The sequence below is a fragment of the Triturus cristatus genome, chromosome 10 (assembly GCF_964204655.1).
Source record: "Triturus cristatus chromosome 10, aTriCri1.1, whole genome shotgun sequence".
Taxonomy (NCBI): Eukaryota; Metazoa; Chordata; class Amphibia; order Caudata; family Salamandridae; genus Triturus; species Triturus cristatus.
The window spans coordinates 154277747-154349835 of NC_140593.1; the positions used below are offsets into that span (position 1 = coordinate 154277747).

At 44.3% G+C, this 72089-nt stretch overlaps 2 protein-coding genes across 2 annotated transcripts in view; both read right to left on the reverse strand.

Annotated features, from left to right (window-relative positions):
- Positions 1–317, reverse strand: part of LOC146789109 (uncharacterized) — an 8807-nt gene extending 8490 nt beyond the window's left edge. The window contains exon 1 of the mRNA XM_085631032.1: positions 1–317. This exon is cut by the window's left edge and continues 641 nt beyond it. Coding sequence (XP_085487158.1) covers positions 1–317 — 317 coding nt within the window.
- Positions 318–40266: 39949 nt separating this feature from the next.
- LOC146789110 (uncharacterized) lies at positions 40267–50015 on the reverse strand. The gene is made up of 10 exons (XM_085631033.1): positions 49058–50015; positions 48206–48298; positions 47850–47954; positions 46762–46871; positions 46387–46581; positions 45003–45165; positions 43274–43439; positions 42689–42783; positions 41214–41293; positions 40267–40431 (listed from the first exon to the last, which is right to left on the reverse strand). The coding sequence occupies exons 1-10, from the start codon at positions 50013–50015 to the stop codon at positions 40267–40269; spliced, it is 2130 nt and encodes a 709-aa protein (XP_085487159.1).
- Between the last annotated feature and the right edge of the window lie 22074 nt (positions 50016–72089).

The following is a 72089-nucleotide window of genomic DNA, read 5'->3' on the forward strand; positions in this document are numbered from 1 at the left end:
ATGAACTCTTCCCAGGACATCAGCAACCAGAACAGGCTGTGGAGTCCAAGCTTGGTGGTGTGGTAGACGTCTTCTCTCAAGTAACTGTAGTAGCTGGCGCAGAGCTGGGACAGCGCATTGATGCTGACCCAGATGGCGCCAATGTAGAAGGTCTTCATGTACCCAAAGGAGTAAAAGGCAAAGATGAGCGAGGCCACAGCGTCAGCGATGTGTCCCAAGGCCATGGGCTCCGCATACTTGGAGTTCTTCTTGGTCTCCTGCCCGATGCCACTGGAAGAGGTGCTGTTGGCCGTGCCCAGATGCAAGACGCTGAACATGGGGTTCCCGAAGCCTGGAAGGACGTTCCTCTGGGTCAGGCCCTTCAGGAGCAGGGCAGTGGCACCAAAGAACCCAAATAACACAATGAGCGGTTAAAGAATGTAAGAAGCTAGAGACTAAAGATATATATATATTTTTTTCTCTCACCCGTTGTGTGTACAGCCACGAGCTAACCTTACCCGGAGCAGTAAAAGAATCCCTTACAGCCAACAACCTTTTAACAAAAGGTGAGCCTTAAATTGAACACACTGTAGAAATTTAAGATAGATGCGATTAACATAGGGGATATTACCCGGACCAGTTAGAGTGCAGTGCCTATCAGAATCTAGCGGAATTAAATTTAGTTCCTCTATTTGTAGGAAGCGAGTGAACAACACGGAGGTGCGCGGCGAGGGTAAAAAAAGACGCACCATGCCCACGCCCACGAACGACTTTATAAGGTTTTTTCTGAATCCCTATATCCATGAAGGAGGCAAGAGAATAGGGAAATTAGTTATGGGACTCTCCATTTGGGAGCCTCATACCTATGAGTAAATAAATGATGGATTATTTTCCAAACAAAAAAATAATAAGTTATTTTCATCATTCTTTTGACAGCTCAGGAAAGCGTGAGAAATTGAAAAAACTCCCGCAGGAGTGCAGCTAAATAAATAAGTAAGCCTAGTGCGTTTTCGCACAGGTGAGTCTCCTAAATATTCGCCAAGGGTACATGAGTAAGGGGTTTCCCTACTGGTGTTAAGTTAAAGTGTGAATGAAGACAAACTGGTTGAGTGATTGAATGGAAACACTTCAAATACAAATTACGTTGTTTTATATGACAAAAGAGCCTAGGCAATTTGATTTGTGTTAATTTGGGTGTATACTGTCGACATTCAAGAATGAACAGTTAGCAATTGAGAACATAATTAATGTCCTGGTTTCTCTCTTTTCTCAAAAAAATGTGTACAATACGCACCAATGAAGTTGCACAACTAAGATAGGACATGATGTAATATAGATTTTTGTAAAAAGAAAACACACTGTGTATACCGTTAGTAAAAACTGTTTTCCATTTGTGCCTTAGGCAATCATTCCTGGATAAGGAGAAACCATTACTTATAGTCCTGAAGAAGGAGGCCCAAAACAACGAATAGCCTCCGAAACGCGTCGACGCAATACTGTTGGGTTAAATTTGGAAGGGGCACACAAACCTTTGTTAAATAAGGAAGTCAATCCTTATTCAATTGTTGCCCACAAGGTTTCTGAATTAACTGTCTCATGACAAAATTGATTGTCTTTTTAATCTCCTTGTTGGTCTTTTTTTGTCTTGTTTAGTATTATCTATTCAATTGTTTTTTTAAAAATTTGTCGCTTTTTTATTAAAAACCAAATGCATTTTTTACAATGATTATACTGTGGTAAAAGAAATCTTGTGATGCAAATAAACCGTTTGCTTTTATATAGATTGACGTTCCTTTGTATTGAAGTGTTCCACAAAAAGGAGTGATTTGTGAATACCTGATTTTGGTAGCTTGAATGAATAGAATGTGTGAATGAATTAGTAAATATCCTATCCAAAAAGGAAAACACATTTTTTACTTTACAGTTCTTTGGTGCTCTATTTCCTTTTTGAGAAAATTGGGCCCCTCTCTTACCTTTTTTTAAACTACATAGTACAGCCAAGTGGCTGGAGAGGTATTCTGATATATTTGATCACTTTTTAGTGACTTCCTGATATAACACTTAGAATTATGGACCAATTCAAGACCTTTGGGTTCACTGAGGACCAATTTAATAAGATCATTGGGTCCTCTTCTCACAGTTCAAATAAAATTGTAGTCATCTCAGGGAATAATGATAAATGGGGCAATATTATGAATTTAAAAAAGAAATCCATTCGGACAGAACTTCATGCGGAGTTTCTGGTCCAATACGCCAAATCAGGGGTCATACCAATTGGTCTCCAGGTTCGGAACGAACCAGGATTATTCACGGATAATAAAAAGTTTTTAGAAATCTGGACTCACATTGCCAATAGGTGCAGTAGAGACTGGATTCTACTCATTATAGAGACTGCACAAGAAAGGGTAATCATAGAAAAGCAAGAAATAGAAAAACTTGAAAAAGCGCTCTTAGAAATGTCAGGCTTAGAAGACGCAAAAAAGCGTTTGGAGGACTTAAACTTAGACATTGACAAATATAGAGAATATCTCATAAATAAAAAAACTATAAAATTGAGAAAAGACATCAACAAATTTAGCCTGGAGATGGTTTATCCTTATACTCAGAGAGATTATTTCCAACAACCGAGGGAGGAGAGGAACTTTGAACAAAGACCGATCTATAAAAGGGGACCCAATAAAGGTGTTACTTTCTCTGACACCTCAGGTTCAAGTGGTGAAGAGGACAACTCTAGTGTTAATGAGAATATGGGACAAATAGAGGGACCCAATAGAGGTCACTCTTTTTTAGAAATCCGCCAAAAGAGAGGTGGCAGGATAGACCGAAACCCATACCAATACAGAGGACAATACCAGAGAAATCAGCATCAACAACATCAGGGAGATCAGAGAACAACTTATCACAACCAGGCCCCTCAAGACTACCCCAATACGAGGAGCCAAAGATACCGTCACTAAATGGATCAAAAAGCTCAAAATTTCCCATAATCAACCTCTCCAGTTACAACCTCACTAAATTAGAAATAGAAGTTTTAGAAAGAGGGTTTACATTTGCTCCCACCGCAAATGTTAACAAATTTAATATAGAAAAAGATCTGAAAGCCTTTTTTCGTAAAATTAGATTGCGAGAGTTCTTTGAAAATACAGAATATAACCGTCCCACGAATATTTCTGGTCTTCGGGAAAAATCTACATTTACCCCTACGATCACGCAAGTAGGCAAAAATATAGAAGCCTTTGAAAAAACTGTAGAATCTAAAGTTAAACAAATTATGAATGATTCTCACCCTGATAAAAACAACATGTCCAAAGAACTTAGGAAAGCTACGATCAATTTAAAAAACAATTTACAGCTCACCATTAAGCCCGCAGATAAGGGCGGTGGGGTAGTCGTCTTTGACACAGACGACTACGACAAGAGGATGCTACAATTGTTAGAAATCAAAGAACACTACCAAAAATCATCGTTCATTAAGCTCAATGCCTTGAACCAACAAGTTATTGATCTTGTCAATACAGCCTTAGACAATGGTTGGATCTGTCAGGCTGAACACAAGTTTTTAATCAATAAAAATGCTAGAACACCTGCCATATACGGTCTACCCAAAATTCACAAAAGTTTGACAAATCCTCCGATGAGACCTATAGTCAGCTGTATTGGTTCATTACTGGAACCCTTAAGTCAATACGCTGATACCTTTTTGAAACCTTTGGTATGTCAACAAAAATCATATGTTCGCGATTCGGCCCACATCATCTCAATGGTAGAAGGCAGGCCTTACAATGAAAATGAACAGATATTAGTGACCCTAGATATAGAGGCTCTGTACACCAATATACCTCAAGACAACACCATTGAGGTTATTGGTGACATCCTTGATAACGCAGATTTAAGAGGGGCCAATAAAGATTTCATCAAGCAATGCATCACATTGGTTTTAAAAAACAATATGTTCCTGTTCAAAAATGCCCTTTTCCTTCAATGCAAAGGTACGAGCATGGGCGCAACCTGTGCGCCGAGCCTGGCATGCCTATATGTGGCTAATTTCGAGGAGAGGCATGTCTTCAATGAGGCGGCGCCCTTCTTTGAGAATATAAAGTTGTGGCGCCGTTTCATTGATGACATCTTCTTTATCTGGGAAGGCACTGTTGAAACTCTCAAGGAATTCCTTGAATGGCTAAATTTGGGAGATGAGAACCTCAAGTTCACAGCAGTCTATGATAAGAATATAGTCAATTTCCTTGACATTTCCATCAAAAATATGGAAGGAGCTCTAGGAGTGGAGCTTTATGTCAAATCCACAGACAAGAACACACTCCTACATTACAATAGTTACCACCCACGATCACAGCGGGATAACATCCCCTTTGGACAATTTCTCCGCCTGAGGAGAAACTGTTCCAATGTTGCTGATTTTCTTAAACATGCAGAGAACTTAACCGATAAATTAAAAAATAGAGGATACCCCAAGAAGTTAATCAAAAATTCCTGTAAAAGAGCACGATTTTACAATAGGGATTGTATGATATATCCAGAACCTAAAGTCACCGAAACTCAATCAGCAGCCGACTCCAAACTGGTATTTGTAAGTCAGTTTTCCAATATTAGCAATAGATTAAAGAATGTGATTTATTCCAATTGGCACATTTTAAATGATGGTAAATTGGATAAAATTCCTAAACCAATTTTTGCCTTCCGACGCAATGAGAGCATCAGACATAACTTGGTCCACACATACAGAGAAACCAATGAGAATAATCAGATCACGCTCACAGGGAACAAAGCTATAGGAAATTACAAATGCAGCAGTTGCTCAATTTGCGACAACTGCATTGTAACCAAAACCCTTACTTATAACAACTATACCATGACTGCGAAAACGCTCAACAACTGCAGGAGTAGCAATTTAGTTTACCTCCTCCTATGTCCCTGCGGGCTAGCATACGTGGGAGAAACAGGCAGGGAACTTAGAATACGTCTGCTAGAACATAAATCTGCACTTAAGACCAATAAAAACAATGCTCCCATGGTTGACCATTTCATAAAATACAAACACAAATATACTGACTTCTCATGGTACATTATAGAAAAGATTAGTTGCTCAAAACGAGGCGGCAATATGGAAACCAAACGAAAAAACAGAGAACAGTGGTACATTTCCATTCTGGATACGGTCAATAAAGGCCTTAATACGAAAGAAGACTGGATGAAAATAGTAACGTAAACAAACAGCTGAGATGCTTGTTAAGACAGAACATTTAGTGTTAAATGTAGAGGTTTAATTAGAAGTAGAATACACAGTAACTTTAGCATAATGACCGAGTAACTGCTTCAAAAAATAAAGGATTATGCCGTGAGAACTTGGCACTGTCGCGATGAATTGACAGATTTATATTTGGAGTATTTATATACTCGTCATTTGTTCAGCCGGGAAGAAAACGGGCAAAATGATGTATTTTCTTTACATAATAAAATGAAATAAGGGATATATGTGGTTCATTGATAGAAACACTCGTTTATAATTCTTATTGAATTACACCGAGGTTTTTGTCTAATTAAACACTGCGGGACTCAAACAGGTCGCGCTGTGCAGGAACATAAAAACGTCATGCATCTTAGTAGAGAAAATTAACGGTAGTTTTAATATTAGTCCTTTGGAAAGGGAAAAACACTTAAGAAAACCGATAAATGTCGCGGTCTAGATAAAAAAGAACCCCGCTATTAACATATGGATAATAAAATATAACAAGTCAGATATGGCCGCTGTTGAAATAGGTCTAAATAAAGTTTTATGGCAAAAAAAAGAACTGACCGACTCCTTGTGCCGGCTCTGTCACTATGACGTCGACTTCCGACGCTCAATAAAAGGCAGTCCCAGTTAGACAGTCCGTCATTGATGTTGCCCGTGATCGCAAAGACGCGGAAGTAGCTGCCCGGGAACGCTGATCGTCGGACTTAACCAGGTATGTCTAAAGCCAAGAGGGGAGCGATATGTTAGGATAATTAAATTGAATACACGGGCTGCATTGATACGCTGCCGGCAGCTTTACCCACCCACTAGTATTACTGCATTAAAATGGGCAACACATGGTGTTCTAAAACGAACGATTTGGCCAGCATTTCCGACTTGCGTAAGAGGATATGCATCAAATAGCCGCTTAAGTAAAATAACTCCTAGGGTGCCGTTCAAACAGTGTTTTGATTCACTTTAGATTTTGTCTAAAAATAGCGGTTAAAGAATGTAAGAAGCTAGAGACTAAAGATATATATATTTTTTTTTTCTCTCACCCGTTGTGTGTACAGCCACGAGCTAACCTTACCCGGAGCAGTAAAAGAATCCCTTACAGCCAACAACCTTTTAACAAAAGGTGAGCCTTAAATTGAACACACTGTAGAAATTTAAGATAGATGCGATTAACATAGGGGATATTACCCGGACCAGTTAGAGTGCAGTGCCTATCAGAATCTAGCGGAATTAAATGTAGTTCCTCTATTTGTAGGAAGCGAGTGAACAACACGGAGGTGCGCGGCGAGGGTCAAAAAAGACGCCCCATGCCCACGCCCACGAACGACTTCATAAGGTATTTTCTGAATCCCTATATCCATGAAGGAGGCAAGAGAATAGGGAAATTAGTTATGGGACTCTCCATTTGGGAGCCTCATACCTATGAGTAAATAAATGATGGATTATTTTCCAAACAAAAAAATAATAAGTTATTTTCATCATTCTTTTGACAGCTCAGGAAAGCGTGAGAAATTGAAAAAACTCCCGCAGGAGTGCAGCTAAATAAATAAGCAAGCCTAGTGCGTTTTCGCACAGGTGAGTCTCCTAAATATTCGCCAAGGGTACATGAGTAAGGGGTTTCCCTACTGGTGTTAAGTTAAAGTGTGAATGAAGACAAACTGGTTGAGAGATTGAATGGAAACACTTCAAATACAAATTACGTTGTTTTATATGACAAAAGAGCCTAGGCAATTTGATTTGTGTTAATTTGGGTGTATACTGTCGACATTCAAGAATGAACAGTTAGCAATTGAGAACATAATTAATGTCCTGGTTTCTCTCTTTTCTCAAAAAAATGTGTACAATACGCACCAATGAAGTTGCACAACTAAGATAGGACATGATGTAATATAGATTTTTGTAAAAAGAAAACACACTGTGTATACCGTTAGTAAAAACTGTTTTCCATTTGTGCCTTAGGCAATCATTCCTGGATAAGGAGAAACCATTACTTATAGTCCTGAAGAAGGAGGCCAAAACAACGAATAGCCTCCGAAACGCGTCGACGCAATACTGTTGGGTTAAATTTGGAAGGGGCACACAAACCTTTGTTAAATAAGGAAGTCAATCCTTATTCAATTGTTGCCCACAAGGTTTCTGAATTAACTGTCTCATGACAAAATTGATTGTCTTTTTAATCTCATTGTTGGTCTTTTTTTGTCTTGTTTAGTATTATCTATTCAATTGTTTTTTTTTAAATTTGTCGCTTTTTTATTAAAAACCAAATGCATTTTTTACAATGATTATACTGTGGTAAAAGAAATCTTGTGATGCAAATAAACCGTTTGCTTTTATATAGATTGACGTTCCTTTGTATTGAAGTGTTCCACAAAAAGGAGTGATTTGTGAATACCTGATTTTGGTAGCTTGAATGAATAGAATGTGTGAATGAATTAGTAAATATCCTATCCAAAAAGGAAAACACATTTTTTACTTTACAGTTCTTTGGTGCTCTATTTCCTTTTTGAGAAAATTGGGCCCCTCTCTTACCTTTTTTTAAACAAGGCAGAGTTAAGCCACTCAATGTGGCTAACGCTGCCTTGTACATAAGGCCCCCTTTCTCGCTATGGTTAGCGTGAAAGGGCTGGGCAGTGGGTGTTGCGGTGCGCATTCCACCGCAACACCCATTCATTTTGACGCTGCCCCATATTAGCCCAGCCATTGCCGAGGGGGCTGTCCGCCTTGAGGGGGGGTGGGGGGGGGGGGTTTGGGCAGCTCCCGTTGGGCACAGGCCAGCATCCTTCGCCCCGGTTCTAGGCCACTGGGCCAGGCCACGTGGCTCTGGCTAAGGACCTGGCCCCGTGGGTCGGGGGGTAGGAGGGTCAGAGAGTATAGCCAGGCCCCCTCCTGCTGCTTCGAGGGGCAGGAGCACAATTCGTGGGGTGGGGAGGGAGCGCAACGGGTGCCGCGTAGCCCCCACGCCTCTGGTAGTGTTGGTTTGGCAGGGCCTGTGTCGCCTGCCACCACGGGGACTCAGCCCACTAGTGGGCCTGTAGATGCGGGGGCAGCGAGCGATGTGCGGCTCCCCCACCAGGAAGGCTAAAGCCTCTCTCCGCCACTTCATTGTACATATGGCCTCTAGTGTCACCACATGGAGCTCCTTGTGAAAGACACACACAAGCCCTGCACTATTCTCCCTTACTGATGATGTCACTACATGGATCTCCATGTGAAACACAAACCTGGCCATGGCCCAGTCCCTGCACTTCTGACATCACCAGACCTAGCTCTGGTGAGACACCTGGAGCTCCTTCTGAAACACAATCCTGGCCGTGGCCCAGTCCCTGCACTCCCGATGTCACCATATCTAGCTCTGGTGAGACACCTGGAGCTCCTTGTGAAACACAAACCTGGCCGTGGCCCAGTCCATGCACTCCCGATGTCACCGTACCAAACTCTGATGTGACCCATGGAGCTTCTTGTGAAACACATACGTGGCCCTGGCCCAGTCCATGCACTCCTGATGTCAGCGTGCCTAGCTCTGGTGTCACACATGGTGCTCCTTGTGAAACACATACTTGGCCCTGGCCCAGTCCCTACATTCCTGATGTCAACGTATCTAGCTCTGGTGCGACACATGGAGCTCCTTGTGAAACACATTCCTGGCCGTGGCCCAGTCCTTGCACTCCTGATGTCACCATATCTAGCTCTGGTGAGACACCTGGAGCTCCTTGTGAAACAAAAACCTGGCCGTGGCCCCGTCCCTGCACTCTTGATGTCACCTTATCTAGCTCTGGTGTGACACATGGAGCTCTTTGTGAAACACATACATGCCCGTGGTCCAGTCCCTGAACTCTTAATGTCACTATATCTAGCTCTGGTGAGACACAAGAAGCTCTTTGTGAAACACGTACCTGGCACTGGCCCAGTCCCTGCACTCCTGACGTCACCATATCGAGCTCTGGTGTGACACATAGAGCTCTCTGTGAAACACGTACCTGGCCGTTGCCCAGTCCATGCACTCCTCTCCTGATGTCACTATATCTAGCTCTGGTGAGACACAAGAAGCTCTTTGTGAAACACGTACCTGGCACTGGCCCAGTCCCTGCACTCCTGACGTCACCATATCGAGCTCTGGTGTGACACATAGAGCTCTCTGTGAAACACATACCTGGCTGTTGCCCAGTCCATGCACTCCTCTCCTGATGTCACCATATCTAGCTCTGGTGTGATACATGAAGCTCTTTGTGAAAGTCATTGCTGGGCCCTGCACTCATTGTGAAAGACAGACGTAGGACCTTTGCCATTACCCTGACTTCTGATGTCACCTCATGGAGGTCTTTGTTAAAGCCATATGAAGGCCCTGCACCAATCCCTGCACCCCTAGTTTCAGCACACTGACCTACTTGTGAAATAAATACCCTAGTCCAGCATCACTCCCGCATCCCTTTTCTCAGCACATGGAGCTCCTTATCAAGGACATACCTGGGCCTGCACCACTCCCCACACTGCTAGTCTCACCACATGGAGCTGCTTTTGAAAGACATTTATGGGCCCTGCACCACTCCCTGTGTCCCTTGGTGTCACCACACAGAGCTCTTTGTGAAAGACATGCCCAGGACCTGTATCACCTCCTTAACCCCGGTGGAACCACATGCACTCCTTAGATAGAAGTACCAGGGCCCTGCTCCACTCCCTGCACTCCTGGTGTTACCACAGGAGGAGCTCCTTGTGTAAGGCATAGCTGGATCCTGCACCTCTCTCTGCACTTCTAGTTTCCTAAATAGAGCATTTTGTGAAAGAGTCCCCGGGCACCACTACCTCCACTTGTGAGGTCTCCACAGTGACCCTCTTGTGAAATACATATATGTGCACCACTTCCCCACTCATGAGGGCACCATATTGATCTTCTTGTGAAAGACATACCTGGCACCACTTCCCACTCACCTGACGGCAACACGTGAAACTCCTTGTGAATGTGTGACTCAGGCACTGGTCCCTGTAACACTCCCTGCACTCCTGGTGTAACCTCTCTGATCTTATTGTAAAGGTTGTCCCTGGGGAGGGTCCACCCTCTAAGTCACCATAGTAAGCCCCTTGGGAATAAGTGATCAAGGTCAAGGGCTCTGCACCACTCCCGGCACCCCTGGTCCATCACATGGAGCTGCTTGTGAAAGACATTCATGGGCCCTGTACCACTTCCTGTGTCCCTTGCTGTCACCGTGCAGACCTCTTTGTGAAAGACATGCCCAGGGCCCGTATCACCTCTGTGAGAAGCTGGCCTGGAACATGATGTCCACTAATGTAAGTGGGCACCTTGCACCAGTCCAGACAACCCTTATGGTGATTTAAGAGGTCTTAGACAACCTTAGAAGCTCTCTGAGTGGTAGCTGTGGGCAGCAGCCTCCAGGCTTAGTCCAGGAGTGTAAAGCAGCTTGTTTTACCAGAATGCAATCTTATAGTATAGATTAAGTGAAAAAGAACCCAACCAAGTATTTATAAAAATATTTATTTTATTATAGAATACTCTCTTGTACGTTCAAGTATCTCTCACACGGAGATAAACACAATACACGCAATACTTTAAAAAGAATTACAGTAAATAGCACAAAATACACAGAGGGCCCCGGGGGGGGGGGGGGGGACCAAACCATATATTTAAAAAAGTGGTATAAAAACCAAAAATCGGGTCAGGACGACGTCCAGAGGACGTAAATGTGCTGGGGACCCACAGAGCCACCCAAAGTAAGTTGATAGGGACCCCACGGAGAGCGTGTGCAGTGTGTGAATAGGACCGCGTGCCCCGTCTATGTGCAAGTCGCGGTTGTTTTTTTGAAGATTAAGGACCCTTCCCAATGGACCTAGAAGAACCCCTTGGAAGACAGAAGGTTGGAGAGCCACCCCACCCATGGATACCCCAGTACCCATGTTACCTACCCCAGGGAATCCGGGTGCATACGTGTGAAGTGGTGTCAGAAATCTCCATCTAATCCAATGGAGGACTTCAGGAAAGTGCCACTGCTGGAAGAGGAGAAAGTGTCCATGGGAATCCAAATGTGGATTCTTGAAGAGTGTACCTGAAAGCAGAGGGGACAGAGTCTATGTCACTCAGGAGTGACCAGGAGACTTGGAAGACGAATGCCCTCCAATGTCGGGTGCTTCAGGGAAGATGACGATGACCTTGACTCTGCAGCTGTGAGGACCAGGCGACGCTGAGGAAGACCAGGACCTGGGTATGAGCTGTACCATGAAGAATGTTGAGTGTTGAGGGGTCAGTGTCGGGCGGGAGCACCAACAAACCTTTGCAAATGCAACCCACGTAGGAATCAAAGAAGGAGCAACGTTGGGACCAGCAAGGTTCAGGGGACTCACCAAAAGTAGGGGAGTCAGGGCAGTGCCCGAGCAATCAGGGGATCCTAAAAGAAACAAGTGTGACCCTCAATTGGACCCACAGGCTGGAGGCACTGGAGTCGCGAGAGGACCTCAAGTAGCTCATAAAAAAGATGCAGGCCACAATGCACATAATGCGGTGTGGCTGAAGATTCTGGTCACAGGAGATGCTCGAGGTTGGGGCTACGTGAAGCCTGAAGATCTTCTTGGAAGGAAGCCAACAAGCCTTTGCAACTGTAAGTTGGACGCGGAGCACAGGGGTTTGTTTCTACAGCCCGAAGTTGAAGTTGCACCGATATTAGCACTGGGATTCCCCCGGGTAGCCATGCGCTCTAGAAATGCCTTTTCATTCATTCATTCATTCATTCATTATTGCAACCCCCACGAGGGATACTGGCCTCAAACCTTGTGAGTGGGCAGCAGTGGCGTAGCTAGGGGTGGGCGGTGGGGGCGGTCCGCCCCAGGCGGCACTATTTTGGGGGCGGACAAAGGCATTCAGATAAGGCTCGGCTTGCTTTCCTGGACTTTCGGGGACGGGCAGAGAAGGAATAGGACTTGAGCAATGTCCTCTTCTTTTTGTGCTGGCAGCTGTCCCCCCCTCTCTTCCTTTTGTTCCCTCTCTTTCTGTCTTGCTCCTCACTTACGGAAAACCGTAACTTGAAGAAACGGTTTACAACCTCTTTCCTTCTTTCATTTAGTTGCTTCCCTGTGAAATGGATCCAAAAAAGAAAAACACTCTTGCGGGAAATGCCCTTTTTCTGACATTTTTCTATTCCAAAGTGTAGCGGAATGGAGAGAAATAGAAGGTTTTAAATATGAAAAATAAATACATAACTAAATAAAGCAAGACAGAGTGGTTGCAAAGTGGCCAAATTGGTTTTATTCACATCCAAACACATCAGCCTCACTTTACAAACTTTGCAGTGAAGCGCTACTTTTGTTTTCTCGTCTTTCTTTGAACAGCATTGTTGTCCCCCGGTGGAGAAGTGCACAATTCCGGGAGGTACTGCAATACCTGGTTCATGGATGAATTGGAAAACAAAATGTGTACCATGGCTCTGTTTATGGATGTGGTCTTTTTAAACCATACTGCTTACGTTTATTAAGGATATAAGCAATGGACATTGAAACGGTTCCCTTCAGGGCCCTGTAGTCACGTCCTTAACTTTTCAGGTAAAACCACTCGCTGATTTCTGAATAGTGAGTGAGAGATCGTTAAGGTAACCATGTTGTGTCTGCTTACATTACACATGCTTTACTTAATCTTGCATTCCCTATGAGTGTTTGCTTTTACTTTTTTTTTAGGCAGCATATTACTCTTATCAAGTGCATAATTTGAATTGAGCCACATCCAAGTGTTTATAGCGGGCACAATTAGGTTGTAGCTGAAGGCAGTGCGAGTTTCTCTCAGTGGGGCAGTATGGTGTTCAGTGGGGGAGAGGATGTGACACTATGGCCAGAGCTGTCGAATTTGGAACTGGGGAACTGGGTTCAGCCGTCATTACCAGTCCACCAGACCACTCTACTGAGGGAGCATATTCCCATGCTAGACCTTACAAGGCCCCACTAGACCTTAGAAGGCTTGATGTCTTAGCACAAGCAGGTGTACCCTAGTGGTGTCAATTGTGAGTTAACCTTGAAGGCCTGTCCACCACAATCCATACTGAAGTTCATCTCCAGTCTTGCGGGCAGACCTACGAAGCAGCACACCCTAGAGCAACAGTGATCCAGTCACTATGACTCTGTTACCGAGGTCACATGAACCTTAAGCAGGTTAGGGCAGTGCAAACGGTGTGACCGCACTGGGTACCTATTTCGGCTGGGTGCGTAGTGTTTGCAAGTATATTATGGTTTTAAAAAAACTTGCTGCCACCTTCCTGGCCTCCAGCAATTTTCAGAAACAATAAAAATGTCATGATAACTTTGGTGATTAATGTTCTTCCTAGAGAGAGATCTCAGTTTTGTCTAGTGGAAGGGTTGACTCCTGGAAAGGTAGCACAGAGGGTTAATATGCCTAATGCAAAGAACATGTACCATGCAGATCACAAAGTGCACTGCTTTAATGGGGGGACCATGATGAATGGTCATTTAATGTCAGCTGTAGATGATGGATCCCTGAACAGTGTCATGTATGTGCATGTTTGCATTGTGCTGAGGGGATTACCAGGTAATTGTTCACGCAGCTCTCTGATGGATGCCACATGCAGTTTATCTGAGTCCCCAGATAGATCATGCAGTCTGTGTGTTCTCTTTTGTACTGCCAGTCACTGGTGTATACAACTGTGTAGCCTTGGACCGTGTCATGCATGTGCATGTAACCTGCATGATCGAGGTAACTATTAGCGGCGATACTACGTGTCTCTCGGTCCTCTTTCAAGTGCTTGCCGTCCTTTTTCCCCCGGCAACACCCCTCCCCCCCCCAGGGGCGGCAATCTGAGGGATAGCCCTGGGTGCCACAAGCTCTAGCTACGCCTCTGGAGGGGAGGCCTCGGGAGCTGTGGAAAACTACCACCTGTGTTGCAGACCCCACGGAGTCCAGAGGAGCTCAGGATCTGCAGAACGGTCGGCTTAGTTGCGGTGCCTGCAAATGCAGGGGGGTGACTCCTGCACACCAAGGGAGATTTCTTCAGTTGTCTTTGATGCTTCACAGGCCTTGGCAGGTTCCTGCATGATGCACAGGCACAGATGATGCAGCAGACTGGAAGGGAGATGAAGTCAGGCCCAAACAAAGTCCAGCGAAGTCCATAGTGCCCAGAGAGTAGAAGTGTAGTGGTGTCTGATCTGAATCTTATCCCACGGTGAATCCACAGACCTACACCCAGGTAAGTCTTTAAATACCCCAGGGAAAGGGTTGGGAAGATTCGGGGGACCCTTCCAGTGGAGGGTTTGGACGGGGAGAGGTTACTCCCATGTCCTTTGTCCAGTTTCGCGCCAGAGTAGGAGCCAATAGCTCCCAGGACTGATTTGAACTGGACTATGCACAGGGACACCAAATGTGCCCCTCATGCAGACTTTCTGGCCCTGGCAAGCACACCCACCCAGCCCTAATACACTAAATCCTGTCCGGGAGGTTGTCACACCTCCCTGTGACAGAATGCCTATTGTTCTACCTTCCTCTGCTTGAGCTTGGTTCAGCAGCAGGAGGGCAGAAATGTGCCTCTGGTCGGCAGCAACCAATTTGTGCTGTCCCGGTCTAGAAGGCTTGTATCGGGAACACTGAGAGCCTAAAGGAGGGCTATGATTCCAACATGTTTGATACCAAACATGATAGGATTCGTTGCAGCTATTTTAGAGCTTGTCATCGCGTAATTACGCAATGCCCCTCTATATAGTTTATGGCTGCTTCACTGACAACCCAGGAGAATGGACTCTATAGGCTGCAGGGGTGTCCTGCTCATGCAGGGGCACCCTCTCATTTAGAACCAAGCACCCTGCCTTCAGGATTGTAAAGGCCTGCGATAGGGGTGACTTATAGGTTTCAAGTGCAGTGACCCTTAGATATAGTAAACCCTATACCTTTATTAAGTGGTGCATGCACCAACTTACACAGGCTACAATGGCAGGCCTGCCATTCCATTTTGAATGGTCTCTCATTGGTGGCATAATACATGCTTCAGGCCATGGGAGACCTCTGGGGTACCTATGCCCTGGGTACATGGGAACCATATACTAGGGACTGACAAGGGTACCCCATTTTCCAATCTGGGATGTATCTAAGTACTGAACACAACAGTTTAAGGAGAAAGCAGATAGACTGGGGTCCTGATTAGCAGGATCCCAGACAGACTAGTCACAAATAGCATCACATCAAGCAAAAAATGGGGGTAACCATAGAAGCATTTTCTACAACCTCCTCAACCTTGGTGGAACCACATGTCCTCCTTAGATAGGCGTCCTAAGGCCCTGCTCCAATCCCTGCACTCCTAATGTCACCAGAGTGAGCTGAGCTCCTTGTGAAAGGCATAGCTAGGTCCTGCACATCTCTATGCACTGCTGATGTCACCAGAGTGAGCTGCGCTCCTTGTGAAAAGCATAGCTGGGTCCTGCACATCTCTATGCACTCCCAGTTTCACATACAGAGCATTTTGTGAAAGACATACCTGGGCTAGGGGCGTAACACAGGCCCTCGCAGCCCCTGCGGTGCGGGGGGGCCCTGAGCTGCAGGGGGGCCCCTCAGCACAGTACTCTTGTCCGAGAGCTTCTGACAAAAGCCGGAGCGGGGCCCCTCCATGCACCTTTCAGTGGGAAAAAAATGCAAACGTGTAGCTCTGAGGTTTTTCACAGAGCTCACATGATCCAGTACTAGCATTAATTTAAAGAAAATTTAACAAACTTTTTTTGGCTTACGCTCAGATTCATCTCCATACTTTAAAAATATATAAATATATTTGTTTCAACGGGTAGTATTTATATGTCACAGTCACGCACATATTAGGATATTCAGGGGTACTCGACTTTTGCCTTGGTGCAAATTGATTTGTAAAACATAGTGGAGCGTATCCGGTTTGCTCCATGTTTTGTTGCACCAGCAGTAAACACAGTGGAGAAGAGGATTCACGCTAGTTTATCACTGTCCACGACTATAGGGGATTACACCAAGAGCGGATGCACCGTGTAATAACACCAGTGAAATAACATCAGCTAATATCAGAAATCGTGTTCACTTTTGTACCTTCACGCTTCACACCAGAGGATGGCTGGGATTCTAGTTCATGGCTTATATTTTTATTATTTACTCTTCTTCTCTTCCTCGTCATGGGACTGTAGAGATGCTAATGGTAGGGCACCAGCTCAAGGTGATGTCACTTCCGTTTTTCCTGGCTTTTGGCGAATTTACTTCAATGAAGGGTAGAAAAGAGGAAAGATCCCCACTGCTCACTGATCTGCTGCAGCAGGCGCATTAACCGCCTGGGCTTCTGTAAAAGCCGATGTTACACCTAAGACATTGAAGCTTTGGTAAACAGGTTGAAGAAACTTAAACCCCATACCTAGATTTTTAATAGAGTCACTGTAATTCCATCAAAAACACAAAAGTTCCAACAAAGCTGGCGATGTCTCTGGAAATGAGTCAAACCAATAAAGAGAAATACCTGCCAGGATAATTCAAAAAGGCCCTGTAAAGGGTCCAACGATTAGTAACCACAAACCGAGGGCAAACCAGGACACAATTCAACTTGACTGCGGTGTCATTGAATCACACTCAAGTTTATTGATTTTTCAGAGTGATCAACATCATAACATTAGACTAATAACATAACATTTCAAGATTCATGTAAATATAATAGCTCAGTCCCACACATCTCACTCACAAAACACAATCCTACTAACACACATTCCACAATAACATCATATTATTAACAACAACACATAGAATCGGTTCACAGAAATAAAAGCACATTGAAATCATAGAGTTGCCATCAGATGGTTAGATAACAATTTTGCAATTCACATTCACAACGTATGGGTAGTGAAGTTTCAGCAACCCAGTGGTCTAAAAACACGCCAACGCGCGTTTCGGTGTCAGGCCCCAGCCGGGGCTACACCTTCATCAGGGCGAAGATGGACAAGTAGTCTGGGACAGATGCACCTATAACCAAAAAAGAAGTATATACATATTCAAAGTGCAAAAGAATTTAAAGTCGGAGCAACAAAAGAGTACTCGAAAAAGGTTGCCAATTTTTTATGTCATAATGATTTTTTTTTAAAACTATATATATACATATATTTCTTTATTGTATAAATTGTTTGTCGCTTAAGGTTTGCCACGATGGTGGTATTAAGTTAAAGGATGAGTGTAACAATTTAAAATTGGAATCGAGTGCAATAACAAAATGGAGAAAAGGAAACATTTTTTAATATACAAAGATGAAAACAATAAGGGTATTCTCCAAGTGTTAAGACTATAGAATAAAGGGTGCATAAATCTAAACGCCAAAGACTCGTCAAAGCGACATAGGTTGCCAGGAAAATAAGAAAAAGAGAAGATATGAGAATAGTACCAGATGCCCAGTAGGTGCGTTAAGGGAGTGGGAAAATTACATCAGACAGATACATGTGGCACCTTATAGCCCATCAAGAAATGATTTATCAAACGTAATTCTTCGAAAAGAAGCCACAAGGTGCCTAGCGATTGTATTATTTTCAGAAGATCGAATAGCAGTTTTTCCACGGCCTATGGAATGAGTTCCAAAGACGGTCGAGGACCTGGGATATCTATCCAGAATAATAATTTAAAAAAGGAAATAAAAAACATAACTAACAGTCAAGTCTGGGGGATTCACTATATAGTAGGATAGGCGCAAGTTGGCAAAAGATAACAAATGCCACCTACCAACAACAGGCCAACATAGGATCCTTGCCCAACGGGAGGAATAATCATTCTCCAGAATACGTACTGGGTATAGGAACTATCTCATCAGGAGGTGCGGTAGGCGATGGAGGACTTCTGACCAATTAAACGCAATAAACAGGATTGATATCTATGAGGTCCCAAAAAGAATATGGGATCATAGGATTAAAGCACATAAACTGTGTAAACAAAAAAGTAAGATTTTTTAGACAGTACATAAATGAAGGAAATGAAAAAAACATAGCAAATGTTGAAACCAACAATGAAGATAACAGATAAATATAAACATAAATATAGAGATACCTTCTCTTTGAGGAAGAAAGTAAGCTTAGGGTACCCCTAATGTAAGAGACGGAGCTGTTCTACTCATCAATCGTTTTCTAGTAGAGAACAGATGCGACAAATTATGTAATAAACGGGGGAGAGAAGGGAACAAAATATCCACCCCAGGGTAACCTAAAAAATGGAGGTAATAGAGGTAAGATACTACATGGACAGTCGCTACAATAGCGGAGATAAGCCAGTGCTTAAGACACCAAGTTTCGCCAAAACTTAAGAGGCGGTGGTCGAAAAAACGCTTCTCATATAGGGCCATATGTAGATAGCTAAATACCGGTCGCTAACGGCCGAAAATCGGTAATTTTCCCGTTACCGACCGGTATTTAGCCCGTTCTTATGTAGGAGGCAGGTTTTAAGGATTCGGTAATTTACCAAATCGGTATTTTAAGAAATCGGTAAAATACCGAATCGGTAAATTACCGAATCCTTAAATCCTATGTAGGGAGCACTCAAGTGAGTGCATTTGTGGTTTAAGGATTCGTTATTTACCACCATCTACAAGTTGATGGTAAATACCGAATACCTTTTTAAAAGCAATTTTGTGCTTTTTTAAAAGTGCCATGTGGCAGACATACATGCATACATACATACATACATGTATGTGCGCAACATGTGGACACATGCACGATTCAGGGGTGCAACAGGGTGTCAATGTGACACCCTGCCACCCTTGAATATGCTCCCCCTATTACCGATTCGGTATTTACCGAATCGGTAATAGTGAATGGCTTCCCATTCATTCCTATGGGCCTCCAGGCCCATAGGAATGAATGGGAAGGTATGCCTTATTACCGATTCGGTAAATACCGAATCGGTAATAACGAATATTACCGAATCGGTAAAATTTACCGATTTTTTACCTACATTCTATTTACCGATTCTTAAATACCAAATCGGTAAAATTCGGTCTTTAGCAATCGGTAAATAGAAATTACCTACATATTGCCCATAGAGTTTTGCAGTAACATACAACTAATATAAGGGCAAAGCGCGAGAAGTCGATATCACGTAACAATACGAGCCACATATAAGTGTGAGTAAAGGGATAGAGTCCCACGAAGGTCCCAAGCAGCTACCTGAATATTCAAGCAGAATGACATGCAGCGGAACGTTTGTCTCAGCAGTTTACAAGCGATTAGGCTTCTTCCGGAAACGGGTGGTACGTGGGAGGCAGAGAGACGTAATAACAAAATGTCGGCTAGCCAATAGGAGGCTAAGAGTCATCAACAGAGATAGGAAATAGAAGGAGGACTGCGGGTAAATAGTCAAAAAAAGCAAGGTGGCCATCTTGAAAGGGTGGAAAGACTAGATTCAATGAGACAATCCGGTCATTCTATCAAAAAAAGAGGAAAGCAAGAAGATAATAAAACAATAGGAAAGGAGAAATAGAGCATCTCCAAGCTATTCCAGGGCTAAATGGTACAATGTATCTCATACTTGGAAAGAAACATTAGAATACAAATATTCTAAAATGGATATATATATATCTAAAGGGTGTGACACTGAAATTTAAAGAAACAAACAATAAATCAAAGGGAGGGCTAGAGGATCACATCAATTTTACTAGGGATCCAACAATCAAGCAATTGAAAGGCGGGATAGGCTAAAGAAGTGGGCAATAAAAATGTCAATGGGAACAGTAAATTAGGATCTGGGCAGATCAAGGGGGATCCAGGTGGATCCATCAAGTAAAGGGTGCGCGTTCAATAAACCAAGAGGTTATATTATCGCGTTCTCGCAGGGGCAATGTTCATTCAGACCCTTATATACTGCATTGAGGAGGTAGATCCAAAACACCTCTCTTTTTTTGCGGATCAGGGCAGGGTCTTTTCCAGGGTTGGCAACGATTTTCTCCAGAATCGACCACTTTAGGTCCTGTTCAGTGTGGTTGTTCTCAAGAAAATGAGGAACTAAAGGGGCAGACAATTTCTTAGTCCGGATGTTGGACTTGTGTTCCCCAATTCTGGTCCTACATTCACGTCCAGTCTCTCCAACATAAACTAGACGACATGGGCATAAGATGACATACACAATGTTAGAGGTTCGACAGTTCGTCATCCTTGATAGCTTAACCGAGCGTTCAGGAGTGTCAATGGTATCTCCTATAAGGGCATTGGGGCAAGCCTGGAAGTTGCCACACCGATGGTTGCCTAGAATGGGTCCAAGGCCAATTATGGCTTTTTGGTGAGGAGATGGTGGTTCCTGCATTTTGCCTTTAACCAGATAGTTCTTAAGGTTCTTATTTCTCTTGAACGCAAAAATCGGTTTGGGGAGTATGTCGCCTTCATTGCCCATGTTGAGGAGATACCAACAAGAATTAATGGTCTGTCTCAATTTGTGGTCAATGTTGGAGTGTTTAGTCACACATACCAATTTGTCCGTCAATTGTTTTACCTTTTGTAGGAACATGGCATCTCGGTTAAAATATCTAGCCCTTTAGAGAGATTCTTTTATCAGTTTATGGGGGTAACCTCGATGAATGAATTTCCTCTTGAGGACATCAGCTTGCTGGAGAAAATCCTTGATGTCAGAACAGTTTCTTCGAATACGAAGAAATTGACTGAACGGGATACTGGACCTATGGCAGCGAGGATGGTAGCTACCTTACTGCAGTAGCGTGTTTCTAGCAGTGGGTTTAGTGAATAAAGATACATAAAGTTTATTTTGATTATGCCTAATCCAGACATCAAGGAACTCCAGTTTGAGATTGCTGGAATGAGCCATAAACTTAAGGTTGATATCAGCAGCGTTAATCCACAAGATGACATCCTCTAATGAGGTTTGATCACCCTTCCAAATGAAGAAGATGTCGTCAATAAATCCAGCCCAGGCTCGAACATTCTCATAAAAAGGGGCCATCTCATTGTATATATTCTTATGTTCAAAGTGTCCCATATATAGACAAGGAATACTAGGGGCACATGAAGCCCCCATACTGACTCCTTGTATTTGTTGGAAGAAGCAATGATTAAATTCAAAATAGTTTTCACAGGGAACTATCTTGAGACATTGTATGATAAAGGGGGCGTTGGTAATATCCGGTTCAATAGACAGGATCTCTTGCATAACCATAAGGGCTCCTTCCTGGGGAATGTTGGTATATAGGGATTCAAGGTCCAAAGTTACCAAGAGTTCCCTATCAGCATAGTACGGAGTTCCCTCAGTTCTAGAAATGAAGTGACCAGTGTCCTTGACAAAGGACTCCCATTTACTGACCAAAGGTTGAAGGAAATGGTCAATATATTTGGAGAGGGGTTCCGTAGCTGATCCGATCGTGGATACGATGGGCCTCAGCGGAGGGTCAAGGACATTTTTGTGGGTCTTGGGGACCCCATAAATGATAGGCATACGGGTGTGACTGGGAGTCAAAAACTCCGCTTCCTTGGGACATATGTATCCTTTGTCAACAGCATCCTCCATCATCAATAAAATATGTTGTTTCAGGGCGGATTCAGGGTTCTTTCCAATTCGTTTATAGTGTCTATCAGCAGCCAGGAGGGTGTTCATTTTATCAACATATGAGGAAGTATCAAAGATCACAATGCCTCCACCCTTGTCGCAGGGTTTGATGGTAAGATTTTGATTAGTCTTTAAAGATAGCAGCGTGTTGTTTTCCACGCTAGAGAGGTTACAAGGAGGTTTGGGGACATATTTAATGATTTTGTGAATCTTTTTAGTCACGGCCTTCTCAAAGATACCGACCTCCGGTCCAACTACATCCAAGGGGGGGGGGGGGGTGAAAATTGGACGGAGGTTTCAAACCAGACAAATTTACATCGGTTTCAGGGGAGGGTCTATTGAGAAAATACTTTTTTAATCTGATTTTACGAAAAAATAGGTACAGGTCTTTCAAAAATTCAAATCTATTGAAGCTACTCGTGGGGACAAAAGAAAGGTCCCTGGATAGAAGAGTCAGAGCTTCAGCATCAACATGAGTGGTAGACAAGTTGAAAACAGGAATATTTTTTACGTTTTCCAATATTGTTGATGACGTGTCTGGATGTACATTTGTGGCTGACCCTGACCCTGATGGTAGTTCCTCTGTTGTGGATTTCGCGTTCTGGGGCGGAAATTCCCCCAGCGGTTGCCTAAAAAACGATTCGGCATTGCAGATCTTTCAAAGGAATCTTGCCTGGGCTGGTAGTTAGGGTCATAGTTGCTCGGGCCCTCACCCTCGGAGTCAGTTGTGTCCGAGAAAGTGGTAACCCGTCTATTGCCCCATCTGGGGGTACCACTCCCAGGGGCATGATCTTCTGGGGTATTATAGAAATTGGTTGTCAAAAATGGATATGCACGTTCTTGGGTGACTAAGCGGATATCTTTCCTGAGTTTATACGTTTTTCTCTTTAGAAATAATAATCTGTAAAGGAATCTAGTTCTGAACAAATTTCCTCTAATTTCTTCTTTCCCATTTCAACTGGGTTATCTTTTTTCAATTTCTCCTCCAGTTCTTCTATCTCTCTATTGAGGATAGCTATAACTTCTCTTGTAGTCTCTACGATCAACATCATCCAATCTCTGGAACACCTGTTGGATATTAGAGCCCATTTTTCAAGAAATTGTCTTATCTCTATAAAGAGACCAGGTATGTTTCTGACCCTTAGTCCAATGGGGATCGTTCCAGCTTTTAGATATTCCAGAATAAAATTAGCATGGAATTCAGTACGCTTAGATTTTTTCTTTAAGTTGAGGAGTTTAGTCCACTCCCCCTCCAATCCTTTACTAAGGGAAATTTTTTTATTGTTACCAGCATATAAACCTATCATTCTAGCGAAGTCTTCATCTGAAAACCCAAAGGTTTTGACACTTTCCATAATATAGGGACACTGGGGACCCAGAAGGAGAGAATGATCCCAAGCCAATCAATAGCCTCAAACAATGATTCTAAAAAAGGAATAATAAGATAAAAAGAAAGAAAAGAGAAAAGGACATATATTGCACAAATATTCCAAGGGGAGAACAGAACAGCCCCCACAGCGCAAGGCTGTGACTTAACAACTACTAAGAAGGGGGACCCCTGAAATATGATGGCGGCAGCTAAAGCAGGGGAAATAAGGAAAACCAATAAAGAGAAATACCTGCCAGGATAATTCAAAAAGGCCCTGTAAAGGGTCCAACGATTAGTAACCACAAACCGTGGGCAAACCAGGACACAATTCAACTTGAGTGCGGTGTCATTGAATCACACTCAAGTTTAATGATTTTTCAGAGTGATCAACGTCATAACATTAGACTAATAACATAACATTTCAAGATTCATGTAAATATAATAGCTCAGTCCCACACATCTCATTCACAAAACACAATCATACTAACACACATTCCACAATAACATCGTATTATTAACAACAACACATAGAATCGGTTCACAGAAATAAAAGCACACTGAAATCATAGAGTTGCCATCAGATGGTTAGATAACAATTTTTCAATTCACATTCACAACGTATGGGTAGTGAAGTTTCAGCAACCCAGTGGTCTAAAAACACGCCAACGCGCGTTTCGGTGTCAAGCCCCAGCCGGGGCTACACCTTCATCAGGGCGAAGATGGACAAGTAGTGTGGGACAGACACACCTATAATCAAAAAAGAAGTATATACATATTCAAAGTGCAAAAGAATTTAAAGTCAGAGCAACAAAAGAGTACTCGAAAAAGGTTGACAATTTTTTATGTCATAATGATTTTTTTTTAAACTATATATATACATATATTTCTTTATTGTATAAATTGTTTGTCGCTTAAGGTTTGCCACGATAGTGGTATTAAGTTAAAGGATGAGTGTAACAATTTAAAATTGGAATAGAGTGAAATAACAAAATGGAGAAAAGGAAACATTTTTTAATATACAAAAAGTAAAACAATAAGGGTATTCTCCAAGTGTTAAGACTATAGAATAAAGGGGGCATAAATCTAAACGCCAAAGACTCGTCAAAGCGACATAGGTTGCCAGGAAAATAAGAAAATGTCTCTGGAAATGAACATGCCCAGATCTTGAGAAGAGCCTGTTTTGAGCGCTTTTAGATGAGTCAAATAAAAGAACCCCGGCAGAGGGAGATGAAGTCACCAGCCGAGGATCAAACGTTTCTGTCAACCGGGGAAGCGGGGATTAGGAATCGGAGGACAGATTAGGTAAAATTTGCACTCGTCTAAAACAAGGAAAAAATCAATTTGCCTTGTGCTGGCTGAGTGCATATTCAAGGTTTATTGCTCCAGCCAAAATCACTGAAACACATTTGTATCATAACAAAAAGTGGAGCATTATGAATTTGCTCACTTTCCTATATTTGTATGTAGTGAAACAATGTTCTCTTTTTTTTACACGTGAAAGGTTAAGCTAAGAGCGTCGTGGTAATAATTTGCACCAAATTGCTAATCATCAATTCAAACTAGCGGTGTGTCAAATTCGCTATATTTGCTTTTGCGTAATTACACACATTTTGGGAAACATTCAAAAGTAATTACCTGACATGCAAATGTGTCATTTTGCACTATGTTTTAGCGCAAAATGCGCCCTCATGTCAACTTTTGATGTGACGACATACTTTGTGCAAACAAAAGTGCAAATAAGTATTGCTTCAAACAACAGTGATGTTTGAGTTGTTCCTGCACTCCTACGCAATCATTTTGTGGTGAGCAGCAGCATAATTACACAATGTAGGGCAATGGTGCAATTTCTGGACTTTCTCATCAAACGTGTAACGTGAAATTCGCAAATATACAAAATTTCAATCAGGGCACAAGTCCTAAAAGAAGAAGTGAGGGGATTGACAAAGTTAGGCACTATAGTATGCAATGGACATCATGACACGTGTCATCAAAGCACATGACGTCACGACGCGTGACATTCCACGTGGCATCACAGGAAGTAACCTCACTGGAAGTGATGCTCAGATATGTGTATGTTATAACATGTGGCAACTGAAAATGTAATAAAATATGTTTTATAAAAAAAGTTGTCTCCTGCAAAGCACATCATCTAACATGCGGATCACGGATTTTTATTGTATGTTGATAGGTAAGTGGATTACTGCTTTGAACACGGAGATCATTTTGTTACTTGCAGTTGATACATTGTAATCCTTCTGGTAGACCACAGTGAGCTATGAAGGGTATTTGACTCCTACACCTTGTAACCCTGACTGTCTCATGTAACACATCTTGTACATTGATTTATACACTTACATGATTTATTTGGAATGGATAATGTGTATGTTATGTAAAGCGCTCTAACACTCTGCATTGGGATGAGTAGCACTATAAAAGAAATAAAATAGTGTGTAAATACTGGGACAGACGAACCCATCTAACATTCTTACAGTGCATTTATCTCTTATATACAGGGACATAACAAAGTCAAAAGCCTGCCAGCCTGGAGTATGTAAAGTTGGAACTATTGACATGGAAATTACAGGGTAAAACCATTCTGCAGGGGTGTGATTACCATGGTGATAATAGCCTGCAGTATGTATAGTTGGAACTACTGACATGGAAATTACAGGGTAAAACCATTCTGCAGGGGAGTGATTACCATAGTGATACCAGCCTGGAGTATGTATAGTTGGAGATATTGTCATGGAAACTTCAGGGTAAAACCATTCTGCAGGTGCGGAATTACCATGGTAATATCTGCCTAGAAAGTTCCAACTTCAAAACGTAATTTATTATTGGAAGCAGCCAGGTTACATGTTATTGGATCATACTGTGCAGAGAGCACGAGTAACGAGGGAGTTGAGGGCTCCGGCCCACACATGGCTTCAGGAGAGAATCCTGCTTCAGGGCCAGAAGTGCCCAATTAGAATCTATCACATGCACAAGAAAGATGCTAATGCCCCAGAGCACACAGTGAGTCTGCCTTCTCAGACCCACCAACCTTCTCTGCAGGTGCCATTGCACTGAATTCTGTGGCCAGTGTCTGTCTGCTGTAGGTCTTTAGAAGGCCATACAGGCTTTTAACATGTACAATCTGTTGGCTAGCACTAGAGACATTTAGTTTATTTACAGAGGTGGTGTGCCTGGGTCTAAGGTCACTTAGGTATCACGTGATCCTGCACATAATGTCTGAAGGTCCTGCCCTCCCCCTTCTCTCTCTAAACCATTCATTTCTCCCTTTTCTTCCATCCTCTGCAGGACCGACCCCTGGAGAAGCCCTTCTGTATCTGCATCTCCCACCTGGATCAGCTGCGGGCCGTGACACCCCCGTTCAGCCCCCTGCTGTGGGACTTCATGGGAAGCGCCTACCCTGGGGGTATCAGCTGCATTGTCCAGAAGGGGGAGTGGCTTAGGAGGATAGGTACGTTTGACCTCTTCTGCATGGGCTGTTTCTTTGTCAAAGAAAGGTGGGCTGGGGAGGCTAGAGGGGTGAGGGTTACAAATGCGAGAAATTGTGCCTGGGGAAATTCAGGGGTGTGCTTACTTCATGTATATGCTGCTTGTCTAGATCATGCTTCATTCCCCCCAATGTATACCGACCCCCATCTCTTGCAGGTATTACATGCACCTATCACTCCATTCACTCCCCCCCAATGTCTATAGACCACCATCTCTTGTAGGTATTGTATGAATGTATTGCATACTTTCATGATACATTCATGCCCTAATGTCGACAGACCCCCTTCTCATGTACCCTTTGCATGTACATATCAGGGTCCGGTCACTCCTATAATGTATACAGACCCCATCTCCTGCAGGTATTACAAGCACATAAAACCCTAATGCGTACAGACCGAAGAGGTGAGGGGGCTGAACGCGCGCACAACTTCCACCTAATTGGACTTTTGTGTCATCACGTGCTTTGCTCAGAACGCGGCACGTGCGCACACTTTACTGTGCATTTGAGACCTCTAATCGCCAGTGGAGCCGCAGATCCTTATATATTTATTTGTGCTGCCCACTTTTCAAGGGACTATATCCCTATTTTCGATATTCGCTTTTTCTGTGGGGCTTCATTTACACCTTCAACATTGAAGATTCAGAAACTGGGGTCTCGTTCCTTGTATGAGCGACAATATATATACGGTACATTTTACTGGAATTTTTGAGTCATGTACGCATCTGGGTCTGACTATTTGGCAACTTTGCTTGACTCTTAGCCCTGAAGAAGCTACTGTGGCAAAAGGAACGAAACGCGTTGGCTGTTTGCTCTCTCTTAAATGATCTTAAGAATAAAAGAAGAATTTTTGGAATATGTTTGTTTATTGGGACTTAATTCTGAGTGCACCTTCCTTTGTGCGAAACCCCTTTAATGTATACAGACCCCATCTCATGCCGGTATTACATGCACATGTACCCCCTGATGTCTACCAACCCCCATCTCATGCAGGTATTGCATGTACATTCACCCTCCTGATGTCTACAGACCCCTATCTCATATAGCTGTTGCATGTGCATATCAGGGTCCAGTGACCCCCATTCTGTGTACAAGCCCCTATCACATGGAGCTATTGCATATACATATCAGGGTCCAGTCACTTCTTTAATGTGTACAGCCCCCATCTCATGCCGGTATTGCATGCACATTCACCCCATAAGCCGACAGACCCCCATCTCATGTACCCATTGCATGTACATATAAGGGGCCAGTGACCCCCATTCTGTGTACAGGCCCCAATCTCATGTAGCTGTTGGATGTTTAGACCACACTCCTTACACGGTTCTTGTTAGATTTGGAGGTCTCTAGTTGGCAGAGGTAGGTATCTTTGACCAAGGAGGGACCCTTGCGTCTAGTCAGGGTAAGGGGGTACACTTCTAAAATAATCCCTGCTCACCCCCTTGGTAGCTTGGCACGAGCAGACAGGCTTATCTCAGAGGCAGTGTGTAAAGCATTTGTGAACACATACAGTAATAAAGTAACAACACTACAAAGGGACACCACACAGGTTGTAGTATAAAAATAAGTATTATTTATATAGACTTATCACAAGACCACAGCCGAAAAAAATCCACAATACTGTACTCAAAAAATGGTAGAAATAGCTTAGTTTTCTTTAGATGGTAAATGCGGCACTAATGTTCAAAGTACCTTTGGATGCGTAACGCTATACAAACAAAAGAGTTGCAGGGAAGGTGATGCGTCGGTTCCTTACACGCAAGAACGGGGCTGCGTAGGTGACGGTGATGCGTCGGTTCCTTACCGGAGGGGAGGTGATGCGTCGGTTCTTCTCTGCGTGGGGAGGTGATACGTCGGTTTCTTACGCCGCTTCTGTGGCGATGCGACAAGCAACGCCGTGATGCGATGAAGATCCGGTGCAATGAAACCTAATGGCGTCTTCTTGATGTTGCGACAATGAAGGGGTGATGCGTGCATGCCCGATGGCCGTGCGGTGACTCAGTGAATCTTTTTGAACCGCTACAGGCCCTGCAACACGCTTCTTTGGTGATGCAACGGCATCTGCTGTGACAGCAACACTCTTCTCCAATGATACGGGGCGTCTCAGTGCTGCCATGCGACAGCGGCAGCGGCTGCACGCTTCCTCAGCGATGCGACGACAGCTGCTGCGGCAGCCACACGCTTCTCCGGTGATGCGACAGTGTCTGTTGCGACGGCGACACTCTTCTCCGGTGATGCGAGGCGCTTTGGCGATGCAATGGCGGCAGCATGCTTTCTTGGCGATGTGACGACAACTGCTGCGGCGGCGACACGCTTCTTCGTCTTGAGTCGCTCTTCCAGCTCCCAGCGACACACAGTCTCTCAGAAGGCCCAGATCAACAGCAGACACTTCAATTCCCAGCAAGGGAATGCAGGGGAGCTGGTTAGTGAAGTCTGTTGTCCCTGAGACTTCAGCAGGAGGCAAGCTCAATCTTCAAGCCCTTGGAGATCCTTTACAAGTTGATGAAAGTAGCACAAAGTTCCTTTCTCCTTTCTTTGGCAGTCAGGCAACCACTGCAGGCCAATCCCCCAAACAGCACACAGCACAGGGATAGTCTCCTCCTGCAGTCTCTCTCTCTGGTTCCTCTCCTCAGCAAAGCTTCTTCTTGTTAGGCAAGAAAATACCTACTTTCTAGAAGTGGTATTTTCAAACACAGAATGTTAAAACCAACTTCACTAAAAGATGTATCTTATCATTTTGAGTTCAGGCATCCTAAACTCGAATTTCTACCATGTTCCCTGGGTCAGTTAGGATTATAAGATGTTATAATCAAACTGCCAATTCTGCCCTATGGGGAACAGGTAGCCTTGCAATAGTGAAAAACGAAAATGGCTGTAATTCACTATCAGGACATGCCACACACACCAGGGCATGTCCTACCTTATACTTACAATGCACCCTGCCCTTGGGCCTACCTTAGGGGTGTCTGATATGAAGAAATGGAAAGGTTTAGGGACTGGCAAGTGGGTGCATTTGGCCAGTCAACATGGCAGAACCGGACTGCACATAGGCTCTGCAATGGCAGGCCTGAGACATACTTTACAGGCTGCTTCTGTGGGTGGCACAACTGGTGCTGCAAGCCCACCAGCAGCATTTGATTTACAAGCCCTGGGCACCCATGGTGCACTGTACGAGGGTCTGACAAGTAAATCAAATAACCCAATCATGGAGTCACTAGTCCATACATCAATTTATCATAGGGAGCACTTGCACTGTGACAGTGAATAGCGGTGGCACAGTGCCCAAAGCATCTAAGACCAGCAAAAACATGTGAGGCAACAGCAAAAAATGGAAGGGAGACCGACGCCAATGGTGCCAGGTCTAACAGTTCTTATAGAAGTATTTGCTTTAACTTCTGGTGTTCATTTCATGTCTCAGTCTCTACAGTTCATCAGCTGGATCTGTGCAGCTCTATATAAGCACCAATACATATATTGCATAGTGTTCTTTGTTTCAAGTAACCGTCATTCCAAATGTATGCAGCAACATATCCAGATGCTGGAACGTTTCCTGTTTGTGTGTGTAGCTTTCTCAGATGCGGTTTTGCTTTGCACTCTGGTATTTGTAGTCCAGCATTTGTAATGAAACACAAACTGCTAGAATCAGAACTCAATTGAAAACATGACAGGACAGACTCCTTCCCTTCCATTAGACAACACAGGGGCTCCTGTCTGTTTTGACTGGAGTTCCATCTGTAAATCTAGATGTGGCTTTGACAGTGCCAGCCCAGCCAAGCACAGTGGCGTAACGCATAATGATCGCGCCCCATACAGAGTGTAAAGAGGAGCCCCTTAGTCTCGCATACCTCACAGATATTCATTGGCTATTGGCTAAATGGGCCCACCTGAAGCTTTTGGGGGCCCTGATGTGTTTGGGCCCCCCTATGCCGCAGAGGCTCCGGGGCCTGCTTTACGCCCTTGGCCCGGCCGAACGGCCTTACATCAGTGAATAGTGCAGCAGGAGGCACGATGGAAACCAAGCTACGGCTTGGCCCTCCCAGGCCCAAACCACCAATGGGGGTAAAGACAGAGACTGTCCATGATTGGGGTGTGGCAGGGGCTGGAATAGGTCTCTTGTGTCTTAATAATAATCCCTTTTCTGTAACATTGAAATAACAAGCACTGGCACCATCAATAGGCCTGACTTTAATGGGGTAATTCAAGCAAGCCGCATTTGTGCATTTACTTGTCTCCACGTATTACCACTTTAAAGCTAGCCCTATTGTTTTTACCAGAGCATGTCTGCTTTAAACAGCTGGATTGTGCACCATTATATATTGTATAAATATGTGTGTCTGAGAGTGTATGTATGTGTGTTTGTGTAAACATATAAATATATGTGACTCTCACACAGTTCCTGACTAATACATTAAATTAACCCTGCAGCAATGACAAAATAAAACAAAGAAGGGTTGTTTTCTGTATACAATGCTTGTATGAGTTACTTCATTTATTGTGTGATGAGTCAGTGTACTTTTCTGTTGAAAAATACTCCCTAATGTAAGCAGGATGATACACCAAACAGCAAAAAAATTAGGATTAGATAAGGGATAAATATTTCTCTGGTTGGAGACTATTGTAAAGAATTTCTCACAATATGTCTTGCCAACAGCTCGACCATAAAGACAGAAAAACCAAATGTGTACATGTTTCTCACAGTTTGTAACACCTCCGGCCGGTGGTCCTGACACCGCACATGGTGTGCTCACATACTCCCATTGCTCTATGGGAGCTTATGCTGCAGCCGTAAACCGGCCGCAACGCAAGCTCCCATAGAGAAATGTGAGTTTTTACTAATCCCAGCATCACATGGTAGGCACCACATATTGCCTGCTACTCTGTGCAGGGATTGACGGGGGTACCATATGTGTCCCTCATGGCCCCCAACCTGAGACCGCTGTCCAACAGGCTTTTCATGTTGGAAAGCCTGACATGAAAGGCCTGTGGGAAACCAACATCGTAATCCAGACTGCGAAAACGCCGTTGTTAAGGGATTACATGCCGGTTTCGACTGGCCAACGGGCTCCTTGAGCCTGTCTGAATGACCGGCCGGTTTCACTTCCGACCGCTGTCATTGTAATGTGGTGGTTGAAAGTAAAACCGAAGATGTTGGTCGGAAAGCCTCCGACCGCCGGTCGGAGACTTTCCGACCGACATCAAAATAGGGCTCAATATATACAAATGTCTGTCCACTGCACAACCAGTGCCATCATGATTTCAAGGACCTCAATTAAGTGTAGCTGTTCTGAAGTTAAACTATATAAAAATCTCAAATAACGCTCTGCCATCTGGAGATCTGCCAACTCACATGGTGCTACTGTGTGACACACAATATTGGCTCCCTTCAAACGGTCACCCAGTGAGGAGCCGATATCACAAGGTGGCAGAGAAAACAAGCTTAAAACCACTTCAACTGTGGATTTCCAGCTCGCTGTTGGAGGCTTTGAACTGCCCACGCCCATTAAGGGGTGAGCAAGGGATGAGCAAACACGCCAGGACATCAGCAACAGCCTCAAGCAAGCTTTCCATTTTTTTTTTTGGAGGAGGGGGTTTGGGTGCGGGCAGGGGCAGAAGCTCCTTTTGGGGACTTCTAGGCATGAGGCACCACCCCTCCAAGGTACTGACCCCTCCTCACTTGGTGAAAATGTTGTTTTAGTAGGCAGGTTTTCATCTGATTGAATCGTTATACAGCAACTCTGTTCATGATGCTGAGCAAATAAATACAGTCAAACACAAATGGTCACTCACTCACACCTGGCATGTTGCTGATTAATGTTGTTATTTTCTCCTCCTGCAGAAGTTGGACCAGTGTATGACATTGTTGGGACCAAAGACTCCATCATGATCCGAGTGCCGGACCACACTATCTCAGCCAACGTGACCGACATGACCGGCCCTCTGGCCATCACGTCTGTCAATCCCAGTGGGGAGTGTGACAGCACCCACCATGACATGGTCATCTCGTGAGTACTCACTCAGAACAGGGGCTGACATCTGGAAAAGGTTATGAGTGAGCCTTCTGCGGAAAAGATGGTGCCTGGGGTCTGAGAGTTACTAGATGGCTCCTAGGAGTTGAGGGCAGAGACAAGGGTTGCTGAGGGGCGTGCGGTGAAGATTCTGAAAGGTGAAAAGGAGAGTGTAGGAGTATTGATGGGTGATGAGCCATTTTGAACACATTTTTTGTTTTTAAAGTGTAGGACTAGACTGGTGCTACTGAAAGCTGAAGGGAGGCAGAAGGGTGTTGGTGGTATCTTTTAGGGTATTTGAGATGCTTGGCATAAGCTTATATGTGGGCGCATTAAACACCGGTGTGTTTGACCGGTTGAGGTCAGGTAGATGTTGCCTGTCTGCGGCTTCCTCCTTATGCCCAGCAGCTGAGCCTTTGTCAATGATTACTTTAAATGAGTGATTTTGTATTTCCTCCCTGTGTGATGGTGACTCCTACGAGACGGTGGGCTCCACGGTGCTGAACTGTCTGAGGATAGACGAAGGTGGGTCTCAACCAATTCTTGCTTGTGTTTCATCTCTGCCCCTACTATTCTCAAAGTAGCTCAAGGACCATCCATGGATGTAAACAGGGGCCTATGCTCCCCCACCCCACCCACCAAACACATGTCATGAGATTTGGGAAACAGCAGTCCTGGTCCAGTGTATTCCTGGTGTCCAAGGCATACAGACCTACAAAGCCCAGAATGAATGGACAGCTGAAGCATGAAAGGGGCCAGCATGAATGCGTAACTAAAAGATGCACTTTATTGAGCCCCTGAGGAAAACTCCAAGTGCTTGTTCTAAGTTTGCAGGGATGCCACTGGAGGTTTCTTACCTGTGCACGCTCCTGACCCCCACTTTCAACTTTACAAGCATTTCTCTTTATCATTAGTCTGCTCTGTTGGCGTACCATATTTGCATAATTTGTTTCACAAAACTTTGCAAAAATTACATTAGCGGTGTGAAATGTGGTTCACCTTTATATTGCATGAAAATGTCATGGAGTACATACTGCACATTAAAAGGTCACATTAGGTACTGGCAGAAGACTTAGTCAGCAAAAAATATCTCCCATGGAGATATTTTATGCTCAAAGCCGTCTCCAGTGAAGAAGAAATTATGCAAATTGCATAAAGCAACTCTGGCAAATTTGCAATAGTGATTAATAATTCACCCAGATTTTAGCCAGTGCATGGACCCAGAGCCTACCTCAGTAAGACAATACTCCCCAAGGTGGGATCTTTTATTTTTCCCCAACTCATCGTTCTTTTTTGTGGACAGTCCCACCCTGCCCAAGTTACCCAATGCCTGAAGGTCCTTACTCTAGACCCATCTGAAAATAGAGACCTCAGAATCACAGATTCTGACATGCAGATTTATAAAATATTGACCATACACAAATAAACACAAATGTCTCTTTGAAGAGCATTTGACCTGTTAAAAGTTCCTAATTCCAGTGAGAATCACTTCTTAATTATAGGAATACTGAATTAACTTACTATTCCATCTTCTGTCTGAGTTTATTGGGCAAGCGCTTGATAGCGGGTTTACTGCAGGTCGACATTTTTGCAGGGAGATAGTTATGTGTGGTATAGATTTTGGCAGTCGAAGTTTAGAAGTCTATGTTTTTGAAGTCTGTTATTTACTTGATACCACCTCCCTGCTCCACTCATCAAATGCCTCCTTGAGGGGGCAGTCCCCACCCTTTCTTGAGTCAGCATAAGCCACGTGAGAGGACGCGTCCCACCTGTACTCCATCACCCACCACCGTGCTCCTTATGCTTGTCTCTTCCCCTCCCTCTGCTGCTCACAGAGCTCAGGTCTCATGCTGCTGTGCTTCTTCCTTTCCAGGGATCCTGAGCATCGTGAGGGAGGGCTGCGTCCCCACCACCCACTTTATGCAGACATTCGAGCGGGTGAAGAATTCGCAGGTCTGAGGCTACCACGTGCTACGACCAGTCTAGTTCTATTGACCACAGCAGCATCCGCACAAGACCTGAGCCAGCTGCCATTTGCACTTTATTAACCGGAAATAGAAGTATCACAATCTGAGGCCGGATATGCGCGTCAAGCCTGAGCTGAAGTGAAGACATTACCAGAACAGACTTACAGACGGCAGTGGAGTCGGACATTCTTACACATACAAAGAGAAAGGGAAACGCATTCAAGCGATCTAGAACAAGTCTGCGGGGAACTGCCTCGTTGTTTATATGGGTGAACAACCAACGATCACACTGTGGGTGGCTCCCACTCCTAATTGGTAAAGAATGAAGTGAGCAAAGCCCAGGAGCTCTGGGGGGAACATGGCGGCCGGAGGCTAACGGTCGCGGTCGAGCTCCCCTGGCGTGCACTGCCAGGATTCTCCCTTAGAGTGCAGCGGTATGATTGTATAATATATTAAACAGTACTGGGTCCCGGGTCCTCTGTCTCATTATTCCCAGCCCGGAATGCTTTTAGTTGGACCCCGTGGGTGAGAGTGCCTGCGGCTTACCTTTGCGTCTCTTTTGTCTGTGGCGGCGCCTTTCTCCTCCCGGATGGTGATTGAAGATCGAGGCAGCGCGGCATCCCTGGAGCCCTCGTTGCTGCGGTTTGTCAGCATAGCTCTAGAGAGGAGGCGGCGGACTCCCGGATTACAGTTCCGGGTTCACACTGGCAGAGTCAGCACTGTTGAGTAAGCTCCAGGAAGGTGCAGTAAGCAGTTGCGAGGGAGCGCTTTGGTGAGAGAGTGTAACTTAACGTGTAATGTGGAACTTTGCCCCTTCTCCCCCGTTGGGCGTGTTGGCTGTACAGGAGAAGGTGAAGGTAAGATCCTGGGAGTCTTTTTTGAGCACCTATCGGATGTTTGGACTACCTCCAAGTTCTCTAGCGTGGCTCATGTAGCACGGGCAGCACGGAACTGTGTAAAAGGGCCGGCTGGGGCTGTTATACTACGAGTGGGCTCTTTGAACTGTATGGAGATCAGTGGGAGCACTGCCCCTCGTAGCACCCTTCACAGTGTCATTACGAATTTAACAAACTTAACCATTAAGCCAGCTATCTGTCGTTACACCCTGCACAATAGGGATATTAAACCTGCCTTAAACCCCGCTAAGTCCACTTCTGTTTTGCCTCCAGTTGTGGAATTAAGGGCCACTGCTAAGCAGGGCAAAGTGAGAGCCACCACGGAGATTACTTCCCCAGTTAGAGGAAAAGGGAAAGGAAGGCCTAAGAAGCCTTTGTCCTCTAAACTTAGAATAACTCCATCTTTGAAGACGTACTATAAGGTGCTATCTGTTACGCCGGATAGGGGGGAAAGCAAAAAATCTATTATGGCTTCCATTGGTATACAGTCAAGCATCCCTACATCTAAAGAAATTACTCAGCCTTCCGTTGTCTCTTCTCTTGGGGTAATGAATGCGGTGGATATATTGACTACACAACAGGTGGCTATTCATTCTTTTGCGGAAGTATCGGATAGATATTCGGCTCTGGATACACAGGGAAATGGCTTAGGCACTCTTTCAGAAATAGAGAAGGTGGATGTCACTGTACCGACCACTGAGGTATCTGGTCCGCCTGATCCCCCCCAAAGCCTACCCCCTAATACGGTGTAGACGGGGTCATTAGCTGATATCCTATTGAGCTTAAAAGAGGATATTGGGAGAAGATTCTCAACTTCAGAATCTAATCAAGCCGCAATTCAGGCCTCATGTGAGGTACTGGCACAAAAAATAGAAGAAGTTTCGCAGAGAACTGATATCCTCGAATCTGAGATTCCTAAAATCAATGAAGCATTACATTCTTCTTCAATCGAGATGAATAAATTAGTCCACCAAAACCGGGAGTTTAAGGATGACATAGAGCGTCTTGAAATTCACGCAAGAAAAAACAACCTGAAAATATTAAATGTCCCTGAAGATCTAGAGGGGGGAGACATTAAATGTTTCGTGATCTCCCTCTTATAGGAGACAATTCTTAAAGATTCTCCGGGATTGGATTCGGCCCTCGATATCCAGCGAGTACATCGGGACCCAAATAGGAGGAATCTAGAAAAACAAAAGCCAAGGAAAATCCTAGTAAATTTTCATACATACTCCGTAAAGGACAACATTTTATCCTTGGCTTTGAAAGTAGGTCAGATCAAGAGTAACTCCTTTTCCAGCCTATTCTCCTTTTTTATTAGGTCTGATGTCTCCCACATTACAGCCACAAAACAGGGGGAGCTAGGTAAAAGAATGGTAATCCTAAACTCACTAGGGGCTAAAACACAATTAAGATTTCCGGCATCTCTTCGGATTACGTGGAATAATCATATGCATAATCTACGTCAAATCGAGGAAGTAGATGCCCTTATTGACAAAATAAGAAACAGGAGTGGAGTTTAGATGGATAGGGGACGAGAGTACCCATTTGAATTTTTTCTCTTGTTTTTTATTTTGGACTATTGTTTCGCTGGGCTTCTTTTGGAGAGACTGGTTTATTATTCATAAAGTTGAATTATTTTGTAAAGACACGTCAAGGGGTCCTCGCCCATAGGGCTTATGCCCAGAGGAGCAGGGAGGGTTCCCCAGGGTAGTGAGGTGTTGAAGGGGTCACTGAAGGAGGAAGGGGATGAGGGGGTGTGGGGGATCACGGGTGGGGTTGCAGTGGGAAAAACTTTAAAAAAATATCCTCAACTCAACCGTGTTTTAAGATCTAAGCCATTCTCAGGATGCCTGAATAATGTTTCTGTCAGAGGGATGATGATACAAGGCTAAATGAGTACTAAAATTAAATTTATTTCGTGGAACATCAACGGGCTTAGATGTCCACGTAGACAAAGATTAATTATGAAACTCCTTGAACAATCATCCGCACAGGTCTGTCTCTTACAAGAGACTCACCTGAGCTATCTGGAATGTCGGGCTATCTTTGGTAAATACCACTGGGTTGAGCATTATTGCTCATCCGAACAGACAGTCCATAATAAGGGGGTGGCAATTTTAATTAGATCTGGAGCTAGAGGCAATATTAAATCAGTTTTGTCGGATCAATCTGGGAGATGGATTATAGCACAGCTGGAAATCAAGGGGACAGAGCTAACTATAGTCTCATTCTACGGCCCTAACGTTGATGATCCGGCTCATATTATTAAAATGAAGCCAAATTAATAGAAACCCCTACACCAATAATAATTGGAGGTGACTTTAATATTCTCCTTAATCCCTTACAGGACAGATCCAATCATAGTTACTATGTCGGTGCCCCTCGTATCCGTCAGGTGATGATTAATATGATCCATGATTTAGGGCTAGCCGATGTATGGAGGGCAAAAAAGGGTGATATCAGGTTTTACTTTCCATAGTAAGAAACATGGTCATTCTTCTAGAATTGATTACATTTTAACTGACAGGCTGGGTCTAGAGCATTTATTAGATATTTCCATCCTTCCAAGTATTCTTTCAGATCATGCCCCTATCTCCTTTTCATATTTAGGGAAGAGGCAAAGTCTTAGTCCCAGATGGACATTGAAAAGGGCAATGCTGTCTAACTCAGAAATAACTAGCGCACTTAAAGCCTCTACATTATACTACTTTGTAGTTAATTTAGGGTCGACATCTTTAGATTTTGTATGGGACGCCTTTAAAGCGTTTCTACGCGGACAGCTACAAAGCCTAATATGCTCTAAGAACAGGGACGAGGCCCTAGAATTTCAGAACCTGGAAAGGGAGATCTGTAAGGTGGAAGGTGAAAGAACGAGTTCCCCTCAGATCCATCTTGAAAACCTGACACAAGTAAATAAGGATCTTGAACGTTTGCGTCAGGAATATAGGGGGAAACTGGAACAAAAGGTAAAGGCTCAGTGGTCAGCCCATAACATGCAACATTATGAGTATGGTGAAAAGGTGGGTGCCTTGTTGGCCTGGAAAGCGCGGGTAGATAGAGCTAAAAACAATATAAATGAATTAATCATAGATGAGATTGGGACAACCTCACGCAAACAGGAGGATATGCAAAAGTGCCTCCTTTCCTTGTTCTCTGATTTGTACAGAGAAGAGTTATCCCCTAGCCCTGAGAATATTCAAAAGTGGCTGCAGAACAAGGAACTGCCGGTATTAACAGAGGGCTGTCGAGCAGCTCTGGACGCTCCTATAACTGAGTGTGAGATAAAATTATATATAAACAAGATTAAGAACAACAAGGCTGCGGGGACTGATGCTCTTCCTGGGGAGATCTATAAAACCCTCCAGAATGAGCTAGCCCCTAGATTGTCCGAACTATTCAATTACATCTATAGCTCAGAAGGTAGGGTTCCTAAATCCTGGAAGGAGGCTACAATTGTCCTTATCTTGAAGCCAGGGAAAGATCCCATAAAGCCGACTCATATAGACCAATCTCCCTGCTCAATTCCGACTATAAGATCTTTATGTCCATCTTGGTGGGGAGATTGATCAAGATAGTTCCGCAGCTGATCAATATGGACCAGAAAGGATTTATCCCAGGGAGGTTCATCCAGGAGCAGACGTTGCAACTAATTGGTAGCATAGACCTAGCCGTGGCACGGTCGGACCCCTTGGCAGTAGCGGCATTTGACGCAGCCAAGGCGTTCGACCGTGTCCGTTGGGTCTTCCTCTGGGAAACACTAAAGATAATGGGATTTGGTTAAATTTTTATTCATACTCTGATCAGCTGCTATCAGGGTGCTTCCGCAGTTATCCTTTTAAATGGCATGCTAACATCAAGCTTTGACATAACAAGGGGAACAAGGCAGGGTTGTCCCATTTTGCCCTTATTGTTCGACATATATATAGAGCCTTTAGCTCAAGCTTTAAGAATGGATGAACTAATTACCCCTTTTAGGGCCATATATAGGTAAATTACATTTACCGATTCTTGAATACCGAATTTTACCGATTCGGTATTTATGAATCGGTAAATGTAATGTAGGTAAAAAAATACCGAATCGGTAAGTGTCGGTATTTTAGAATCGGTATTTACCGATTCGGTAATGGCAACTGGCTTCCCATTCATTCCTATGGGCCTGGAGGCCCATAGGAATGAATGGGAAGCCAGTTGCCATTACCGAATCGGTAAATACCGAATCGGTAATGGGGGAGGCATCATCATGGGTGGCAGGGTGTCACATTGACACCCTGTTGCACCCCTGATTCGTCCATGTGTGCACATGTGGCGCACATACATGCCCTAAGGGCATGTATGTCTGCCAAATTGCACACTTCAAAGTGCACAAAAATGCTTTTTTACACCTATTCGTCATTTACCACCAACTTTTAGTTGGTGGTAAATAACGAATCCCCACACCCACGACACACTCCCCCTACATCTCATTTCAGGATTCGGTATTTACCGAATCGGTAAAATTACCGATTCGGTGATTATGATGATAAAACCCATATTGCAATGAAAACTATGAAATATTTCCCAAACTTCATGGTAAATATGGGTTTTATACCACTGAATTTTGCACAATAAATGCACACACACGCTCACACATACATGACACCTTTCTTTCACAGCTGCATCACAGGAGGATTCATGGTAAGGGTCCCCCTGACAGCAAAGAGAAAAGACAGTTTCTATTTAAGGGCAATTTTATTTCAATAAATACAAACTCCAATATATTAAATAAGTTAAATACTATGTGTAGGTCCCTAAAACCCAAAATCTTCTATCAGTGATCCTTGAAGCTCCTCTCCATTGGGTGACCGGCACCATCCAGTGAAGCCAATAGTTCTGGTTGCAACAATATGGGATGTCTGGATCTGACAGTATTCTGTCACACGAACCTGGTGAGAGGTCTGACAGGACCAGACATCCTAAGAGTAACAAAATAAATAGAATTTTTCAACAACATCGGTATCAGCTATAAATTAAAATTCCTTTAGGGTAGAGGGTAAAAAAATACATTTATGGTATAATGCTAGTATTTACCAGTGGATGTATTGGTATGTAATATTTGGCAGCTTAAATAGCTAAAACATGACGGACATCAAAGTATGATTGTGCGTCTATCATTTAAATAGATATGGAAATGCACAGTTTTATAACTTCATTTATACGCAAAACACAAAATAAATTTGGATAAATACAGATAGAATGGTCCAAAAATAAATATGGATAAATACAGATGGAAATGGCCCAAAAATAAATACCATAAAACCGGGAGCCTTAAATATAATGTACAAGCAAAGAACACAAACAGAATGCAACAGTATATATACATTGGATCTGTGCAGCTGCATCCTGAGGGGCGTGGAATCGAGGATCTGTTGCTGTACACATCACCAAGCGCTGACTTTCAGGTCAATGCCCTGTCGGAGTGTGAAGGGTAGAAAATATCTGCAAATCAATCAAACTGAAGCATTCTGATAAAAAGTATTGTGAGCTGTCTGTAAGACTGTCCGACTCCACTGCCATCTGTAAGTCTGTTCTGGCAATGTCTTCCTTTCAGCTCAGGGTCGACGCGGATATCCGGCCTCAGATTGTGATACTTCTATTTCCGGTTAATAAAGTGCAAATGGCAGCTGGCTCAGGTCTTGTGCGGATGCTTCTGTGGTCAGTAGAACAAGACTTGTCGTAGCAAGTGGTAGCTTCACACCTGCGAGTTCTTCACCCTCTCGAACGTCTGCATGATGTGGGTGGTGGGGACGCAGCCCTCCCTCACGATGCTCAGGATCCCTGGAAAGGAAGAAGCACAACAGCATGAGATTGAGAGGGCTTAGAGAGTTATGAGGTCTGTGAGCAGCAGAGGGAGGGGAAGAGACAAGCATAATGAGCACAGTAGGGATTGGCTCCTCAGCATCCAATGGGTGATGGAGTCCAGGAGGGAACCGCCCTCTCACATGGCATATACTGACTGGAGAAAGCGTGGGGTCTGCGCCCTCAGGGAGACATTGAATGACTGGGGCAGGGTGGGATATCATGGAAACAACAAACTGCTAAAATACAGACTCGAAAACTTTCACTGCCAAAATATCTACCACAAACAACAATCTCCCTGCAAAAATGTCAACCCAAAGTAAACTCACTATCAAGCACTTGGCCAATAAATTCAGACAGGAGATGGAATAGTAAGTTAACTCTGTATTTTAATAATTATGGAGTGAGTCTCACTGGAATTAGGAACTTTTATCAGGTCTAGTGCTCTTTAAATAGACATTTGTGTATATTTTTGTATGGTCAATATTTTGTAAATCTGCATGTCAGAATCTGTGATTCTGAGGTCTCTATTTTCAGATGGGAGCAGAGTAAGAACCTTCAGGCACTGGGTAATTTGGGCGGGTGGAATTGTCCCTGAGAAAGAACAATGGGTTTGGGGACAAAATAAAAGATCCCGCCTTGGGGAATATTGTCTTACTGAGGGAGGATCTGGGTCCCTGTGCTAACTAAGTCAGAGTGAATTTGTAAGCACTATTACTAAATTTGATGAATTTGCAGTATGCAATTTGCATCATTTCTTCTTCACTAGAGATGGATTTGAGCATAAAATGCCTCCGAAGGAGACATTTTTCGCTGATTAAGTCTTCTGCCAGTATCTAACATGACTTTTTAATGAGCGGTATATACTACCATGAAAATTTCATGCAAGATAAAGGCGAACTGAATTTCACACCGTTCATGTAATTTTAGAAACATTTTGTGAAACAAATTATGCAAGATGGTACACCAATAGTGCAGACTAATGATAAAGAGAAATGCTTGTAAAGTTGAAAGTAGGGGTCAGGATTTGGCAGAGGTAAGAAACCTCCGGTGGCATCCCTGCAAACTTAGAATGAGCGCTTGGAGTTTTCCTCAGGGGCTCAATAAAGTGCATCTTTTTGTTACGCATTTAGCTTAGCCCCTTTAATGATTCAGCTGTCCATTCATTCTGGGCTTTGTAAGTCTGAATGCCTTGGACACCAGGAATCCACTGGATTCGGACTGTTTTTTCCCAAATCTCATGGCAGGTGTTTGGCGAGTGGGAAGGGGTGGGGGGTGCAGAGCCCCCTGTTTATATCCAAGGATGCAACTGATCTAGTTTGGGAATAGCAGGGGACAGAGATGAAACAGAAACAAGCATTGGCTGAGACCCACCTTCGTCTATCCGCAGACAGTTGACCACCGTGGAGCCCACCATCTCGTAGGAGTCCCCATCACACAGCACCCCCTCCAGCTTCTGCCGTAGACGCCTGAAACACAGAGCGGAATACAAAATCACTTATTTAAAGAAATAATCAACAAAGGCTCAGGTGCTGGAGATTAAGGGAAAGCCGGAGGAAGGCAAACATCTACCTGACCTCAAGCTCAACTAGTCAAACACACCTGTGTTTAATGCGCCCACATATAGACTTATGCCAAGCATCTCAAATGCCCTAAAACATATGCGTGAGATATCATCAACACTATTTTCCCTCATTTCACCTTTCAGTAGCACCAGTCTAGTCACATGCTTGAAAAAAGCCTAAACTCATTCAAAATAGCTCACCGCCCATCGATACTCCAACACTCTTCCATTCACCTTTCAGAATCTTCAGCTCACGACCCTCAACAATCCTTGCCCCTGCCCTCAGCTCCTAGCAGCCATCTAGTAACTCTCAAACCCCAGGCACCATCTCTTACGCAGAAGGCCCACTCACAACCTTTTCCTGATTTCAGCCCCTGTTCTGAATGAGTACTCACAAGATGACCATGTCATGGTGGGTGCTGTCACACTCCCCACTGGGATTGGCAGAAGTGATGGCCAGAGGGCCGGTCATGTCGGTCAGGTGGGCAGAGATAGTGTGGTCCGGCACTCGGATCATGATGGAGTCTTTGGTGCCCACAACGTCATAAGCTGGTCCAACTCCTACAGAAGGGGAACATAAAAAATGAATCAGCAACAAGTCAGGTGTGAGTGATTGAGCATTTGAGTTTGATTGTATTTATTTTCTCAGCATCATGAACAGAGTTACTGTACAGTGGTGACTTCATTTGGTTGTGCTTAACCTGAGCAGATGTTTGAATGGTCTAGCCTCAGAACATCAAGAGTTAATGAAGGTCCTTGAAGACGTGATTGCTCTAATTGTGCAGTGGGCACACATTGTCCATTTAGTATGAAAGAAGCTCTACTAAAGCATTTCAAACAGCCACGGTCCGTGCAGGATACAGCGGAGGGGCGGTGGGGCCGCATGGGGGGGTTTCAAGGGACGATGCAGAGGGGAAATTAAATTAAAAATGTATTTTCCCTCTGTATGGTCCCTCGATATCCCCCCCAATGCGGCCCTACCTCCCCACCGCTGTTACCTGCATGCACTGCGGCTGATTAAAAAACTGTGAAAGGCATACACACATTTGTTTGTTATATCTTGAGAGGCCAGATGTCTGCAATACATATTGTTAAACATTCTTTAAAAAAGTATTTCTGTCTTATATCATTTTATGGCTGTTTAATATATCATTCTGTCTGCGTTAGGGACTATTTTACAACTGAAAAGTACACTGACTCAACACAATTCTTATACAGCCATAGTATACCGAGTGCAACCTTTCCTTGTTTTGTCATTGCTGCAGGGTTTAATTAATGTTTTAGTCAGGAATTGTGGAAGTCACATATATTTCTTTATCTGTTTTACACATGTACACATACATCACACACACACACACATATATACATAATATATATAATATGTACATGCAATGGGTACATGAGACGGGGTCTGTGTGCTTATGGGGTGAATGTGCATGTAATACCTGCATGAGATTGGGGTTGCTACATATTAAAGGGGGGACCGGACCCTGATATGTATATGCAATAGCTCCATGTGATAGGGACCGCTACACAGAATTGGGGTCACTGAACCCTGATATGCACATACAATAGCTATATGAGATGGGGATCTGTAAACATCAGGAGGGTGAATGTACATGCAATGCTTGCATGAGATGGGGGTCTGTGGACATCAGGGGGTCCATGTGCATGTAATATCTCCATGAGATGGGGGTCTGTAGATATCAAGGGGTGAATGTGCAGGTAATATCTGCATGAACTGGGGTATGCATATATTGGGGGGGCTGAATGAACTCTGATATGTACATACAATAGGTACCTGAGATGGGGGGTCTGTAGACATTAAGGGGTGAATAGACCCTGATCTGTACATACAAAAGCTACATGAGATGGGGGTCTATAGACATTGGGGGGTGAATGGAGTGAAAGGTGCAAGTAATTTGGGCAAGAGATGGGGGTCGGTACACATAAGGGGGGGGTGAATAAAGCATGATTCAGACAAGCAACATATACATGAAGTGAGCACACCCCTGAATTTCCCCAGGCACAATTTCTGGCATTTGTATCCCTCACCCCTCTAGCCTCCCCAGCCCACCCTTCTTTGGAGAAAGAAACAGCCCATGCAAAAGAGGTCACACGTACCCATCCTCTTTAGCCACTCCCCCTTCTGGACAATGCAGCTGATACCCCCAGGGTAGACGCTCCCCATGAAGTCCCACAACAGGGGGCTGAAGGGGTGTCTCACGGCCCGCAGCTGGTCCAAGTGGGAGATGCAGATACAGATGGGCTTCTCCAGGGGTCGGTCCTGCAGCGGATGGAAGAGAGGGAAGTAATGAATTGTTTAGAAAGAGAAGAGGGAGGGCAGGGCCTTCAGACATTATGTGCAGGATCACGTAATACCTAAGTGACCTTGGAACCAGTCACACCACCTCTGTAAATAAACTAAATGTCTCTAGTGCTAGACAACAGATTGTACAAGTTAAAAGCCTGTATGGCCTTCTAATGACACTTACACCGTGACTCCTAATGTATGATGATTTATGTTGAACACGAGTTGTCTTTTGGCATTGTGACTGTTCTAAATATGTATCATTAATCTCAGATATTGATGCAAATTCCTGAGGTCTGGAAATCTGTTGATTTCCATACCCGTCACATTACCCACTGAACTGTCAATGTTATTGTTCCTTTTTACTGCATGTTTAAATAAATACAATCCTTTCCATTTGGAAGTACCACACAGGTCTAATTGTAGTTCTGTGCTTATACACTTATGTTGTTTGGTAGGGACCTATGTCTCTTGCAATACACTATTACCCTTGGTCCCTCTTGACACACAGGGTTCCCTTGTTCTTTGTTTCTCTCTTTCTAATGTCCTATAGCAGACAGACACTGGCCACAGAGTTCAACGCAATGGAATCTGCACAGTCTGAGAATGCAGACTCACTGTGTAATCTGGGGCATTAGTATCTTTCTTGTACATGTGATAGCATCTCGCTGGGATCTACTGCCCCTAAAGCAGGGTTCTCTCCAGAGACAATGTGTGGACTGGAGCCCACACTTCCCTTATCACCCCCATCTCGCACTCTCCCCCAAAGTATGACAAGCTACCCTTTAAACTGGCTGCTTTCCTTTTTAAAAATAAGTTTTGGAATTGGAACTTTCTAGGCAGATATTACCATGAAAATCCTCACCTGCAGAATGGTTTTACCCTCTCATTTCCATGACAATATATCCAACTATATATACTACAGGCTGGTATCACCATGGTAATCACACCTCTGCAGAATGGTTTTACCCTCTCATTTCCATGACAATATATCCAACTGTACATACTCCAGTCTGGTATCACCATGGTAAACACACCTCTGCAGAATGGTTTTACCCTGACATTTCCATGACAATGTCTCCGCCCACAGGGTGATTTCTAACTTATTCTAGTAAAAGGTGTCTCTTATTCTTGAATGACAGAGCATCTGTCTCGGCCTCGGGTAAATTCTGCAGAAGTTTGCTCCTCGGTGCTCACCTTGATGGTGTAAATCTTCTGGATGGCCTCGGGGTGTTTGCAGGAGGCTGCCAGGGCGTAGACAGTGTCTGTGGGGACCCCGCACACCCCACCCTGGTCCAGCAGGGCAGCGATGGTCCTTAGACTGCTGGTGCGATAGGAATCGGGGCACACGCAGGAGTCCGACGCCTCAACTTTCTCCTCTGACTTTGTTTCCTAAAAGTGCAAAGAGCAGACAAGGGGTGAGACAGCGCCACCTACAGCTGTCCTTGAGCAGCACATGCACATCCCGGAGTTAGAGGACTAAAGACTGGTTATTTGAGAGACACATTTATCGGAACTGAGTGTTAATTTAAGAATAGTAATCGTAACATATTGCATGTACTACCACTGTACCTTGAAGAAAGAGGGTCCCATGGGAATTAGGTCCTTGCTGAAAATGCAGTTTCCAAGAGATGCTGCTGCCCCGTAGATACAGACGAGACTAAAGACGGACAATACTGTGACTAAAAAAACACACAAAGACGGGAAAATTAGACTTTAAGTTCAATATTATCAACAAAAAAAAGAGGCGCGTGCTGATCACGTTGATGTTAAACCAAGACAGGGGTTCCTTCAGGAGGGATTTAAACAAAGGCCACCCAAGACGATAAAATATAAACATAAGACAGAGATTAATTTTTCACTCTGCTTCGGTCTGCATGAAATTAAGTGTGGTAAAGCATTTAAACTGGTACATGAACCCCTGTCTTGGTTTATACTTAATTGCCCTGGTTCCTAGGGTTATGGGGCTCACCCCAACTCTTCGCATTATAACAAGGTGATCTTAAGGCAGCAGTGGAGAGACAGATACAAAAACTAAGAAATGTGGAGGTCTGGCAGAGAACCAGACACATGTCAGGGTTGTAACTGACTCCATTCAAGCCAGGCACACTCCAGTCCTTGCTACAGACCACTCGCCTTTGGCCACCACCACATTACAAGTGGACTCGGGATGGCACCAGTGCTTAATTTGTAAAATATTAAGTGCCAGGGCTCTGACCAGGAGGCCACTGCAGCTTGCACCACACATCACCCTTATCATCGCTGCCAAAACAACTACTAATCATCTCTCTCGCATGAAAGTGCGACAGTTCAGATAGTTCCAGGTCCCCAAAGCTAAAGAAATGGCTGGGGAGGAAGGTGTTAGTAATTTTATAATGTATATTGTTTTCCTAAATAACTGTGATACTGCTCATCTCTAAATTACATGAGCAGCGCCACCTTGTGGCAGACTGCCCTAAGTGTGGTGTTGACAAGTAGGTGCCGGTGCCGAGCACCGGAAACCAATTAAGTGCCGGTGCTCAGCACCGGAAAGCTCCGGCTCAAATTAAGCACTGGATGGCACTTGATAGAAATTGCCTGTTAATCATGTATTAACCCTTTAGAGATCACTGACATGAATTAACTCACAAGAGTAACCCACATGGAAGGTGTCAACTTACTCTCGAGCGCGAGGGGCAGGCATTCCAAGGTGAAGAGCAGGAAACAGACCGTCACCGCCTCCATCAGAAGGGCGAGCAGCACCAGCACCACGTTGGCATAGGCGACTATGGAACAAGCAGAATAAAATGGCATCAGAGGTCGGACATGACATATTTCAGAGGTCTGCGGGGGTCGCAGTTGCTTAAGTCCTCAGATGAGGACACTACGATGCCCCAGAACTGTGCATATGGACCATCGAGTGACAGACACCGGCCTGTACCCACTACAGCCGGAAGCAGCTGCTGTCTGTCAGGGCACCTGGGCCTCAAGTACTCAACAGAGGGATGACTGGACATCGGTATCCGGAGAGACTTACCCAAGGACATCAGGAAGACATTGATGACCAGGAAGGTGACGGCACCAACAGTGAATGCACCATAACTGGCGACGTGGATATTCAGCAGGGGACCTGGAGAGGGAAGAGGAGGAGGGGCAGAGGGTTAGTCATGGATGAAACAGAACATAGGAAGGAGCTCTTCCTTCGAAGGCAGGAGATGGCTAGGAGTAGAGACAAGGGACGGAGGAGGACCATATACTGTCCAACACCTCACTCTTCTAACAGCCAATCATGGTGCTAGATATTGGCTTCTGATGATGTGTAAAACTGTATCTTCCACCTCATCCTGAACAGGTGCGCCCTGATTTGGTGAAACACACTTCTCAAAAACACCTAATCCCAGTTTATCTGAGTGATAATTCTGGTAAATATGCCCAGAGGTACAAGAAATGAGCAGTTATTTGAACAAAGGTGATAATAACTATTGGTTCTTCCCACAACTGGATTATCAACAATAGTTTATCCAGATCCATTAATGGTTTCATAAGTCATTAGTCCCCTCCTAGTGGCCACCAGCTGCACTCCTCTTCCACCCTTTGCCCTCCACCTGGCAGCCATCACATATGATACCTACCAGGTACTTCTTCAGGTCACTGGTTACAAGGACCCCCAGTCAGAAAAAGAACTGCATGTGACATCATCAAGAAACTACCTGCATGCATGGCTACTCCAAATGAAACTCATACCCAGAAATATACATCACCCCCACTGCCCCTACTGGTATGCCTTAGAATCTAAACCACACAGAAGCTTCATGACACTTGATCCCTAGGACTTTTCTGAAAACATTTTGCACATTGTAAAGATTAAGATTAAGAGATCACAAGTTACCTGCAAGTCGGAGCCACGCCCATGTGGCCCATACAGCCGCATAACAGAATGGTAGGACCGACCCAAATCTTCGACCTCTCTGGACCACGATCCTGCAGACGTACAACTGGAAGAGAGCACCAGGGATCAGCACCCAAGGGATGGAGAGGTGGGCGCTGGTGGGGTCATCGAGGGACCCCTGGATGGCAGAGAGTGAGGCCAAGCCATTGCAGATGAAGAAGAGGGCATCCGGGAGCTGGCATCTGGTAGTGCTGACCTCCTGGCCCTCCTTAGACCTGCTGGTGACACGCTTCAGGCACAGCAGCAAGTCCTGGAGCGTAGCCGATGACATCACTTGAGGTCCAGTAGAGATCAATGACTTATCAGCGATGGAGTTAATGAGGCTGGCAAAAGTGGCGTAGAGGGAGGTGGCTGTGTAAATGCTGCAGACCACTCCGAAGAAGATATAGGATCCCTGGAGTGGAATCTGTTGGATGGTGGAGACAGTGAGGAGGAGGAAGCATGAATTCTGCAGCACCTCCAGGAGGTCTCTGTTGAGGGACATCAGGCAGAGGATGCAAGCGGCAACCAGAAAGAACCAGCCCCCCACCATGCCCGCTCGGCTCTTGTCCACATTGTCCCCTGAGAGGAGCATCGTGAGGATGAACTCTTCCCAGGACATCAGCAACCAGAACAGGCTGTGGAGTCCAAGCTTGGTGGTGTGGTAGACGTCTTCTCTCAAGTAACTGTAGTAGCTGGCGCAGAGCTGGGACAGCGCATTGATGCTGACCCAGATGGCGCCAATGTAGAAGGTCTTCATGTACCCAAAGGAGTAAAAGGCAAAGATGAGCGAGGCCACAGCGTCAGCGATGTGTCCCAAGGCCATGGGCTCCGCATACTTGGAGTTCTTCTTGGTCTCCTGCCCGATGCCACTGGAAGAGGTGCTGTTGGCCGTGCCCAGAAGCAAGACGCTGAACATGGGGTTCCCGAAGCCTGGAAGGACGTTCCTCTGGGTCAGGCCCTTCAGGAGCAGGGCAGTGGCACCAAAGAACCCAAATAACACAATGAGCGGTTAAAGAATGTAAGAAGCTAGAGACTAAAGATATATATATATTTTTTTCTCTCACCCGTTGTGTGTACAGCCACGAGCTAACCTTACCCGGAGCAGTAAAAGAATCCCTTACAGCCAACAACCTTTTAACAAAAGGTGAGCCTTAAATTGAACACACTGTAGAAATTTAAGATAGATGCGATTAACATAGGGGATATTACCCGGACCAGTTAGAGTGCAGTGCCTATCAGAATCTAGCGGAATTAAATTTAGTTCCTCTATTTGTAGGAAGCGAGTGAACAACACGGAGGTGCGCGGCGAGGGTAAAAAAAGACGCACCATGCCCACGCCCACGAACGACTTTATAAGGTTTTTTCTGAATCCCTATATCCATGAAGGAGGCAAGAGAATAGGGAAATTAGTTATGGGACTCTCCATTTGGGAGCCTCATACCTATGAGTAAATAAATGATGGATTATTTTCCAAACAAAAAAATAATAAGTTATTTTCATCATTCTTTTGACAGCTCAGGAAAGCGTGAGAAATTGAAAAAACTCCCGCAGGAGTGCAGCTAAATAAATAAGTAAGCCTAGTGCGTTTTCGCACAGGTGAGTCTCCTAAATATTCGCCAAGGGTACATGAGTAAGGGGTTTCCCTACTGGTGTTAAGTTAAAGTGTGAATGAAGACAAACTGGTTGAGTGATTGAATGGAAACACTTCAAATACAAATTACGTTGTTTTATATGACAAAAGAGCCTAGGCAATTTGATTTGTGTTAATTTGGGTGTATACTGTCGACATTCAAGAATGAACAGTTAGCAATTGAGAACATAATTAATGTCCTGGTTTCTCTCTTTTCTCAAAAAAATGTGTACAATACGCACCAATGAAGTTGCACAACTAAGATAGGACATGATGTAATATAGATTTTTGTAAAAAGAAAACACACTGTGTATACCGTTAGTAAAAACTGTTTTCCATTTGTGCCTTAGGCAATCATTCCTGGATAAGGAGAAACCATTACTTATAGTCCTGAAGAAGGAGGCCCAAAACAACGAATAGCCTCCGAAACGCGTCGACGCAATACTGTTGGGTTAAATTTGGAAGGGGCACACAAACCTTTGTTAAATAAGGAAGTCAATCCTTATTCAATTGTTGCCCACAAGGTTTCTGAATTAACTGTCTCATGACAAAATTGATTGTCTTTTTAATCTCCTTGTTGGTCTTTTTTTGTCTTGTTTAGTATTATCTATTCAATTGTTTTTTTAAAAATTTGTCGCTTTTTTATTAAAAACCAAATGCATTTTTTACAATGATTATACTGTGGTAAAAGAAATCTTGTGATGCAAATAAACCGTTTGCTTTTATATAGATTGACGTTCCTTTGTATTGAAGTGTTCCACAAAAAGGAGTGATTTGTGAATACCTGATTTTGGTAGCTTGAATGAATAGAATGTGTGAATGAATTAGTAAATATCCTATCCAAAAAGGAAAACACATTTTTTACTTTACAGTTCTTTGGTGCTCTATTTCCTTTTTGAGAAAATTGGGCCCCTCTCTTACCTTTTTTTAAACTACATAGTACAGCCAAGTGGCTGGAGAGGTATTCTGATATATTTGATCACTTTTTAGTGACTTCCTGATATAACACTTAGAATTATGGACCAATTCAAGACCTTTGGGTTCACTGAGGACCAATTTAATAAGATCATTGGGTCCTCTTCTCACAGTTCAAATAAAATTGTAGTCATCTCAGGGAATAATGATAAATGGGGCAATATTATGAATTTAAAAAAGAAATCCATTCGGACAGAACTTCATGCGGAGTTTCTGGTCCAATACGCCAAATCAGGGGTCATACCAATTGGTCTCCAGGTTCGGAACGAACCAGGATTATTCACGGATAATAAAAAGTTTTTAGAAATCTGGACTCACATTGCCAATAGGTGCAGTAGAGACTGGATTCTACTCATTATAGAGACTGCACAAGAAAGGGTAATCATAGAAAAGCAAGAAATAGAAAAACTTGAAAAAGCGCTCTTAGAAATGTCAGGCTTAGAAGACGCAAAAAAGCGTTTGGAGGACTTAAACTTAGACATTGACAAATATAGAGAATATCTCATAAATAAAAAAACTATAAAATTGAGAAAAGACATCAACAAATTTAGCCTGGAGATGGTTTATCCTTATACTCAGAGAGATTATTTCCAACAACCGAGGGAGGAGAGGAACTTTGAACAAAGACCGATCTATAAAAGGGGACCCAATAAAGGTGTTACTTTCTCTGACACCTCAGGTTCAAGTGGTGAAGAGGACAACTCTAGTGTTAATGAGAATATGGGACAAATAGAGGGACCCAATAGAGGTCACTCTTTTTTAGAAATCCGCCAAAAGAGAGGTGGCAGGATAGACCGAAACCCATACCAATACAGAGGACAATACCAGAGAAATCAGCATCAACAACATCAGGGAGATCAGAGAACAACTTATCACAACCAGGCCCCTCAAGACTACCCCAATACGAGGAGCCAAAGATACCGTCACTAAATGGATCAAAAAGCTCAAAATTTCCCATAATCAACCTCTCCAGTTACAACCTCACTAAATTAGAAATAGAAGTTTTAGAAAGAGGGTTTACATTTGCTCCCACCGCAAATGTTAACAAATTTAATATAGAAAAAGATCTGAAAGCCTTTTTTCGTAAAATTAGATTGCGAGAGTTCTTTGAAAATACAGAATATAACCGTCCCACGAATATTTCTGGTCTTCGGGAAAAATCTACATTTACCCCTACGATCACGCAAGTAGGCAAAAATATAGAAGCCTTTGAAAAAACTGTAGAATCTAAAGTTAAACAAATTATGAATGATTCTCACCCTGATAAAAACAACATGTCCAAAGAACTTAGGAAAGCTACGATCAATTTAAAAAACAATTTACAGCTCACCATTAAGCCCGCAGATAAGGGCGGTGGGGTAGTCGTCTTTGACACAGACGACTACGACAAGAGGATGCTACAATTGTTAGAAATCAAAGAACACTACCAAAAATCATCGTTCATTAAGCTCAATGCCTTGAACCAACAAGTTATTGATCTTGTCAATACAGCCTTAGACAATGGTTGGATCTGTCAGGCTGAACACAAGTTTTTAATCAATAAAAATGCTAGAACACCTGCCATATACGGTCTACCCAAAATTCACAAAAGTTTGACAAATCCTCCGATGAGACCTATAGTCAGCTGTATTGGTTCATTACTGGAACCCTTAAGTCAATACGCTGATACCTTTTTGAAACCTTTGGTATGTCAACAAAAATCATATGTTCGCGATTCGGCCCACATCATCTCAATGGTAGAAGGCAGGCCTTACAATGAAAATGAACAGATATTAGTGACCCTAGATATAGAGGCTCTGTACACCAATATACCTCAAGACAACACCATTGAGGTTATTGGTGACATCCTTGATAACGCAGATTTAAGAGGGGCCAATAAAGATTTCATCAAGCAATGCATCACATTGGTTTTAAAAAACAATATGTTCCTGTTCAAAAATGCCCTTTTCCTTCAATGCAAAGGTACGAGCATGGGCGCAACCTGTGCGCCGAGCCTGGCATGCCTATATGTGGCTAATTTCGAGGAGAGGCATGTCTTCAATGAGGCGGCGCCCTTCTTTGAGAATATAAAGTTGTGGCGCCGTTTCATTGATGACATCTTCTTTATCTGGGAAGGCACTGTTGAAACTCTCAAGGAATTCCTTGAATGGCTAAATTTGGGAGATGAGAACCTCAAGTTCACAGCAGTCTATGATAAGAATATAGTCAATTTCCTTGACATTTCCATCAAAAATATGGAAGGAGCTCTAGGAGTGGAGCTTTATGTCAAATCCACAGACAAGAACACACTCCTACATTACAATAGTTACCACCCACGATCACAGCGGGATAACATCCCCTTTGGACAATTTCTCCGCCTGAGGAGAAACTGTTCCAATGTTGCTGATTTTCTTAAACATGCAGAGAACTTAACCGATAAATTAAAAAATAGAGGATACCCCAAGAAGTTAATCAAAAATTCCTGTAAAAGAGCACGATTTTACAATAGGGATTGTATGATATACCCAGAACCTAAAGTCACCGAAACTCAATCAGCAGCCGACTCCAAACTGGTATTTGTAAGTCAGTTTTCCAATATTAGCAATAGATTAAAGAATGTGATTTATTCCAATTGGCACATTTTAAATGATGGTAAATTGGATAAAATTCCTAAACCAATTTTTGCCTTCCGACGCAATGAGAGCATCAGACATAACTTGGTCCACACATACAGAGAAACCAATGAGAATAATCAGATCACGCTCACAGGGAACAAAGCTATAGGAAATTACAAATGCAGCAGTTGCTCAATTTGCGACAACTGCATTGTAACCAAAACCCTTACTTATAACAACTATACCATGACTGCGAAAACGCTCAACAACTGCAGGAGTAGCAATTTAGTTTACCTCCTCCTATGTCCCTGCGGGCTAGCATACGTGGGAGAAACAGGCAGGGAACTTAGAATACGTCTGCTAGAACATAAATCTGCACTTAAGACCAATAAAAACAATGCTCCCATGGTTGACCATTTCATAAAATACAAACACAAATATACTGACTTCTCATGGTACATTATAGAAAAGATTAGTTGCTCAAAACGAGGCGGCAATATGGAAACCAAACGAAAAAACAGAGAACAGTGGTACATTTCCATTCTGGATACGGTCAATAAAGGCCTTAATACGAAAGAAGACTGGATGAAAATAGTAACGTAAACAAACAGCTGAGATGCTTGTTAAGACAGAACATTTAGTGTTAAATGTAGAGGTTTAATTAGAAGTAGAATACACAGTAACTTTAGCATAATGACCGAGTAACTGCTTAAAAAAATAAAGGATTATGCCGTGAGAACTTGGCACTGTCGCGATGAATTGACAGATTTATATTTGGAGTATTTATATACTCGTCATTTGTTCAGCCGGGAAGAAAACGGGCAAAATGATGTATTTTCTTTACATAATAAAATGAAATAAGGGATATATGTGGTTCATTGATAGAAACACTCGTTTATAATTCTTATTGAATTACACCGAGGTTTTTGTCTAATTAAACACTGCGGGACTCAAACAGGTCGCGCTGTGCAGGAACATAAAAACGTCATGCATCTTAGTAGAGAAAATTAACGGTAGTTTTAATATTAGTCCTTTGGAAAGGGAAAAACACTTAAGAAAACCGATAAATGTCGCGGTCTAGATAAAAAAGAACCCCGCTATTAACATATGGATAATAAAATATAACAAGTCAGATATGGCCGCTGTTGAAATAGGTCTAAATAAAGTTTTATGGCAAAAAAAAGAACTGACCGACTCCTTGTGCCGGCTCTGTCACTATGACGTCGACTTCCGACGCTCAATAAAAGGCAGTCCCAGTTAGACAGTCCGTCATTGATGTTGCCCGTGATCGCAAAGACGCGGAAGTAGCTGCCCGGGAACGCTGATCGTCGGACTTAACCAGGTATGTCTAAAGCCAAGAGGGGAGCGATATGTTAGGATAATTAAATTGAATACACGGGCTGCATTGATACGCTGCCGGCAGCTTTACCCATCCACTAGTATTACTGCATTAAAATGGGCAACACATGGTGTTCTAAAACGAACGATTTGGCCAGCATTTCCGACTTGCGTAAGAGGATATGCATCAAATAGCCGCTTAAGTAAAATAACTCCTAGGGTGCCGTTCAAACAGTGTTTTGATTCACTTTAGATTTTGTCTAAAAATAGCGGTTAAAGAATGTAAGAAGCTAGAGACTAAAGATATATATATTTTTTTTTTCTCTCACCCGTTGTGTGTACAGCCACGAGCTAACCTTACCCGGAGCAGTAAAAGAATCCCTTACAGCCTACAACCTTTTAACAAAAGGTGAGCCTTAAATTGAACACACTGTAGAAATTTAAGATAGATGCGATTAACATAGGGGATATTACCCGGACCAGTTAGAGTGCAGTGCCTATCAGAATCTAGCGGAATTAAATGTAGTTCCTCTATTTGTAGGAAGCGAGTGAACAACACGGAGGTGCGCGGCGAGGGTCAAAAAAGACGCCCCATGCCCACGCCCACGAACGACTTCATAAGGTATTTTCTGAATCCCTATATCCATGAAGGAGGCAAGAGAATAGGGAAATTAGTTATGGGACTCTCCATTTGGGAGCCTCATACCTATGAGTAAATAAATGATGGATTATTTTCCAAACAAAAAAATAATAAGTTATTTTCATCATTCTTTTGACAGCTCAGGAAAGCGTGAGAAATTGAAAAAACTCCCGCAGGAGTGCAGCTAAATAAATAAGCAAGCCTAGTGCGTTTTCGCACGGGTGAGTCTCCTAAATATTCGCCAAGGGTACATGAGTAAGGGGTTTCCCTACTGGTGTTAAGTTAAAGTGTGAATGAAGACAAACTGGTTGAGAGATTGAATGGAAACACTTCAAATACAAATTACGTTGTTTTATATGACAAAAGAGCCTAGGCAATTTGATTTGTGTTAATTTGGGTGTATACTGTCGACATTCAAGAATGAACAGTTAGCAATTGAGAACATAATTAATGTCCTGGTTTCTCTCTTTTCTCAAAAAAATGTGTACAATACGCACCAATGAAGTTGCACAACTAAGATAGGACATGATGTAATATAGATTTTTGTAAAAAGAAAACACACTGTGTATACCGTTAGTAAAAACTGTTTTCCATTTGTGCCTTAGGCAATCATTCCTGGATAAGGAGAAACCATTACTTATAGTCCTGAAGAAGGAGGCCCAAAACAACGAATAGCCTCCGAAACGCGTCGACGCAATACTGTTGGGTTAAATTTGGAAGGGGCACACAAACCTTTGTTAAATAAGGAAGTCAATCCTTATTCAATTGTTGCCCACAAGGTTTCTGAATTAACTGTCTCATGACAAAATTGATTGTCTTTTTAATCTCCTTGTTGGTCTTTTTTTGTCTTGTTTAGTATTATCTATTCAATTGTTTTTTTTTAAATTTGTCGCTTTTTTATTAAAAACCAAATGCATTTTTTACAATGATTATACTGTGGTAAAAGAAATCTTGTGATGCAAATAAACCGTTTGCTTTTATATAGATTGACGTTCCTTTGTATTGAAGTGTTCCACAAAAAGGAGTGATTTGTGAATACCTGATTTTGGTAGCTTGAATGAATAGAATGTGTGAATGAATTAGTAAATATCCTATCCAAAAAGGAAAACACATTTTTTACTTTACAGTTCTTTGGTGCTCTATTTCCTTTTTGAGAAAATTGGGCCCCTCTCTTACCTTTTTTTAAACAAGGCAGAGTTAAGCCACTCAATGTGGCTAACGCTGCCTTGTACATAAGGCCCCCTTTCTCGCTATGGTTAGCGTGAAAGGGCTGGGCAGTGGGTGTTGCGGTGCGCATTCCACCGCAACACCCATTCATTTTGACGCTGCCCCATATTAGCCCAGCCATTGCCGAGGGGGCTGTCCGCCTTGAGGGGGGGTGGGGGGGGGGGGTTTGGGCAGCTCCCGTTGGGCACAGGCCAGCATCCTTCGCCCCGGTTCTAGGCCACTGGGCCAGGCCACGTGGCTCTGGCTAAGGACCTGGCCCCGTGGGTCGGGGGGTAGGAGGGTCAGAGAGTATAGCCAGGCCCCCTCCTGCTGCTTCGAGGGGCAGGAGCACAATTCGTGGGGTGGGGGAGGGAGCGCAACGGGTGCCGCGTAGCCCCCACGCCTCTGGTAGTGTTGGTTTGGCAGGGCCTGTGTCGCCTGCCACCACGGGGACTCAGCCCACTAGTGGGCCTGTAGATGCGGGGGCAGCGAGCGATGTGCGGCTCCCCCACCAGGAAGGCTAAAGCCTCTCTCCGCCACTTCATTGTACATATGGCCTCTAGTGTCACCACATGGAGCTCCTTGTGAAAGACACACACAAGCCCTGCACTATTCTCCCTTACTGATGATGTCACTACATGGATCTCCATGTGAAACACAAACCTGGCCATGGCCCAGTCCCTGCACTTCTGACATCACCAGACCTAGCTCTGGTGAGACACCTGGAGCTCCTTCTGAAACACATTCCTGACCGTGGCCCAGTCCCTGCACTCCCGATGTCACCATATCTAGCTCTGGTGAGACACCTGGAGCTCCTTGTGAAACACAAACCTGGCCGTGGCCCAGTCCATGCACTCCCGATGTCACCGTACCAAACTCTGATGTGACACATGGAGCTTCTTGTGAAACACATACGTGGCCCTGGCCCAGTCCATGCACTCCTGATGTCAGCGTGCCTAGCTCTGGTGTCACACATGGTGCTCCTTGTGAAACACATACTTGGCCCTGGCCCAGTCCCTACATTCCTGATGTCAACGTATCTAGCTCTGGTGCGACACATGGAGCTCCTTGTGAAACACATTCCTGGCCGTGGCCCAGTCCTTGCACTCCTGATGTCACCATATCTAGCTCTGGTGAGACACCTGGAGCTCCTTGTGAAACAAAAACCTGGCCGTGGCCCCGTCCCTGCACTCTTGATGTCACCTTATCTAGCTCTGGTGTGACACATGGAGCTCTTTGTGAAACACATACATGCCCGTGGTCCAGTCCCTGAACTCTTAATGTCACTATATCTAGCTCTGGTGAGACACAAGAAGCTCTTTGTGAAACACGTACCTGGCACTGGCCCAGTCCCTGCACTCCTGACGTCACCATATCGAGCTCTGGTGTGACACATAGAGCTCTCTGTGAAACACGTACCTGGCCGTTGCCCAGTCCATGCACTCCTCTCCTGATGTCACTATATCTAGCTCTGGTGAGACACAAGAAGCTCTTTGTGAAACACGTACCTGGCACTGGCCCAGTCCCTGCACTCCTGACGTCACCATATCGAGCTCTGGTGTGACACATAGAGCTCTCTGTGAAACACATACCTGGCTGTTGCCCAGTCCATGCACTCCTCTCCTGATGTCACCATATCTAGCTCTGGTGTGATACATGAAGCTCTTTGTGAAAGTCATTGCTGGGCCCTGCACTCATTGTGAAAGACAGACGTAGGACCTTTGCCATTACCCTGACTTCTGATGTCACCTCATGGAGGTCTTTGTTAAAGCCATATGAAGGCCCTGCACCAATCCCTGCACCCCTAGTTTCAGCACACTGACCTACTTGTGAAATAAATACCCTAGTCCAGCATCACTCCCGCATCCCTTTTCTCAGCACATGGAGCTCCTTATCAAGGACATACCTGGGCCTGCACCACTCCCCACACTGCTAGTCTCACCACATGGAGCTGCTTTTGAAAGACATTTATGGGCCCTGCACCACTCCCTGTGTCCCTTGGTGTCACCACACAGAGCTCTTTGTGAAAGACATGCCCAGGACCTGTATCACCTCCTTAACCCCGGTGGAACCACATGCACTCCTTAGATAGAAGTACCAGGGCCCTGCTCCACTCCCTGCACTCCTGGTGTTACCACAGGAGGAGCTCCTTGTGTAAGGCATAGCTGGATCCTGCACCTCTCTCTGCACTTCTAGTTTCCTAAATAGAGCATTTTGTGAAAGAGTCCCCGGGCACCACTACCTCCACTTGTGAGGTCTCCACAGTGACCCTCTTGTGAAATACATATATGTGCACCACTTCCCCACTCATGAGGGCACCATATTGATCTTCTTGTGAAAGACATACCTGGCACCACTTCCCACTCACCTGACGGCAACACGTGAAACTCCTTGTGAATGTGTGACTCAGGCACTGGTCCCTGTAACACTCCCTGCACTCCTGGTGTAACCTCTCTGATCTTATTGTAAAGGTTGTCCCTGGGGAGGGTCCACCCTCTAAGTCACCATAGTAAGCCCCTTGGGAATAAGTGATCAAGGTCAAGGGCTCTGCACCACTCCCGGCACCCCTGGTCCATCACATGGAGCTGCTTGTGAAAGACATTCATGGGCCCTGTACCACTTCCTGTGTCCCTTGCTGTCACCGTGCAGACCTCTTTGTGAAAGACATGCCCAGGGCCCGTATCACCTCTGTGAGAAGCTGGCCTGGAACATGATGTCCACTAATGTAAGTGGGCACCTTGCACCAGTCCAGACAACCCTTATGGTGATTTAAGGGGTCTTAGACAACCTTAGAAGCTCTCTGAGTGGTAGCTGTGGGGAGCAGCCTCCAGGCTTAGTCCAGGAGTGTAAAGCAGCTTGTTTTACCAGAATGCAATCTTATAGTATAGATTAAGTGAAAAAGAACCCAACCAAGTATTTATAAAAATATTTATTTTATTATAGAATACTCTCTTGTACGTTCAAGTATCTCTCACACGGAGATAAACACAATACACGCAATACTTTAAAAAGAATTACAGTAAATAGCACAAAATACACAGAGGGCCCCGGGGGGGGGGGGACCAAACCATATATTTAAAAAAGTGGTATAAAAACCAAAAATCGGGTCAGGACGACGTCCAGAGGACGTAAATGTGCTGGGGACCCACAGAGCCACCCAAAGTAAGTTGATAGGGACCCCACGGAGAGCGTGTGCAGTGTGTGAATAGGACCGCGTGCCCCGTCTATGTGCAAGTCGCGGTTGTTTTTTTGAAGATTAAGGACCCTTCCCAATGGACCTAGAAAAACCCCTTGGAAGACAGAAGGTTGGAGAGCCACCCCACCCATGGATACCCCAGTACCCATGTTACCTACCCCAGGGAATCCGGGTGCATACGTGTGAAGTGGTGTCAGAAATCTCCATCTAATCCAATGGAGGACTTCAGGAAAGTGCCACTGCTGGAAGAGGAGAAAGTGTCCATGGGAATCCAAATGTGGATTCTTGAAGAGTGTACCTGAAAGCAGAGGGGACAGAGTCTATGTCACTCAGGAGTGACCAGGAGACTTGGAAGACGAATGCCCTCCAATGTCGGGTGCTTCAGGGAAGATGACGATGACCTTGACTCTGCAGCTGTGAGGACCAGGCGACGCTGAGGAAGACCAGGACCTGGGTATGAGCTGTACCATGAAGAATGTTGAGTGTTGAGGGGTCAGTGTCGGGCGGGAGCACCAACAAACCTTTGCAAATGCAACCCACGTAGGAATCAAAGAAGGAGCAACGTTGGGACCAGCAAGGTTCAGGGGACTCACCAAAAGTAGGGGAGTCAGGGCAGTGCCCGAGCAATCAGGGGATCCTAAAAGAAACAAGTGTGACCCTCAATTGGACCCACAGGCTGGAGGCACTGGAGTCGCGAGAGGACCTCAAGTAGCTCATAAAAAAGATGCAGGCCACAATGCACATAATGCGGTGTGGCTGAAGATTCTGGTCACAGGAGATGCTCGAGGTTGGGGCTACGTGAAGCCTGAAGATCTTCTTGGAAGGAAGCCAACAAGCCTTTGCAACTGTAAGTTGGACGCGGAGCACAGGGGTTTGTTTCTACAGCCCGAAGTTGAAGTTGCACCGATATTAGCACTGGGATTCCCCCGGGTAGCCATGCGCTCTAGAAATGCCTTTTCATTCATTCATTCATTCATTCATTATTGCAACCCCCACGAGGGATACTGGCCTCAAACCTTGTGAGTGGGCAGCAGTGGCGTAGCTAGGGGTGGGCGGTGGGGGCGGTCCGCCCCAGGCGGCACTATTTTGGGGGCGGACAAAGGCATTCAGATAAGGCTCGGCTTGCTTTCCTGGACTTTCGGGGACGGGCAGAGAAGGAATAGGACTTGAGCAATGTCCTCTTCTTTTTGTGCTGGCAGCTGTCCCCCCTCTCTTCCTTTTGTTCCCTCTCTTTCTGTCTTGCTCCTCACTTACGGAAAACCGTAACTTGAAGAAACGGTTTACAACCTCTTTCCTTCTTTCATTTAGTTGCTTCCCTGTGAAATGGATCCAAAAAAGAAAAACACTCTTGCGGGAAATGCCCTTTTTCTGACATTTTTCTATTCCAAAGTGTAGCGGAATGGAGAGAAATAGAAGGTTTTAAATATGAAAAATAAATACATAACTAAATAAAGCAAGACAGAGTGGTTGCAAAGTGGCCAAATTGGTTTTATTCACATCCAAACACATCAGCCTCACTTTACAAACTTTGCAGTGAAGCGCTACTTTTGTTTTCTCGTCTTTCTTTGAACAGCATTGTTGTCCCCCGGTGGAGAAGTGCACAATTCCGGGAGGTACTGCAATACCTGGTTCATGGATGAATTGGAAAACAAAATGTGTACCATGGCTCTGTTTATGGATGTGGTCTTTTTAAACCATACTGCTTACGTTTATTAAGGATATAAGCAATGGACATTGAAACGGTTCCCTTCAGGGCCCTGTAGTCACGTCCTTAACTTTTCAGGTAAAACCACTCGCTGATTTCTGAATAGTGAGTGAGAGATCGTTAAGGTAACCATGTTGTGTCTGCTTACATTACACATGCTTTACTTAATCTTGCATTCCCTATGAGTGTTTGCTTTTACTTTTTTTTAGGCAGCATATTACTCTTATCAAGTGCATAATTTGAATAGAGCCACATCCAAGTGTTTATAGCGGGCACAATTAGGTTGTAGCTGAAGGCAGTGCGAGTTTCTCTCAGTGGGGCAGTATGGTGTTCAGTGGGGGAGAGGATGTGACACTATGGCCAGAGCTGTCGAATTTGGAACTGGGGAACTGGGTTCAGCCGTCATTACCAGTCCACCAGACCACTCTACTGAGGGAGCATATTCCCATGCTAGACCTTACAAGGCCCCACTAGACCTTAGAAGGCTTGATGTCTTAGCACAAGCAGGTGTACCCTAGTGGTGTCAATTGTGAGTTAACCTTGAAGGCCTGTCCACCACAATCCATACTGAAGTTCATCTCCAGTCTTGCGGGCAGACCTACGAAGCAGCACACCCTAGAGCAACAGTGATCCAGTCACTATGACTCTGTTACCGAGGTCACATGAACCTTAAGCAGGTTAGGGCAGTGCAAACGGTGTGACCGCACTGGGTACCTATTTCGGCTGGGTGCGTAGTGTTTGCAAGTATATTATGGTTTTAAAAAAACTTGCTGCCACCTTCCTGGCCTCCAGCAATTTTCAGAAACAATAAAAATGTCATGATAACTTTGGTGATTAATGTTCTTCCTAGAGAGAGATCTCAGTTTTGTCTAGTGGAAGGGTTGACTCCTGGAAAGGTAGCACAGAGGGTTAATATGCCTAATGCAAAGAACATGTACCATGCAGATCACAAAGTGCACTGCTTTAATGGGGGGACCATGATGAATGGTCATTTAATGTCAGCTGTAGATGATGGATCCCTGAACAGTGTCATGTATGTGCATGTTTGCATTGTGCTGAGGGGATTACCAGGTAATTGTTCACGCAGCTCTCTGATGGATGCCACATGCAGTTTATCTGAGTCCCCAGATAGATCATGCAGTCTGTGTGTTCTCTTTTGTACTGCCAGTCACTGGTGTATACAACTGTGTAGCCTTGGACCGTGTCATGCATGTGCATGTAACCTGCATGATCGAGGTAACTATTAGCGGCGATACTACGTGTCTCTCGGTCCTCTTTCAAGTGCTTGCCGTCCTTTTTCCCCCGGCAACACCCCTCCCCCCCCCAGGGGCGGCAATCTGAGGGATAGCCCTGGGTGCCACAAGCTCTAGCTACGCCTCTGGAGGGGAGGCCTCGGGAGCTGTGGAAAACTACCACCTGTGTTGCAGACCCCACGGAGTCCAGAGGAGCTCAGGATCTGCAGAACGGTCGGCTTAGTTGCGGTGCCTGCAAATGCAGGGGGGTGACTCCTGCACACCAAGGGAGATTTCTTCAGTTGTCTTTGATGCTTCACAGGCCTTGGCAGGTTCCTGCATGATGCACAGGCACAGATGATGCAGCAGACTGGAAGGGAGATGAAGTCAGGCCCAAACAAAGTCCAGCGAAGTCCATAGTGCCCAGAGAGTAGAAGTGTAGTGGTGTCTGATCTGAATCTTATCCCACGGTGAATCCACAGACCTACACCCAGGTAAGTCTTTAAATACCCCAGGGAAAGGGTTGGGAAGATTCGGGGGACCCTTCCAGTGGAGGGTTTGCACGGGGAGAGGTTACTCCCATGTCCTTTGTCCAGTTTCGCGCCAGAGTAGGAGCCAATAGCTCCCAGGACTGATTTGAACTGGACTATGCACAGGGACACCAAATGTGCCCCTCATGCAGACTTTCTGGCCCTGGCAAGCACACCCACCCAGCCCTAATACACTAAATCCTGTCCGGGAGGTTGTCACACCTCCCTGTGACAGAATGCCTATTGTTCTACCTTCCTCTGCTTGAGCTTGGTTCAGCAGCAGGAGGGCAGAAATGTGCCTCTGGTCGGCAGCAACCAATTTGTGCTGTCCCGGTCTAGAAGGCTTGTATCGGGAGCACTGAGAGCCTAAAGGAGGGCTATGATTCCAACATGTTTGATACCAAACATGATAGGATTCGTTGCAGCCATTTTAGAGCTTGTCATCGCGTAATTACGCAATGCCCCTCTATATAGTTTATGGCTGCTTCACTGACAACCCAGGAGAATGGACTCTATAGGCTGCAGGGGTGTCCTGCTCATGCAGGGGCACCCTCTCATTTAGAACCAAGCACCCTGCCTTCAGGATTGTAAAGGCCTGCTATAGGGGTGACTTATAGGTTTCAAGTGCAGTGACCCTTAGATATAGTAAACCCTATACCTTTATTAAGTGGTGCATGCACCAACTTACACAGGCTACAATGGCAGGCCTGCCGTTCCATTTTGAATGGTCTCTCATTGGTGGCATAATACATGCTTCAGGCCATGGGAGACCTCTGGGGTACCTATGCCCTGGGTACATGGGAACCATATACTAGGGACTGACAAGGGTACCCCATTTTCCAATCTGGGATGTATCTAAGTACTGAACACAACAGTTTAAGGAGAAAGCAGATAGACTGGGGTCCTGATTAGCAGGATCCCAGACAGACTAGTCACAAATAGCATCAAATCAAGCAAAAAATGGGGGTAACCATAGAAGCATTTTCTACAACCTCCTCAACCTTGGTGGAACCACATGTCCTCCTTAGATAGGCGTCCTAAGGCCCTGCTCCAATCCCTGCACTCCTAATGTCACCAGAGTGAGCTGAGCTCCTTGTGAAAGGCATAGCTAGGTCCTGCACATCTCTATGCACTGCTGATGTCACCAGAGTGAGCTGAGCTCCTTGTGAAAAGCATAGCTGGGTCCTGCACATCTCTATGCACTCCCAGTTTCACATACAGAGCATTTTGTGAAAGACATACCTGGGCTAGGGGCGTAACACAGGCCCTCGCAGCCCCTGCGGTGCGGGGGGCCCTGAGCTGCAGGGGGGCCCCTCAGCACAGTACTCTTGTCCGAGAGCTTCTGACAAAAGCCGGAGCGGGGCCCCTCCATGCACCTTTCAGTGGGAAAAAAATGCAAACGTGTAGCTCTGAGGTTTTTCACAGAGCTCACATGATCCAGTACTAGCATTAATTTAAAGAAAATTTAACAAACTTTTTTTGGCTTACGCTCAGATTCATCTCCATACTTTAAAAATATATAAATATATTTGTTTCAACGGGTAGTATTTATATGTCACAGTCACGCACATATTAGGATATTCAGGGGTACTCGACTTTTGCCTTGGTGCAAATTGATTTGTAAAACATAGTGGAGCGTATCCGGTTTGCTCCATGTTTTGTTGCACAAGCAGTAAACACAGTGGAGAAGAGGATTCACGCTAGTTTATCACTGTCCACGACTATAGGGGATTACACCAAGAGCGGATGCACCGTGTAATAACACCAGTGAAATAACATCAGCTAATATCAGAAATCGTGTTCACTTTTGTACCTTCACGCTTCACACCAGAGGATGGCTGGGATTCTACTTCATGGCTTATATTTTTATTATTTACTCTTCTTCTCTTCCTCGTCATGGGACTGTAGAGATGCTAATGGTAGGGCAATAGCTCAAGGTGATGTCACTTCCGTTTTTGCCTGGCTTTTGGCGAATTTACTTCAATGAAGGGTAGAAAAGAGGAAAGATCCCCACTGCTCACTGATCTGCTGCAGCAGGCGCATTAACCGCCTGGGCTTCTGTAAAAGCCGATGTTGCACCTCAGACATTGAAGCTTTGGTAAACAGGTTGAAGAAACTTAAACCCCTTACCTAGATCTTTAATAGAGTCACTGTAATTCCATCAAAAACACAAAAGTTCCAACAAAGCTGGCGATGTCTCTGGAAATGAGTCAAACCAATAAAGAGAAATACCTGCCAGGATAATTCAAAAAGGCCCTGTAAAGGGTCCAACGATTAGTAACCACAAACCGAGGGCAAACCAGGACACAATTCAACTTGACTGCGGTGTCATTGAATCACACTCAAGTTTATTGCTTTTTCAGAGTGATCAACGTCATAACATTAGACTAATAACATAACATTTCAAGATTTATGTAAATATAATAGCTCAGTCCCACACATCTCATTCACAAAACACAATCATACTAACACACATTCCACAATAACATCATATTATTAACAACACATAGAATCGGTTCACAGAAATAAAAGCACACTGAAATCATAGAGTTGCCATCAGATGGTTAGATAACAATTTTTCAATTCACATTCACAACGTATGGGTAGTGAAGTTTCAGCAACCCAGTGGTCTAAAAAACGGCAACGCGAGTTTCGGTGTCAGGCCCCAGCCGGGGCTACACCTTCATCAGGGCAAAGATGGACAAGTAGTGTGGGACAGACTCACCTATAATCAAAAAAGAAGTATATACATATTCAAAGTGCAAAACAATTTAAAGTCAGAGCAACAAAAGAGTACTCAAAAAAGGTTGACAATTTTTTATGCAAAAACAATTGATGGACAGAATGCAGAACAATGTCATACATTCACCCCAGTACAGAGATCTGGGCCTAAATCCATCGTTTTTTTGCTCACCATGCCGATCCAGTTTGAACCCAGCCATATGCAAATCAGTCTTGACCCTGTGCCTCATGGGAACAGTCCAGCCTGAACTGCCAAGCCAGGTTCTCCCTGGACTGGAAACAAGCATCCTAGGACCGGTTTCTGGCATTTCAGCCGTCTTCAGCCAGGCTTGCTTGATTTCCAGTGGCATGGAGAGCAAGGGACCCACGTCTGGGCATACCCTTTCCACTCGGGGTGACAAATGCAAAAACAATTGATGGACAGAATGCAGAACAATGTCATACATTCACCCCAGTACAGAGATCTGGGCCTAAATCCATCGTTTTTTTGCTCACCATGCCGATCCAGTTTGAACCCAGCCATATGCAAATCAGTCTTGACCCTGTGCCTCATGGGAACAGTCCAGCCTGAACTGCCAAGCCAGGTTCTCCCTGGACTGGAAACAAGCATCCTAGGACCGGTTTCTGGCATTTCAGCCGTCTTCAGCCAGGCTTGCTTGATTTCCAGTGGCATGGAGAGCAAGGGACCCACGTCTGGGCATACCCTTTCCACTCGGGGTGACAAATGCAAAAACAATTTTTTATGTCATAATGATTTTTTTTTTAAACTAGATATATACATATATTTCTTTATTGTATAAATTGTTTGTTGCTTAAGGTTTGTCACGATGGTGGTATTAAGTTAAAGGATGAGTGTAACAATTTAAAATTGGAATAGAGTGCAAAAACAAAATGGAGAAAAGGAAACATTTTTTAATATACAAAGAGGAAAACAATTTCCAAGTGTTAAGACTACAGAATAAAGGGTGCATAAATCTAAACGCCAAAGACTCGTCAAAGCGACACAGGTTGCCAGGAAAATAAGAAAAAGAGAAGATATGAGAATAGTACCAGATGCCCAGTAGGTGCGTTAAGGGAGTGGGAAAATTACATCAGAAAAATACATGTGGCACCTTATAGCCCATCAAGAAATGATTTATCAAACGTACTTCTTCGAAAAGAAGCCACAAGGTACCTAGCGATCGTATTATTTTCAGAAGATCGAAAAGCAGTTTTTCCACGGCCTATGGAATGAGTTCCAAAGATGGTCGAGGACCTGGGATATCTATCCAGAATAATAATTAAAAAAAGGAAATAAAAAACATAACTAACAGTCAAGTCTGGGGGATTCACTATATAGTAGGATAGGCGCAAGTTGGCAAAAGATAACAAATGCCACCTACCAACAACAGGCCAACATAGGATCCTTGCCCAACGGGAGGAATAATCATTCTCCAGAATACGGACTGGGTATAGGAGCTATCTCATCAGGAGGTGTGGTAGGCGATGGAGGACTTCTGACCAATTAAACGCAATAAACAGGATTGACATCTATGAGGTCCCAAAAAGAATATGAGATCATAGGATTAAAGCACATAAACCGTGTAAACAAAAAAGTAAGATTTTGTAGACAGTACATAAATGAGGGAAATGAAAAATACATAGCAAATGTTGAAACCAACAATGAAGATAACAGATAAATATAAACATAAATATAGAGATACCTTCTCTATGAGGAAGAAAGTAAGCTTAGGGTACCCCTAATGTAAGAGACGGAGCTGTTCTACTCATCAATCGTTTTCTAGTAGAGAACAGATGCGACAAATTATGTAATAAACGGGGGAGAGAAGGGAAGAAAATATCCACCCCAGGGTAACCTAAAAAATGGAGGTAATAGAGGTAAGATACTACATGGACAGTCGCTACAATAGCGGAAATAAGCCAGTGCTTAAGACACCAAGTTTCGCCAAAACTTAAGAGGCGGTGGTCGAAAATACCCTTCTCATATAGGGCCATATGTAGATAGATAAATACCGGTCGGTAACGGCCGAAAATCGGTAATTTTCCCATTACCGACTGGTATTTAGCCCTTTCTAATGTAGGAGGCAGGTTTTAAGGATTCGGTAATTTACCGAATCGGTATTTTAAGAAATCGGTAAAATACCGAATCGATAAATTACCGAATCCTTAAATCCTATGTAGGGAGCATTCAAGTGAGTGCATTTGTGGTTTAAGGATTTGTTATTTACCACCATCTACAAGTTGATGGTAAATACCGAATACCTTTTTTAAAGCAATTTTGTGCTTTTTTAAAAGTGCCATGTGGCAGACATACATGCCCTTAGGGCATGTATGTGCGCCACATGTGCACACATGCACGATTCAGGGGTACAACAGGGTGTCAATGTGACACCCTGCCACCCTTGAATATGCTCCCCCTATTACCGATTCGGTATTTACCGAATCGGTAATAGTGAATGGCTTCCCATTCATTCCTATGGGCCTCCAGGCCCATAGGAATGAATGGGAAGGTATGCCTTATTACCGATTCGGTAAATACCGAATCGGTAATAACGAATATTACCGAATCGGTAAAATTTACCGATTTTTTGCCTACATTCTATTTACCGATTCTTAAATACTAATTCAGTAAAATTCGGTCTTTAGCAATCGGTAAATAGAAATTACCTACATATGGCCCATAGAGTTTTGCAGTAACATACAACTAATATAAGGGCAAAGCAAGAGAAGTCGATATCACGTAACAATACGAGCCACATATAAGCGTGAGTAAAGGGATAGAGTCCCACGAAGGTCCCAAGCAGCTACCTGAATATTCAAGCAGAATGACATGCAGCGGAATGTTCGTCTCAGCAGTTTACAAGCGATTAGGCTTCTTCCGGAAATGGGTGGTACGTGGGAGGCAGAGAGACGTAATAAGCCGTAACAAAATGTCGGCTAGCCAATAGGAGGATAAGAGTCATCAACAGAGATAGGAAATAGAAGGAGGACTGCGGGTGAATAGTCAAAAAAAGCAAAGTGGCCATCTTGAAAGGGTGGAAAGACTAGATTCAATGAGACAATCCTGTCATTCTATCAAAAAAAGAGGAACGCAAGAAGATAATAAAACAATAGGAAAGGAGAAATAGAGCGTCTCCAAGCTATTCCAGGGCTAAATGGTACAATGTATCTCATACTTGGAAAGAAACATTAGAATACAAATATTCTAAAATGGATATATATATATCTAAAGGGTGTGACGCTGGTATGACCAGAGTGAAATTTAAAGAAACAAACAATAAATCAAAGGGAGGGCTAGAGGATCACATCAATTTAACTAGGGATCCAACAATCAAGCAATTGAAAGGCGGGATAGGCTAAAGAAGTGGGCAATAAAAATGTCAAAGGGAACAGTGAATTAGGATCTGGGCAGATCAAGGGGGATCCAGGTGGATCCATCAAATAAAGGGTGCGCGTTCAATAAACCAAGAGGTTATATTATCGCGTTCTCCCAGGGGCAATGTTCATTCAGACCCTTATATACTGCATTGAGGAGGTAGATCCAAAACACCTCTCTTTTTTTGCGGATCAGGGTAGGGTCTTTTCCAGGGTTGGCCACGATTTTCTCCAGAATCGACCACTTTAGGTCCTGTTCAGTGTGGTTGTTCTCAAGCCAATGAGGAACTAAAGGGTCAGACAATTTCTTAGTCCGGATGTTGGACTTGTGTTCCCCAATTCTGGTCCTACATTCACGTCCAGTCTCTCCAACATAAACTAGACGACATGGGCATAAGATGACATACACAATGTTAGAGGTTCGACAATTCGTCATCCTTGATAGCTTAACCGAGCGTTCAGGAGTGTCAATGGTATCTCCTATAAGGGCATTGGGGCAAGCCTGGAAGCCTGGAAGTTGCCCCTTACTGCATATAATTGAGGAATTTCACCGCCGCTTTGGTGGGTCCGGGTCTCGAGGGTTGTTTAGGTTGGGCGCCATCTTGGCTTGGGCACTTCTTCCTCCGGCGGGCGCCATTTTGAGCGTGATTACGCTCGCTTAGCCTCGCGGGACGCCTACTTAAGTTGGTTTTTCCATCGCGGACTGCCAGACAAGGTATTTGCACAGCCTACCACGCTTGCGTTGCTGTTAGCGCTCTAATATTTTAATATTCCTGTTTTGTATTTTCTTTATTTTTACTTTATTGTTCCCTGGTTTTAATTGGGATCGGGTTAGGCATTCTCCCTCCCCCTTACTGCATATAATTGAGGAATTTCACCGCCGCTTTGGTGGGTCCAGGTCTCGAGGGTTGTTTAGGTTGGGCGCCATCTTGGCTTGGGCACTTCTTCCTCCGGCGGGCGCCATTTTGAGCGTGATTACGCTCGCTTAGCCTCGCGGGACGCCTACTTAAAGTCGCTCTCTCCCGCGCAGCGGGATCGCGCAGTGGGACGCCGTCGCTTAGCCGGAGTCGTGCCAGAGTCCTGCCCGTCTGCGCCCGTCCGCGCTTAGGACGCACGGGGCGCAGCGGGTTACTCCGATTGCACTTTCAGTTCATGTGCCGCGATGATCGCATATACCAACGAGACGCTGCGGACCATTGGCCTGTCCATTCCTAATTGTGATCAGGTAAATATCCACCCCTTAAGCGGCCCATATCGGTGTGCCTGCAAAAGATGGGCTCTTGCCTCTCCGGCCCATACCCGGCAGAAGCCTTCATCTTGCGGTGCCAGAGGTAAAGGTTCGGAGCGTACTCTTCGAATATTCAGCCTGAATGTTAGGTCCTTGGTGCAACACCATCAAGACATCTTGGACCTTTTGCAGGATGAGTCCCCTGATGTATTCGCCATCACGGAAACCTGGCTGCAGGAGGATGATGCAGCTATTATCAATCTGGCTTTTCCCTCTGAATATTCAATCTTCACGCTTAATCGCTCTACCAGAGGAGGGGGCATTGCCCTTGCTGTCAAATCTAGTTTCCCCTGCAGCTGGAATGTTTTAAGTATCGCTGGGTGCGAAAGTGCCTCTTTTAAGATCAGGATCAGCCCTCAATTTACGATTTCAGGGATGGTGGTATATCGACCTCCAGGCAACGATGCTGCGTTTAGAGTAGCTTTCCCCGACGCCGTAAGTTCCCTGGTCTGTGGTTGTGCCAATTTTTCGATCCTGGGAGATCTTAATCTCCACTTTGATAATCAGAGTTCCCCGGCGGTCTTGACTTTCCTAGCTGA

Excerpts from the sequence above, each read along its gene's own strand:
- LOC146789110 (XM_085631033.1), bottom strand. The coding sequence starts at position 50,015 with ATGTTCAGCGTCTTGCTTCTGGGCACGGCCAACAGCACCTCTTCCAGT. Across the intron at positions 47,955-48,205 it reads TGTCTTCCTGATGTCCTTGG|TCGCCTATGCCAACGTGGTG; the intron begins GTAAGTCTCTCC and ends CTTGTTCCATAG. Across the intron at positions 42,784-43,273 it reads CACCATGACATGGTCATCTT|GCGTCTACGGCAGAAGCTGG; the intron begins GTGAGTACTCAT and ends TCTGTGTTTCAG.